This window comes from Aphelocoma coerulescens, chromosome 1, assembly GCF_041296385.1.
Source record: "Aphelocoma coerulescens isolate FSJ_1873_10779 chromosome 1, UR_Acoe_1.0, whole genome shotgun sequence".
NCBI classification, from domain to species: Eukaryota; Metazoa; Chordata; class Aves; order Passeriformes; family Corvidae; genus Aphelocoma; species Aphelocoma coerulescens.
In genome coordinates this window covers 92,852,734-92,905,934 of record NC_091013.1, presented here as the reverse complement: position 1 = coordinate 92,905,934, position 53,201 = coordinate 92,852,734, and the positions used below count along the sequence as shown (strand labels likewise).

General features: G+C 47.4%; 1 protein-coding gene and 1 gene segment (V, D, J or C); one reads left to right on the top strand and one right to left on the bottom strand.

Moving 5' to 3' along the window:
• Window positions 1–3,516: 3,516 nt before the first annotated feature.
• Window positions 3,517–30,005, bottom strand: LOC138111663 (T-cell receptor beta-2 chain C region-like). The segment is given in 8 exon segments: window positions 3,517–3,812; window positions 5,611–5,717; window positions 6,852–6,869; window positions 7,255–7,590; window positions 10,410–10,447; window positions 19,155–19,175; window positions 29,120–29,426; window positions 29,853–30,005. Coding segments are annotated over 8 exon segments (897 nt in total).
• Window positions 24,464–27,689, top strand: LOC138111666 (trypsin I-P1-like). The gene is made up of 5 exons (XM_069017844.1): window positions 24,464–24,549; window positions 25,259–25,427; window positions 26,039–26,292; window positions 26,921–27,057; window positions 27,447–27,689. Exons 1-5 carry the CDS (start codon window positions 24,510–24,512, stop codon window positions 27,594–27,596), a joined length of 750 nt encoding a protein of 249 aa, XP_068873945.1. The 5' UTR covers window positions 24,464–24,509; the 3' UTR covers window positions 27,597–27,689.
• Window positions 30,006–53,201: the final 23,196 nt, after the last annotated feature.

Genomic DNA, 53,201 nt, shown 5'->3' with positions numbered 1-53,201 from the left:
TCCACGGGGTATTCCATATCCTGTGGCATCATTCTCAGTATGTGTAACGGGTGAGAAGGGGGAAGAAGAGGGAAGAGAGGGACATTTGGAGTGATGGTGTTTGTCTTCCCGAGTCACCGTGACGTGTGATGGGGCCCTGCCATCCTGGGAATGGCCGAACACCTGCCCGCCCACGGGACGTGGTGAATGAATTCCTTGTTTTGCTTTGCCTCTGTGCACAGTTTTTGCTTTGCCTCTTTAACTGCCTTTACCTCAAGCCACGAGTTGCTCACTTGTGCTTTTGCAATTCTCTCCCCAGTCCTGCTGGTGGGGAGTGAGCGAGCAGCTGAGTGGGGCTTGATCCTGCCTGGGGCTAAACCATGAGAGAACCACAGACCACATCCTTCCTTTGCCATTGCCGTTTCTATGTGATAGTCCAATTACCTCTTAGTGTATCCATTCTCCCTCAATTTATAATCTCAAGATTTTTTGCTTATACTCAAAAAGCTAACACTTGTTTTTCTTTTCTTGCTTGGCTTTAAATGCAGTAATTTTTCACTTGGTAGCATCCTGGCATAGTGTTCATCCTGCTTTCCTTTCCTCTCTTTCTCTCTTCTGCCCCCAGGATGACAAACCAACTTCAAGCCCACAGCAACTGGTTTGCAATGTGGGTAATTTGCTTACTACAGGCTGGTGTCTGTCTTGGTAGCTTGGTCTTGCTTGAGAGCATCCTCCCAGGGCTTGTGACTCTCCTGTGAAAAGGCTTCATCTAGGAGTAAGAGCAAGCCTTCCTTCTGCAGACTGTCTGAAGGGATGGGAACTGATGGGAACAGGTAACAGGCTACTTTTATCTCCCTCCCTTAAGCATAAGAGGCCCAGTCTTCTCTCACAAAGTGTCAACACATAGTTACCAACCTAACCAAGTACCTGCAGTAAACATGTTTTTCATATTGCTCTTTAATGTCTTAATTTGAGTCTATCTTGATATGATAAATTGACTGTAAAACACAGGACAAAATCCTTCAAAACAAGGTCATTCTACTAGGAAAATCACAAAAAATTTTCTGTTGTTTTCAAATACTCCAGATCTTCTGCATCCAAAGCTGCACAAGCGCTCATCTGCCTTAGTCTGTGTTATTTCTACATGTATGCAGGAAACATTTATGTATAAAATCTATGATTCTGTTCTTCATTAAGTCCTGTGTCAGCTTCCTCTGCATTAACAATTTTTTAACTTGTGGTGGGAGGTAATAATGAGATGTAAAGTGGATGAAAGATCACCAGAAACACTCCCCAGGTGTAGTAATCCTTTAGTTTTATAGTTTATGTTGCACAGAAAAGGTGCCCACAAACACAGTTTTACAGATACACACTCTGGATCCTTTTGCTCCTCCACTACAGATTAGATTTTCCTCCCTGTTTCTCAACTGTATCCTTTTTACCCTGCCTCTAAGTTGTGTCTTTATTTTCATTCCTCCTTTGCTTTTCCTGGTCTTTGTTTTACTTTTTTCTTATTTATCCTAATTTTCCTTTTTACTGTTTTCTTTAAAAGGTCAACACAATTTTATCATACTTCCTCCATTGTTTAGTGCACCTGGAAATCTTTCCTTCTTTTTGTCTAAAACCCTCCCCTTCATTCTCACTAGCTGGTTCTCTTGAAAATTATAAGAGACACAGTGTAATTGCAGAGAAGTGGACTTACATAAATATCACCTGGAAGACCTCACTGAGTCCAAAGCAGTCTCCTGTATGGTTAGAATGAGTGATAACAAATGTGTGCAGAACAGAATTCTGCTTCTTTCCTTGGACCTAAGCATCAGCCCCATCACAAACATCCTCTGTACAAACCACTCTTGAAAATGAGCTTCATGGACAAAAACTTTCCTTTGAACCTTCAAACAAAAACCTTTGAATACTTCAAACCAAAAGAAAAAAAAAAAAAGAGGAGATATTATATGAGCCCAGATATGTATCTGCCCATCTTTTAAAGTGCTCTCTTAAAGTGCTCTCTTTGCACAATCACTCCTACAAACGAGGGAGTGTGTGGGAATGAGAATTACATGGCTTGTAGCAAGCTTGGAACAGAACAGGATTGGACTCCTGTGCTTGGTCTCAATTTCCAGCAGCTGAGAGCTATGAATTCAGTGTGGGAACATTCTTCTTATTCCAGAATCTTAAAGGAAGTCTCTGTCACTTACCAAATTTTTTTCTTCCATAGAACTGCTTAGTTGTGTCCATCTTAACAAATGTAGCTTGTCTGCTCCAAAACTCCTATGCCCAAGTTTGTCCTCTGTTCACTTTGACCAAGTTCTGCCATGACCACTCTGAAAGTCTGTGTGTGAGGATGGATCTGGGGGTTTGTCTGACAGCCTTGATAAATGCAGCCATTTTCACCAAATGTCCTAATAACTTATATTCATCTTAATGTGTTTCAGACTGAGCTAGAATTATTTTTTAATATTCCATTCTGCTGTGCTCCAGTCTACTCTAACCTCATAGAATATGAATAATGAGGCATCTTGGGAAAAGAGCCCATCGTCAGAATTGAAAGACTTCTCTCTTTGTTTATCTTTGTCACACTCCCTGAAATGTGCCCCTTGCACAACCTTCTCACGATTCCCACTTGCCAAGAACTGTTCCTTTGGTTTCATCTCCAAAGAAGAAGGGGACACCTTTCTCTAGACCAGGTTGTTCACATCCTGTGAATATAAGAACTTTAGAAGCATTTTTGTAAAAAGTGTTAATCAGGAAACAGTTCTCCTTTTTTTTGAAGCAACCATGAGACTCCGTAAGTAATTTCTGTAATCATAACACCAATGAAATTTCTTGGTTCAATAGGATATTTTCTCCTGTTCTGAAGTGTTATGAGGAGATTAAAGTAGTGACAAGCACAGAGCAGGAAAAAAAACTCCATTTCTCAGCATTATACCCATCTGTCCTCTAGCACTAAGATACAGCTTTTCTCTTTAATGACTTAAAAAAAGGTATGCCATATTCCTCTCAAATCTGTCATCAAATTCTTTTGAAACAATGCATTAAATTCATTAAACATTGTATTAAACAAGTCAGGTGACTTTTAATCTATCCACCAAATTTTTCTTCATTTCCACAGTGAGTCTGGTGCCATCACCAAGCTCACCTGAAGAAAAAACAACAGTGAGAGAAAAAGCAGCTGCCATGCCTCTCCTGAGAGGATGTAAGAGGATGTCACTTCTCATCTGGCTGAAATTCTGTTTCCTTCTCTCTCACCTTTGAATTATGCATCCATTTTGGCTCAAAATCAGCCCCTGGAGAGGGCAAGCCTCTAAAGCCTGCAGCCCTGCTCCACTTGTTGGTACACAGTGTAAGTGCTGGATGAGTCTCTACTGTTCCCATGACAGGTAAGTTATTCCTAGAAGGATTATCAGTGAATGATCTTTAATGGGAATTCCTTCAGATGCTATTCATCACTGAAAATTGTATAGTAGGACATCATTACTAGTGAAGACCAAATTAGAAAACAACAACTCATGCTTTTTCAAGGGAAAAGGAGCTAAAACTTTATTCCTAAATCAATTTGATGAGTTCTCAGCCTCTGAGCATTACAAAGGTGCTACTTTTAAAGAGATGTTACAATAAAATAGGATACAATATGATATGGAAGTACAGAGAAAACTCAGCAGTGATTACAACAAAGTAAAGACCAGGGGGCAAGAGACAATCACAAGAAAACTATATGCAGAAGTTCTTAGAAGCAGAGACACTTTGCTATGGAAAGATTGAGAACTTGCTGTCTTCCTGCTGATGTGATGAAGAGGGGTCTTCATTTATTCTCTAGATAACTTGACACCAGTCTAATTGAAAAGAAAATGGAGTAAAATAATGAGAGTAATAAAATAATATTGATATTATGATAATATCAATATGATAATAACAACATCAAGGAGCACCAAACAGCAGAAACAAACACAGGGATTGGCTGGATGACCTTGCCCAAAGATTGACCAGCAATGGCTCAATGTTCAAGTGGTAACCAGTCCCAAAAGGTTTCCCTCAAGGCTCTCTACTGGGACCAAAACCATTCAATACTTTCATCAGTGTGTCATTGACCCTGGGATCAAGTGTACCCTCAGCAAGTTCACAGATGACATGAAGCTGTGTGGCCATTGATGTGTCTGAGGGAAGGGATGACATCCCGAGGGACCGGGACAAACTTAGAGACTGGGCCCACGTGAACACTGCAACCACCAGATCAGTACAGACCGGGGGATGAATGGCTCTAGAGCAGCCCTGTGGAGAAGGAATCTGGGATACTGGTGGATGGAAAGTTGGATGTCAGCCTGCCTTGTGTACTTGCAGCCCAAACGGGCAACCATATCCGGGCCTACATCCAAAACAGTGGGGCTGGCAGGCCTGGGCAAGCGATTCTGCCCCTTTGCTCTGCTCTCAGGTGACCCCCACCAAGGGCGGGCACCTGGAGTTCCGTGGCCAGCTCTGGAACACATGGACATGTTAGAGCAGGTCCAGAGGAGGCCCACAAAAATAGCCGTAGGGCTCCAGTGTATGAAGACAGGCTGAGACAACAACTCCTCTTCAGACTGGAGAAGAGAAGCCTCTGGAGAGGCCTGCCTGAGGCCTTTCATTAAATGGGGCAGGGTGGCTTTTACGAAAAACAGAGATGTTTTACCAAGGCCTGCAGTGACAGGGCAAAGGGCACTGCTTTTAAACTAATACGGGGTAACTTCAGATCAAAGGAAGAAATTTGTTCAGGCGAGAGTGGTGAGAGAGTGGAACAGGTTTCTCAGAGAAGTTGTGGATGCCCCATCCCTGGAAGTGTTTACGGCCTGGTTGCATGGGGCTCGAGCAACCTGGTCTAGCAAAAGATGTCCCTGCCCATTTCAGGGTGGAGGTGGAGCTAGATGACCTTTAAAGGTTCTTTCTCACCTGAACCATTCTGTGATTCTATGACTATGATCCAGAAAAGGAGAAATCTACCCCATCCAGTATATCCTTGCAAAAGAACCAAAACTATACCTGAGACTGTCATCATCCTTGCCCTCAACTCTACCGGGTCACTTTTCAAATACATCTCCCTGTTCTGCTTGTAAAAGGGACAAGTGCTGAGGCTTTCACTGCTCTCACTGGGTATATCTTTTAGCCATAGAAAAAACTTACTAATAAAAAGCATTTCCCAGCAGTTAGTTCAATTTATCCCATTTGTTCAGATTGATCCCACTGGTTTTTGTAAGTCTTTGTAAATGTTTGATCAGATTTATCCCCTGTATCACCTCAAAAAACCTGCTTCTTACTTTCACTGCAGGCGTAAGCCCCTTTACAACGGTTACGGAAATGCATGATATATCTGATACTTCCCTTATTTACTTCCTGGAGAATTTGTCCTTAATTCTCATCTTTTTCATGTGCTTAAAGAGGATTGTGAGAAGGAATTTCTCTGCTAGATGGCATTGATTTTATTTGAGTCCTGGAAAAACAGTAATAGAAAACCCATCACTTGTGATTTTTCAAGCCAGGCTGCACAAAGCCTGCCAGAGCACATGAAGAACAACCACACCTCTGAGAGCAGGTTTAGCCTGCATCCACTGTTCCTTGACTAGTGAGGAAGCCCAGCCTTCCAGGGGCACTCGGACTTACCTTGGCTGTCCACACCAGACCGCTCACCAAAACTGCATAGACCAAGGCTTTGCCACAGAGGATGAGGTAAGTGAGCTTCAGAGAATTTCCATACCGCAAGTATGACTCTGCAAGTCAAGCACCATTTGTGTATTCAATTAGCATCATCATCATCATCGTCATCATCATCATCATGAGATGCTGGATCTAATGGAGCTTTTCTCAAATGTGAACCCTTGAAATCTTTAGCTAAGCACCATAAAGGAACCAGAGCTGAATGAGTGGCTCTGTTGACACCAGAGAGCAGGGGATGGGACAGAACATAGGGACTCAAAGAACCAAAAGAGAAAGCAAGTCCAGGAAAGACACAGATTGGCTTTATGCTAGCAAAGTGCGATGTTGCCACACCTACTGATAAACTGGGCTGTTCATCTGAACATTGCTGTTAGGGATGCAGAATAGGCTGCATCAAAAGATACAAATTTTTTATTTTGTCTCATTATTGTCAGTGGCCTTATGAGTGCTGCTGATACATCAGGGACATTTTACAAAGCCCAGAATAACTTGGCTTCTAGGACTTTTATTCTTGTCGATTTTTCACTCTTAAGGGGTTGCCGTACTGTTGAGATACCAGCTCAATCTTGGTTCAGCCTTAAGATTCCTGAAGCCTTAAAGAAGTGGGTGACAGACAGGAGTGTGCAAATATGTATACAAAGAGGAGAGAAATGTAATTTGCAATATGGCTGTCCTCCATACGTGACACCAGTGTGGAAGGGGATGTGACTTGTCACGGGAAGTGTTCTGAGTTTGACACCAAGAAATTTTCAGAATATCATATCCTGAATCTTGATGCCAAAATCACTTGGATAAGTAGGGATCATTTCTTTCATGGCTGAACGAGAATATTCCCAACAGAAGTCAGCGTCCAGGAGCAGAGGAGGAGCAGAGGAAATTACAGTCTACAGGAAGATTCCATGATTTCTTCTGTTTTTTCAAAATGGAATCATGTGGAAGAGCTAAACCCCAAAACAGAGCTAGATACAATATGCACAAACAGCCCTCCCAAAGAATTTGCTTCTCTTTTTTTTTTTTCTTCTTTAATGTCACATACAAATCACTTAGATGAGAAAGTAGAAGCTATTCATACAGCAGATATCTCCCGCACGTTGTACTTAGTGTCAGGAAAGCTGGAATTAAAATACACACTGATATTTGCCTGAGAGAAGAGGCAAAATTCTCTTTATGTGAGAAGCCACACGTACCTTCTGTGAGTGCACAACCTGAAAGACAAAAATGAACTGGAAGTCATGTTTCTCTTCAAAGCAAGCAGAATACAGATTTTAGAAATTTCCATTTACAAAACACTGCCTCATTCATTTTACATCATTAAGTGTTTTATTATACTGTACAATTTACTATACTACAGAGATTTGTCAGTGGAAAGCCTGAGGAGACTACAGATGTTTAATGGCAATGTAGGTACAAAGGCCCAGGAATGTGAAGAGACATATGCTAATACCGACATATTTCGACATGTATTTGTGCACAACAACACCCTGCATGGAAGCTATATATAGATGTGTTTCATATCATAACACATGCTCTTTTGATTAGTGATTTCCATCTTGTACAGCATGGGGGGGGGGGGTGTCTTTCTTTACTCACCAGCATCGCCATAGATAAATTTTTGCGCTGATTGCGTTGTTCCATTCTGAAAAAAATTGGCAACACACTCAAAGCGATTCAAAGGGTTGAACCATTCCCAGGCTGGCATCCTCAGTCGGCTGGTCAGTGAGTAGGTACTCCCATTCCGTGTGGAGGACTCATCTGTCCCCACCCCTTCGGTCCTTTTCACACCATTCACCCTCCAGACCAGAGTCAGGTGGTCAGGGTAGAAACCAGAGGCCAGGCACACCAGTGTGGCCTTGCTCTTCTGCTGGATCTCCTGCTTTGATGGGGAAAAGATGGCCACAGCTGGAGGTGTGATTTCATCGTTCTTCCCTGAAACACAGAGCAACATGGCCCAGAGCCTCCATCACGCGATGCAATCAGAAACCTCTGAAAATGGTCCTGAGTTTGTGCCGTGTTACTCCTGAAAGACCTGGCCTTTTAGCAGCTGTCTATTGGACAATTAATGTCTATTGGATATCAGACACCAGGACACTGGAAGCATTTGTTTTCACTCGTTACACAGAAACACAAAGGGTCTGGCCACAGAAATGCACAAGCCTAAGAATTTCTTGTATTGCCTCTGTCAGAAGAGTAGACAGCTGGAAAGGAGCTGAGCAAACAGGTGGGCAGGAACGTCCCCAGTTTTGCTGTAAGGCCTGTACTTGCAATACTGTATTAATAGATAGGAGTCTCTTCAGTAGGCTGAGGTACATTCCTGGAGATGGAGTTAAGACGTGGTGGTCATTGCAGCGTTCAGAATTATACTGTCATGGGATACCCTACTTGGCCCCCCATCTAAGAGATGACTTGGAAGGAAGGAAGGAAAGAGCTGATCTTTCTCACTGTCTGAAGTCAAGAACACTTGAAGCAGGTAACATGAATCTGCCAGGGACAGGTTTTGCCTTTTATCCTAACTTGCAATCCACTTCTAAGAATATTAAACATCTCTTTATGTAATTTATTATTTAGGTGATCCTAGGTACAAGAAGCCTTGATCCTAGGCTACCCACTCTCCCAAAATGATGCAGGACTCTACACACTCACAAACCAACAGTTGTTCCCTGTCTTAGAGTGATTAATACCTACTTGTAAGACTAATGAGAACAGACTTCAATCAAAAGGATGTACAAGACAGCAATGAGAAATTACTCAGAAGCCAAGCAGTGACCCTAAAAGCCAGGGATTTTTCCATGTACTATTTTAGAGTGCCTTTTTTGCTCATCTAGCATGAGAAACCCATGAGATCTGTAGACTGCTGCTGGAAAAAGAAATGCAGAGAAAAGTATGGAGCCAAAGAGAAAATTATTACTCCAGGTTGGTTTTTTGTATGAAGGCACTATACATTGTAGCTGTTCTTCCTGATCACTCTCTCCTTTGCAGAGGAAGAGAGCTAGCAGAATTCGCAGAAATTGATATCTTGCATGGATCTTGTCCCCTAAGCCCTCATGTTTTCATTCAAATGTTGCCTCAATTGTGACCACCGGTGCTCACTCTGCAAAGATCCCTGGGCTGCCTCTGTGTGGGCTTGTACAGACTTTAGATGACCTAGATGTTAATAGAGAGAACTCCCTAGAAGGTTTAGCACTGCTCTGCTTTCCTTCCAGTGGGTACAAAGAGAAGTTGATCGCTTCTACTTCTCCCTTCTAGTACTTGGCATTATGATTTCTTTTCCTATTCAGAAGTATTTCTGACAGATTCTTCTGCTCCTAGCCTAAACAGCTAATGAGTGAAGAGATGGAAACAGGTAGGAAGACACAAAAGAAAAGGAGAGGTTTAAAAGACTAAAGAAAGAAACAAACAAACAAACAAAAAAAGGAGGGGAAGGTAGGTGAAAAAGGGAGACAGAAAGAAAGAATGATAAAACTACTGAAACTACTGGAAAGACAAAGAAAACCAGAAAATGAGCATGCTTGAAATGGAATAAGGAGACTGGTAAAAGCAGGAACTGGAAGGAAAAGTCTGATCAGCAGCCCATTTTGTTTTGGTCTTCCACACTGCTCATGGTAGACACTGACACCAAGCTTGATCACTTCCACGCATAAACTCATGCATTCCCTGTCATACAGTTTTCACCCAGCTGAGAGAAAAGTACCACAGTTCCTCCATTCCCATCATGGCAAGGTCAGTTTCATAATTTCTTGTTATCTTTCCCTGCTCCTTTTATTTTTAAATCATCTATGTATATGCTACATATCATTAATGCAAGGGAAAATTTCAAGCGTTCTCCTCACAGAACACTTGGGTTAAGAACAGCTCCTTACCTATAACTGTGAGCACAGTGCCGACTCCAAAGTTAAGCTGCAGGTTTGCACAGCTGTACAAAGTCAGGCTATAACGCACAGTGTCATTATGCTCTTCCTGCCAGCCACATTGTTCCTTAAAATGGTACTGTTTAAAGGATCAGGCACCACTGAGTATTTCTGCAGTTTGCTATCAGATGGGGCAGTAGCAGATGGAAAAGGTTACTTTGCCCTGTGATTCCAACCTGCCTTGATATAGGTGATGGTAAATCCTTTGCTGGGATGGGAGAAAAAGGAGAAAGCAAATGGGGACAAGGAAAAAGAATATGGGAGAAAAGTATGCTGAGAGAAAAAGAATACAGTCCTTGCTGAGCAGTAGAAGTTGTGAGAAGGATTGTTAGCAGAAGCAAGCACCCCAAAGCAACTTTAGACAGCCTGCCAACCATCTATGGAGAGGCAAGCAAAGTGCCTTACTTTTTCCCTCCCTGATTACTCTTTCCCTCCCTGATTCAGCACACTGGAGAATCCCGACTCTACCTCCAAAATGCTGCTTTGGATCATTACACAGATGAACTGCAAAAACCTGCAGACCAGAGAAGCGTTTTTCATTCCCAACCTCTATAGTGTTTTCTTGGAGAATGGGAGGAAACAAAATTATTTATTCCCTTCTCCCTTTGTGAAGTTCCCAGAAACGAAAGACAAAGGCTGCAGACACAAGGACCTCAACATTTGTGCCTCCAAATCCTACACTTCTGAAATAGCACATCTCATTTAATAAGTAACCAGTAAAGCATTAATCCTGCTCTCATGGCTGTATGAAAAATTATCATTTTTCAGCTTTTAATTAAGAATGTTCTTGTCCCCTAAACCAGTATCACATAGATCACAGAGATCTGACTTTGGACTTACCTATGACCGTAAGTTTTGTCCCACTCCCAAAGGACAGTCTCTCATTATTCACACCATTTTGCAGCTGCAGAAAAACCTCTCCTCTACTCCCAGTCCTCTGAGCCAAGCCTGTGGACTAACCCTCCCCTCATGTGGTACCAGCAAGAGAAGAAACACAATGTACATTTATCTCAGGTCTCCTAAAAAACAGGTCTGTAAGGGAACACCAGCAAATCTGTGTGTCTGAACAGGTGAGATCAACATCAGAAATACCCTGTCCAGAGCCCTTTTGCTTCAGGCTTAGGTGAATCACTTGCTGGAGCTTCCACCGTTTCTTTAGAGGATATTTACCTGTTTATCTCAGTGTAAATTCTACTCACATTAGAATATTAGGAAATATTTCCCATGTGCAGACTGAGTAATTTCTTATTCTCAGCTAAATAGCCACATTTCCTTTTAATTTTTTTCAACATTATGAATATTCTTAATTTTTAAAATAAATGCCTATTTTTTTCTTGCAACATAATTTTTAATATATAGCACAGTGTCTTGGTCCATTCTGCCCTTTGTGGAAGTTCCTACACTTGCCCCCTTTCTCTTTCCCTGGAAGGAAGTCTCTGCTTTTATTGCCTGTGTTCTCTTGGTGATGATTATTCAATTTAGCTGCATAAATTACTATGGTCAATGTGGGATCAGTGTTTTCATTTTCATCAGCTCAGGCACCTCAGATAAATATTGGATATCAAAAAAATGTGCTGATCCCTGATTTTTTTCATATGGAGATTGAATTTTACCACTTGTTATCAATTTATTCTGTAGTGGCACAAATGTGGTACAAATATCTGGGGCATCAATTCCCAGGAGCAACACAAGGAGAAGAAAAGATCACCATCAGTTATCAGCATCTCCTGTTTTCCCCCAGATTTGGACAGTCTGAATCCATCAATGTGGCTCAGAAAGAAACATTCCCTGAGAGCTCCTTCTCTTTGAAATGAATCATACATTCTTTTTCTATGGTTTTCAGTGGCTGTTTAGCAACTATTCTGAAATAGAAAGATGTTGTCCTTAATGATCTTTTTATCACCATCCTGGTGAGCCTGTTTAGTGAAAAGAAACTGGGTCTGCTGTGGAGAGCTACTTTCTATAATAACAAGGACTTAAACAGCTGCAGAGACATTTTAGTATTGCCTATTATATAGCTGAGTATTTATTTGTGCTGTTTTATCATCCCAAAATGCTAGCACACTTGTTTTCCCAGTTATCTGAGATAACACATGCTGTAACTTACCCTGGGAAGATGATCCAAGGTAATTTAGGCTTGTGTCATCTTGATTTTGTTTTCTAGACCCCTTCAAAGTGGAACTGTAAGTCAGTTCTTTGCAGACAGATAGACAGCTTTTCACTGACTTGTCCTTAATCATCTGTAGCCCCAGCAGAACCAGCATTATAGAGAATAGATATACTTTTGGAGAATTCTTGCATGTTCACTCATTAAGACAACATTTTTTTCTGTCATGCATACGTTATTTATCCCACTCCTTATCTTAATTCTTTCTATGGGCAGCTTTTTCTTTACTGAAAATGCATTCATTCAGTTCTTCAAAATGAAAGGTGTGTCCCTACCTAGAGGACTCAACTTATTCTATTCTCTGAATTAGACAGGGTGGCTAGCACACAAGGAGAATGCCAGTTTAATAATGAAAGGGAGGATAATAATGAAATTCTCAAATGGGAAGACATAGCATTTGAAGTGAATTACAAGAGAAAACAGAAATTTCTTACCCATTACTGTAAGTTTTGTGCCACTGCCAAAAGACAAACCAGAATACACAGTGACAAAGTGATGTATCATAAGCTAAGAGAAGGGATGCACTGGAGCTGGCTTACTATGAGCAAAAGCTTAAGAAATCGTTTCTGCACTTGGAATTCCACGCATCACTCAAGTATCTGTCTGAAGGGGTTTGACAGAAAACAAGCTTGAAATCAATTGTATAATCTGTAGAATTCATAAAAGCATTTCCCAGATTTGTTTACTTTTTCTACATTTGACCCCAAGTTCTTTTTGCCATCTTTCTCCAATCTCTATGGCATCTTACTGATTTTACCTGCTATTCTCATTTTGCACATCTCGGAAACAAGCGGACATACCCAAAGGTTGTCACTGTCTAGAAATAGAACTCCTCTGCAACTAGAACTTCCTCACTGTCAGTCTTGTATTCCAAGCATTGTGAAGCCTTTTTTTTTCTGTAACTTGTGAAGCTAATAATCTAATGATACTTGCTTTGTGGTTTTCATAATCGAATGCAGGTGATCCACCTTTGGCAGTGAACTAAAACAAATCCCTTTGTTTTCCTTTCCATGGCAGGCCAGCTGTCTTGAACATTCTTTCAGGATCCCATTCAATTTTCTATATAGGTTAAAACAATCCACACAAGGAGAGCCCAGAAGAATCTGTTGACTGGTCCCAGACAAACCCTTGATATCCATTAGGAAGAACTGCAGTGAGACAATAGGGACAAGGATTAGAGGCAACCTTTGTTCTCACAGGCATGAGGCAGTCAGCAGATACTGGAGGCTTATTTAAGAGAGAAAACCCCAACACATTTTATGTAGTGCCTCTGAGAGATACCTGCTACATGTGTAGAATTCTTTTTGCAACACTTGTACCAAATTAAGAAAGAACCTTTTTGTCATCTGTTGCAAACACTGGCGAATCAGGAAAAATTAATCAGAAAACGAATTCCTGCTTTGCATGCTCTGATGGGCTTTAGGTGCGTCTGCAGTCAATGTGGTTTGCTGAAAATTAATTTCAATATCCCAGAATTTCCTAGCTTGCTTCCCAGAGAAAGCAGTTCTCAGGTGATGAAAGTAAGTCCCAGCATACAAGGTCTGTTAAGGGAAACCAAGGCAGAGCACATCTGCTCTGCTGCAGGATGCTCTGCGGCTGCTTTCACGTGCTGTGCCACAAGGCTCATGCGCCTATGGGTTTTTGTAAAGCCTTCCTGGCAAATGTATCATCGTGGATTCCCCTGTCCCCACAATGATACAGCCTCCTACAAAAACAATCCCACCCATGGCTCCACCCCCTGTTTTTGTCAACCAGGAAGGATTGCCATGAGAACCTCTGCTGGTTCAGGCAGACTGTGGTAGACCTAATTTCCTTCGCAGTGGCTATGGTGGGGTTGTGTTTTGGGCTTGTTCTGCAAACACTGTTGACAAGATAGAAATGTTTTTGTTATTGCTGCAATGCTTGCACAGCACTCAAGGGCTTTTCTGCTTCTCATACCAGCATGCTGGCAAGGAGGCTGGTGCTGCATGAGAACTTGGCAGGAGGGACAGCAGCGACAGCTGATCCCAACTGATCCACGGGGTATTCCATATCCTGTGGCATCATTCTCAGTATGTGAAATGGGTGAGAAGGGGGAAGAAGAGGGAAGAGAGGGACATTTGGAGTGATGGTGTTTGTCTTCCCAAGTCACCATGACGTGTGATGGGGCCCTGCCATCCTGGGAATGGCCGAACACCTGCCCGCCCATGGGACGTGGTGAATGAATTCCTTGTTTTGCTTTGCCTCTGTGCACAGTTTTTGCTTTGCCTCTTTAACTGCCTTTACCTCAAGCCACGAGTTGCTCACTTGTGCTTTTGCAATTCTCTCCCCAGTCCTGCTGGTGGGGAGTGAGCGAGCAGCTGAGTGGGGCTTGATCCTGCCTGGGGCTAAACCATGAGAGAACCACAGACCACATCCTTCCTTTGCCATTGCCGTTTCTATGTGATAGTCCAATTACCTCTTAGTGTATCCATTCTCCCTCAATTTATAATCTCAAGATTTTTTGCTTATACTCAAAAAGCTAACACTTGTTTTTCTTTTCTTGCTTGGCTTTAAATGCAGTAATTTTTCACTTGGTAGCATCCTGGCATAGTGTTCATCCTGCTTTCCTTTCCACTCTTTCTCTCTTCTGCCCCCAGGATGACAAACCAACTTCAAGCCCACAGCAACTGGTTTGCAATGTGGGTAATTTGCTTACTACAGGCTGGTGTCTGTCTTGGTAGCTTGGTCTTGCTTGAGAGCATCCTCCCAGGGCTTGTGACTCTCCTGTGAACAGGCTTCATCTAGGAGTAAGAGCAAGCCTTCCTTCTGCAGACTATCTGAAGGGATGGGAACTGATGGGAACAGGTAACAAGCTACTTTTATCTCCCTCCGTTAAGCATAAGAGGCCCAGTCTTCTCTCACAAAGTGTCAACACATAGTTACCAACCTAACCAAGTACCTGCAGTAAACATGTTTTTCATATTGCTCTTGATATGATAAATTGACTGTAAAACACAGGACAAAATCCTTCAAAACAAGGTCATTCTACTAAGAAAATCACAAATTATTTTTTTCTATTATTTTCAGATTTCACAGAAGAACCCATAATTTCTGATACAGCCTGTTTAGCTGGGAAGAGCTCTTAGTGTCCCAGAGAAGGGAATGATAAACATAGACTAAGCTGTAACATGTAGGATCAAGAGACAGGACTACAGAACACAAGGTATTGGACAGGTCATCTCGGAATGCCCTAGGTTGTTCTCTCTTCTACAACAGGAAACTGAGTACTTAAGTCACTAATTATGTCTGTTTATATCGAACATTTGTTTGTATATATTGAATTATTTCCAAAAATACATTTAGGATTTTTTTTGGCTGTCACTGCCAAATAATAAAACTAATAGTGGAATATTATTTTCCTGCCTTGTTCTTAGTCTGCCTCTCATCTCAATACAATTTATTCAGGATCTTAACCCATTGTACTAAAATTCATTTAAGATTATTCTGTCTTCATCTCCAGTCTAGAGCTCCATTAATGTCCTTACTGTCACTAACAGACTCTCTTCTATGAGGTGTCTTTCATTTAAAAAGAAGGAAGTCACCCCTCTATTAGTTTTTAAGGAGTATGTGGTGCTATCAGCTCCTCAGGTCATGTTCAAAAGGCAATTTCCAAGACATGCCAGCAGAGACCAGTCTTGTCCCACCTTAATGTTTCATTGTAGCCTGTCAAAAGCAAATTGCAGGCCATGAATTCAAATAAATGTGAGAGAACGAAGGGGACACAGATCCTTGATTTTTATTTCCAAGTCTTTCATAGGAGGCTTTTTGGGCTTTGGAGGCTATTCTGCATAAGACTTCAGACAAGGAAAAACTAGAACATGTAAGAAGAAACATTTAGAGACATATTTTCTAACAATGATATCCTTTTAGTGGGAGAATTTCACAGGAAAGTAGAGATTTCATCAGTTATACCAGTCCTGGATTCTTTGGAGTTTACAGAAGAAGCAGCTACAAAGAAGCAGGCCATACTACAGAGACTCCCTGAGATTTACAGATTTGTTTTAGGGACACTAGGAAGCTTTCCATAAACATTCAGTTCATTTGACCACAACCTGCTAAAGTTAAGCAACAGCTCTTTTTCAGGGCATATCTGTGCACTGAAAAGAAATGATGGTGGAAGGAGGGATCTGATTATATCATTTGTTTTTGAAGATAGGCTGCTGCACTGCTCTGTCGCCCCTTCAAAACATACTACGTCTATTCCCCCAACTTCTTCCTAGTCTTCTTTCTGCTCTTCCTCTGCCCCTCTCCTGACTGTCTCACATTTTTCAAAGACTCCATCTCTCACTCAGAGAAGGTGGGGATTTTATCTTAGTGCTCAACCCCCTCGCTACACCGTGTGATCACTCGCAGCACAGAAATACGTGGCTTCATCCTTGGGTGTCAGATTCTTGATTGTCATCAGAGTGTATTCAGTACTCTCTCTGTTAACTTCAAACTTGGCCTCACTGTAACCATCCTCGTAAGAGTTTTGACTCCATGTACTACTGCTGACAACTAACTTCAAACCATTTCTTGGAGGCTGCTGGTACCAGAACACATAAGCAAGGTTACTGTAGTTCTGGTAACAGAAGATGGTCACAGAGTCTCCAGCTCTTTTAAGGATTTTTTCTGGCCACTGTGCAATGTAGGTTCCGATCCCAACACCTGCATTAGAAAGAGATAACAAGAGAGAGTGAGGAGTAGGAGTACAGATGATGGCCAAAGGGGTCCTCTACCTAACATTAGCCCTGCATGGCCTGGGTGAGAGCCCTGCTGCAGATGGATCTGCTGTCTCTCACCAGGTAAAAGAGCAAGCAAAACAGCCAGCATGGCTCTCAGCTGTCCCAGGACAATGTGTTCCTACTCACTGTGAGGTAAGAGTTAAGGGGCACTGATGCCCCTCCCCTTGCTCTGATTTGTCTGTCAAGCCTGGCCGGAGAAGAGAGAAGGGACTGTCCAGTTTTGATACTTTCTTTGGTGAGCTGTTCAAAGCAAAGCTACATATTCAGGTGGCTTCAAGTTCTGCTTTAGCCTTTCCACAAGACAGGCAGTATTCTGAGCTCCTGGCAAAAATGAGGAATTTCCTGCAGACCAGTATGTTGCTGGCTGAATGCTGAGCTGTCATTCCATGATTGAGAAGGTCTGGGTGTTGGAGGTCAGACAGGAACCTGGGATCAGTGGATTCATAAATAACTTTTTGACTCATTTACATCAGTGGATGGACCATCTTTGCAGAAGGCTTTCCAGCAAAAGTACACCTGTATTCTTTAATTCTGAAGAGTTGTTCTTAATATGTGGAGCATGTACCTCACAACTCAGAACTTGTTAGTCAGAAACAAAGATGATAGATCAAGACAGCAAAGGCACAAAATTTGTGTTTAATCATACCCTAATTTCTTCAGTTTTCCAGCCAGGGATGCATATTCCCAGCAATTTAATCTTTCTGGGAGCTCTAAGTCACTTTTACAAAAAACAAGACATCTTTGCCAGCCATTTTTTCTGAAAGTAAAAACTGTAGTTAAACATAAACCTCATGAACACTCTTGTTTTTTCTAGCCTGCCAGATACATCCCAGTTAGCCTATTCTATATATAGAATGTATTCTATTCTATTCTATACAGTTCTATATATAGACCTCTCCCTTCTTTTCTGATTATGTAAGATTCAAAAAGCTTCTATCATTGCAACTGCTTCTTTTCTCCCTAGTTCTTTTAATGAAACACACATATTTAATTCCAATGACCTTCAGTAATCCTGATATTTCATCTTCCAAAAACTGAGGGATACTTCTGAGGTTTTCTCTTTTTCTTCACATTTTGTTGTTATCCCCTCTCCCATATTTGCCTGACGCTCTAGAGAGATTTATATCTTCCCTTGGCTTCTAGGTATTTATATAAAAGGCATGTTCTGTCTGTGAGCCTGGCAATGTTGTACCTTCTTTGGGACTAAGGCTGAGTTCCTGAATCCTGAATGATTCAGAGCAGTGGGAATCTCAAAAACTTGGTAGTGAATGTTCCCTATCTCACTTTTTAAATCCTTCTTTATAAGCGAGTTAGCAGAAATTACCTGAGAAGCTACAGCTTCTTCTCAGTCAGGAACAAAAATGAATTTTATATGGTGTATAAAAATTTTGTATGATTTCCAGTGTCATGGACACTTTGCATCTAAGAAGTATGGTTTTGGCCATTTCTTGCCGCTGTGGGTTTTCTCAGGAGAAATTATTCCTTACCTGTGCTGAAGTGAGGCTGAGCCCTGTGCTGGAGACATTACAGTTTCAGTGACTTGTCAAGGAATTGCAGGTGATATGGACCTTTTTGGTTTTTAATTACCTTCCATAATTTTTACATTTTTCTTTGATTTTTTTTTTTTCAAAATCAATACATCAGTTAGCAAATAAATTTGAATAAATTTAATATCCTTCCATATTCTTTTATGTTTCGACACCGATTGTCCTTTGATGCATATTTTTAGCTTTTACTCCTCACAACCTTTTTTTCTTTTTATGGAAGGTTTATTTTGATTTTACTTGTCTTCATTTGATTTTATTGACCTTTTGCCCTTTCACCTTACTGCTAGGATGGGATACTGTTAGACACTTCCATGGACCCTGTTGACACAGTTCCATAAGACACTGCTGCTTTGATCAATGTCCCAAAATGCATGCCTTTTGCATGGAGACAGCAAAGGATTTTTAGTTTGATTATTGTCTGTCATGCCAAACCTGTTTAAAGCCTTTTTTTCCAGTAGTAATCAGACATTAAGTCCTGGAGGGAGAAACAATTTTGGAGATTTGATGGGAAATGAAACAGATCATGGAGACTGTGGGAATTAATACTAAGATGATGCTGTGTAAGAACTCTGAGACAAGGCAAAATCATTTCAGTGCATTTGGGCTACATCTTCTTCTCTAGTCACTGAATTAGAATTTATTACTCATTCCAGGATGAAGATTTTTATTCAGTGTCACTTTTCTGTCTCAGGAAACAAAAGATGATTGAAGACTCTCCAAAGGAAGGATGTACCTGGAAGATGTAACTCAGGACCTCTAGTGTGTCTCTCAGGAATTGCTTACTATGTTACTGCCTTTTGAAGAGTAGATAAATTGACAACCCTTTCATTTTTCAGTTCAGAATGTCTAATTCTTTCAGTCTATTTTCTTTTAAGATTAAAGATGAAAGAAGGGAAAACAAAAAAGTACCAAGATAAAGACAGGTATGGTCAAGCTTCCCAAGTAAGACCCTGAACTACTTACTGTATTTGGGGAAGAACAGAGGCATAAAAGTGGAGGAATACAGTTATAAAAGGGGCCACTCACAGATAAACAGGATGCTGATGAGTATGCTTGTCTGGCTATGCTTTGTACTGGCTTAGCTCAGTGTATCCATGTCTTATTAAGTTCCATTCTAAGTATTTACCTGAGGGAGGAACCATCTGTTCTGTGTGCATGTGTTTTGTGTCTGGACATCTAAGGGCTAGGAACTGGAGTCAGACCACAGGCACCAGCAGCTGGAGAGACCAAAGTGAGTGAACTTAAGCAGCAGACACTGGAGTAGGGCCCAGGCAAGAAGGGCCATGTGCTCACCATGCTGGAAGCTGGGCAAGGGAGGGTGTGTGAGTGTGTGATCACTGGTGAACGTGAAGCCAGACTATCTGCCAAGTGAGGTGACCTGGGCTCCAGGTGTGTGTCTCTAATGGCAAGAACAGTGAGAGGTGGCAGCTGTAGGGAGCTGGGGAGTCCCAGGCATTTACTGGAGAGGGAGATGTGTGAGAGGTGTGTGTGGACATAAAGGCAATTGAAGTGGGGCTGCAGGACCTGGGGGCTCAGAGGTCTAAGGGCTGGCACATGTGCTGACTGGAATCCAGTGCCAGCCACAGGACTCAGTGTCTAAGCATGGAAAACTATGGAAATCTTGCTCACTGTGCCTATGTATACATGTATTTCCCACTACTGAACCCTTGCCTAGAGCCCTTATTTCCCACTATGGACCCCAGCCAAAGAGGGACAAAAGATGAGGCCCTTGGCGCTGTTTCTGTGGGTGCATCTGTGTTGATCTGTGTGTTCAGCTGTGTATCCATGTATGTATGCTTGGTATTTATCTGTATGTCAACTGGGGAGACAGTCTCATTCTTACAACCAGCTGGGCCAGGGGGTCTGGAGCTGTGGCAGCCTCCCCCCTCTCAGCCCAGCCTACCAGTGAGCCTTGTGAAAACTGTGAGATCTCCTCCCTAAGGGTAAAAGAGACCGTAGCAGAGTTATGACAATGAGGAAAGGGCTGAGGTACGCTGCATACATGGAAGAGAACCAAAGGAATAAGGAAATGATTCCTACTGAAGAGTCTTAAACATAAACTGGGAACAGTAAGTACTGGCTTAGCAGAGGTTTGTGCTGGATTTGGAAACTAATGTAATGAAACAAGCATCAGGCAAAAGTGGGCTTCCCTGTCCCAAATGATAGAGAAAAATGCCTGTTGCAATGCAAGGAAAGCACTGACAACCCATTTTCAGACCTACATGTAGGCTTAGTGCATAAGGTCTGGACTAGGACTATATCCAAGTCAGTGGTGACTGTGAACATCACATGGCTCTTTAGTCTTAGGGGATTTAAGGCACTTCAGGCCAGTTCCTTTCAGTAGTCTACATGAGTACAGAAAGTTTCTCCAGGGCCAAATCTTTGCAGAAAATTCTTAGAGAAATCCTTCCTCCTCAGGCTTGTCACCCCTTGCCCATTCTGACCCATGCTGCTCCTTTCACAACCCTCATCCCCAACCAGTCCAGTCTAATTCTATTTCTAATGGAAGCAGCTTTTCTGCTTGTTTGGTGAAAGTTCCTCTTCCTCATCCATTCTATTTCACTGTGCCAGCCTTGCTGGCTTTCACCTCTAAACTTCTTCCTGAGTTTTTCAGACCATCTGACTTTCTACATCACCACTTTTACACTTTTCCCAATCTTTCTTTGTCTTCCTTTTTGTTTCCCTAACTCTCCATCCCATATTCTTATAGCAAAGAGTCAGCTTCTAGGTTTGGAGATGTTAAAATTTCCCAGAAGTGGCCCAGTTCATAGAAGTTTGGGGTACACAGACCCTCCAGGGAAGGTTCTTCAGGCTGCTCTCTTGCAGATCATGTGCTGGATGAGATGGATTAAATAAATCCTTTCAAATCTGATCTCCCCCATCCACCATGTCCTTTCAAAGCCCTTTCTTTCTGGCCCAGCCATTTGCTGAAGATTACTGGGACACAGTCTGTTTCCCACCTCAAAGGCTGAGGCTTTATAACCACATCTGGCTCCATGTGGGACGCTGTTCTTAGGATTTTCCTACCCTCCTCCCTAGTATCATGCTCTTTTCTTACTATTTATTCCCTCAGTACCTCTGGCCACAGTTATCCAGAATCCCTTCCCAGTTCCTGAGCTCAGGCACTCTGAAAGAAGTCATAACTTTCCTTCTTCGCCCCCCAAAAATTAACAAAAACCAGAACTGCTGCAGGATAGTGAAGAAGTCAGAGAGTACATGAAGGCTCTGCAGAATTGAACACTGTTGGGCACTGGATGTTATAGCAAAATATAAGAAACCCCATGTGAAATACTTTTTGACAGTACTAGAACAGTGTTCTCCAAAAATATTTCATTGTACACCCCTATCAGTAAAGTATTTTTAAACACATGCACCCAGTAAATGTAAATTCAGTAGCTGATATTTATATATGTATAACACTAAAGTTCTAATGCTTCCACCCCACACCTCTGTGCATCGTTGTGCACAGCCCCAGGGGTGCATGCACCCCACTTTGAAGACTCCTGCACAGGAACATCATAAGCCAGCAGCCTGTCTCTGAATATCGATTACAGATGCAAAGACTAGATGATACACAGCCCTTCACCAAACACTCTCCTGGCCACCCAGCAACTGAGAAGTTGATGTTCCCAGTCCTAGGTGTGCCTGTCCAGAAACACCTCACTGGCAGGAGACACTTGGGAAGAGGGTAGAAGTGGTGACTCCATCATGAAGCTCTGTGAGATCACAGAATCACAGAGTATTCTGAGTTGGAAGGGACCCACAAGGATCATCAAGTCCAACTCATAAGTGAATGGCTCATACAGGGGATCAAACCCATGACTGAAATGTAAAAGGACTAAGCTCAGAAACTTCATGTTTTATGCTCATGGGAAGTTTTATCTCTGTCAGCCCATGGTCTTACCAGGTTTCTCTTTCCCAGGATCTTGCATCAGTCTGGACAAATGTATTTCCTTTATCTGAGTCCTGTAATGATACAGCTGACTGAAATACTTGAACTAGGAACATGGAGTTCTAGAAATACCAGCTGCCATTGCTTGTCCATGGATAAAACCTAACACAGGTGCCCTTCAGTCACCAGCCCTCCCCCATCCTGTGCCCCTGGAGCCACCAGCTTTCTACTGCAGCATCAATACATGATATGAGAAACTTGTTTGCAGCAATGGATATATACTTGAGTATATTCTTTGAAGGATCCTGTAAAAAGCCTTTCAGTAGGTCTGTGGAGTGTTTGGCAGCACTGAGCAGAAGGAGTTATTCATGTTTCAGACAGGGATTTGCCCTCCTAAAGAAAGAAAGAAAAGAGGGTCATCAGAGGTGTTCCAATTTCAACTGTAATTCAGAGGGGTCTGTTCATCCTTCACAGTTCTCATGGAAAGGCCTGAAGGGCTGCTCCGAGACTGTCTGAATCATGAGTCAGAAACACTATTTGCCTACATTTGACATCAGTTTGCCCCGTGAACAGGGCACACACCCTGGAGTTCTGGGCATCATGGGAGCCTCTAGGAGTGTCAGAAAGGCTGTTAGGAGAATGAGAGAGACTTGGGTGAGGTATGTTCACTAGATACCTCCCATCAAGGACTTAGGAATACAAGAGCCACTGGAACTATTATCCAGATCTTTGGCCGTGAGCTTTAGCAGTAGCCTGGGAAGAGGTCGGGAGTCTTCTCCTGCTGATTTAAGCACACAGCATAGGGAACCTCAGAGATCCTGTTCTTCTTGGGGATTATCAGCCAGCCCTATACGATGCTGCTGTTAAGAATAATTTATAAGTTTAAGATCAGAGTAGATTAAATAAGTAACAAAGAAAAACAATAAAAAGTACCAAGATAAAGGTGAGTAAGCTTCCTGATTCAAATGCTCACTTCCTAATTCCTCTGAAATTTGTGTGGACATTAAATCAGACGTGAAACCCCCTAAAAAGAAGGAAAGGGAACCAGTTGTAGCCTAGGAGTTACCTAATATGATATGAGAGCTATAGATCAGGAAAAATATTGTTGTAAAATATCAGTCTGTTTCTATGCCAATGGCATGTTTTGGACAAAGAAATTAGAAATCCACAGATCAAATGAAACACTATTGTAAACTGGAAACTTTTCTTGCTCTGCTTAGTTATGACAGGATTGGACAGCTTTGGTATTTTTTGACACTCTTAGTCCTATTATGGACATTTTCCTTTGCCACAGGAAGCTTCTAATCCTTCTTTCTGTCACAGGATAAAACATGCTTGTAAGAAAGCGGTGCACTGATGCCGGTTTAGAGGCCAACAGAATTCATGCACCCCCTTGGAGGAGTCACCGGCCTTGGACTTGTACTTAATCATGAAGAAAAAATTGCATCTGGACACTGACAAACTTGTGTATCAATCCTCCAGGGTTTGCAAAAAAATTAATCAAGAAATGGAGTAGGAAGAGTATTCCTATTTAGTCCCTCAAGCTATTCCAGCATCTCCAAACAAACAGCTTCTCTTTACTGTCTCTGGAGAGAATCCTGTGTCTTTCAGGAGCTAACACAATGAAGTTGGCAGCTGCTTGGAAAATGAAAATGATTATTCAGCAAAGCATTAAGCTTTAGTAAACTTTGCATCATGACAGAAATCCCCACTCCTGCAGAGAGGGATTTCAGAAGATCTCACTATTTGTGTTTGCAGGATTATTGCTCCTCTACATTACATTCATAAACATCAGCATTATACTGAAGTTCTTGTGTGGCAAAAATTAGTCTCTGTAGAACGTTCCAAAGATGAATAAAAACATGGTTTGGTACTTAGGCAGATATTTTCATACAGGCCAGGCGAGAGAAATTAGGAAAGGGAGATGCTGAGCATTGCCATATTGGAATTATTTAACTTGGGAAGCAATGGGGGGCACAGGATAGTTTTTCTATCCTCCCTTTTGAAATTACAATGCAGGAATTTGATTTAGGAAAACACTGTGTTGCATACGATAAAAACACACATTATTCAAGAAAAGGAATTTGCTGAAATAAACTTAACAAAGTTAACCACTGGCTTTGCTGGCTTTTTTTTTTTTTTTCCCCCAATAAATTCATTGTTCTTTCTGTCTGCTACCTACAATATTCAGCTTCTGGTAAAAATATGCATTTTTTAAAAAGACACCATCAGCACAGAGGAATCTGAAAGAGGTTTGAGAGTTCCTCTCAATAGGTGCTGCGTATATGAATCAGACAGACAAACAACTACACATCTTCCAAAGCCAAAATGTATTTTTAGATTGAAGGCTACCCTCTTGAATAATTTAAAATAGCTCTCTATCTTAGCAGAGGTTTATGATTAACAGGTATGTTATTTGTGCATTCTAGCAATGCCTGTTAATGCCCACATTTGGATCTTCAAATTTTCCACTGTGTACTTTTTGTCTGGAGAAAACCTTGGACTAGAGATAAGGCCATTACCAAAAAGGTATTTCTAGCAGCTCCCACTTCCAGTTGGACTGCCTGGGCTTGAGGTTGAATCAAGACCATGAAGTGCCTGCTGCTTCTCGCCTTTATTGGGGTGGCTGGTGAGTATATTTTTTATTTATATTTCTGTAATTTAATAGGACGCTGATTTTCTAAGCAAAATTGCAAGGTGGCCTATTGTGGGAAAGCCAAGTCCAGTTTCGACTTGCAGAAGTTTGAAGGCGGAGCCCTGCAACTTCGGTCTTCTGTCTGTTCATAATGCCTTGTGCCACAACCTGGGGAATGAACACCTCCATAGAGGTTCCTGACCCAGCTATAGAGATGTGGCCATAGCTACAGAAAAAGGCTGCCTCTCTCTTCAGGACTAAGGAGTGCACAGGGAATAGTTCTGGCCCAGGAAGTCCTAAAGCAACTGCAAAATGTTGGACGCTGGGTGGGTGCTCCAAGAAAATGTCACTGCACACTGGGTTTGACTTTTTCCCATAGTCCACTCTTGACTCTTTCTGCAAACGGGGTCCTGGGAAAGACACACCTGTGATCTGGTCCAACATAAGAACATTTCTATATCCTTATGTTCCCTCAGGGAGTAGCCAGCAGGGCTTTAGTTGCAGATATGTGAGGCACCAGTGTAAGCCTGATCCCCTTCTTTTCTGAGGCTGCAGCAAATGAATGTGCCTTAGACTTGCCCACCACTGCTGCCCTGAGTGTCCATAAAAGGGGAGCCTACAATGAGGGGCTTCAAAGAGGCAGTCACAGGGCACCAGATTACCTTAGGCTAGCTGTTGACACATGGCACTTCTTATCTTGCAGTTGTCTTCCCCACCTTTGCTGAAGATGATGATGACAAGATTGTGGGAGGCTACACCTGTGCAGAGAACTCTGTGCCCTATCAGGTGTCCCTGAATTCTGGATATCACTTCTGTGGAGGTTCCCTCATCAGCAGCCAGTGGGTCGTGTCAGCTGCTCACTGCTACAAATCGTGAGTGGAAAAAATGACATCCTTCTATAACCTACTTCTGTCTTCCAGTTCACTTCTAGCAGGAATTCTGAGCTATGAGATAGAAATATGTAAGTGCCTCCATTCTGACCGGACACAGGCAAGGGATGGGTGGATCGTTCAGGAAGCTGGGCCGAGGCATCCTGAGGGCTTTTCCACTTCTGCAAATGTTTCTGTGACTGCAGAGCACTGTCTGAAATAACAAGGGGATAATCAAGCAACGAGTGCTGAGCTCTTATCAAGTGAATTCTCATCAATTGCATGAATCTTGCTAAAGCATTCTCCCTGGAGAACAGGAAAAGGAGTGAGGTCAGGCTAGAGCAGGTTGCCTTGTGGCAGAACATTTGTATGAAGCGCTGCTATGTATTTAGCTGCTGTCATGTAGTTGCAAACCTGGAGAAATTCACCACTCCTACTGGGAGCGGGTTAAGGTCTCAGTGCGGATCCCCAGGGCTCCCTGCAGGACAAGAAAGATCACCTGCCCCAGAGAGCTTCTGTGGCAGTGATGTTGGAGCGAGTGCACTCAGTGACAGGGAGGTTCCTCTCAACCCGCCAGTAGCAGTAAAGTACGTGCTGTGCCTTCTCTTTTCCAGTCGCATCCAAGTGCAGCTCGGGAAACACAACCTGGCTCTCACAGAATCCACGGAGCAGTTTATCAACTCTGCTAAAGTCATCCGCAACCCTGGCTACAGTGCCTACACCCTGGACAATGACATCATGCTCATCAAGCTGGCCACCCCAGCCGTGCTCAACAAAGCTGTCCAGACAATTCCTCTGCCAACCAGCTGCGTGGCCACCGGCACCATCTGCCTGATCTCCGGCTGGGGCAACACTCTCAGCAGTGGCAGTGAGTACTCTGGGGGAATGTACAGCCCCTTGGGGGCCCGGGACAGTCTCCAAGACCTCACCATTAACCCCCAACAGGACAGGCTAAAACAGAGAGAAGTGCTGTGGCACAGGTTTCTTTGAGCGATGGGTCAGTGTAGGGACAGCGTAGTGGATTCAGCTCATGTCAACAGGGTTGTCAGTTCTCTGAGAATAAGGGTGAAGTCCAAGACTGTGGATCTAGAATTCCTACTAGAGACCTCCATTCTCTTACACCAATGGTCAGAGATGTGCATGGCGAGTGGTGTCTATTCCACTGATGACATCTAAACCTGCACCAGAGGAGAAGATGGTTTTCCTGAGGCTCTGGTTTCTTCCAGGGCATTTGGCACAGGAGTGGCCCCACTGTTGTAAATGGATGGAATTCCAGGTACCCAAAAAGCTGAGGTGGCTGCAGTGTAGAATGGTGGGTCCATGGGTAGAATTTGTTGCATCTCTACAGAAGAAACCCATGCTGTGCTTACTGTTGAGAGGAAGCAGGATGGCTGAGAGAACAGAATGTCCAGCATTTGCTTTTCTGCTAAGATCTTCTCTGAGCTCTGAAAGGGACTCAGCAATGCCATCAGCCATCTCTCCCTATTTTCTTGTAGCTTACTACCCGGACACCTTGCAGTGCCTGAACGCTCCGGTCCTCTCCGCCACCGACTGCTCTGATTCCTACCCTGGGCAAATTACCGAGAACATGATGTGTGTAGGATTCCTGGAGGGAGGAAAAGACTCCTGCCAGGTAAATCATCTGCCTCTCCTTTCCCATTCATTTCTCTCCTGCCTTTTCCCAGCTGAAGAGGCCTTCACGTTACAGAGTCAGCTATACTCACTGCACTGGCACACCTGAGTTTTTGAAGAACAGCTGAGGCTTCAGGCCCACATATCCTGAATGTTTGCCAAGTACCACAAAAACTGGCAGCTGACTCATCCTTAGCTGTGGTGCCCTTGGAGCTAAATTCAGGCACGGTAACATCAGGTGGAGAGGAGGAATCAGAAAGGGCCTTTGTAGAACTTCTGTGCAGAGTAAGCCTGACAGGGCTTCCTCCAAAGTCTGTGATCTCAGGGATCTCTGGCTCGTTGCTCAGGCTGATGCCATTTGCTGAATATCCCTATCCTTTGTGTGCACAGGGAGATTCCGGCGGTCCCGTGGTCTGCAATGGAGAGCTCCAGGGCATTGTTTCCTGGGGTATCGGATGTGCCCAGAGTGGCTATCCCGGAGTTTACACCAAGGTTTGCAACTACGTCTCCTGGATCGAGTCCACCATAGCTGCCAACTGAGACACTCCTTTGGTGTGACCTGTATTTTCTCATCATCATTTCTGCTCTTCCGGGTCTGGACAAGCAAAAATTATGAAAAACTAATAAAGACTTTCAGGCACCCCTACTCTGTGCACTGTTTCTCTGGGAACGTCCATAGGCTGTGATATAGAGCACAGAGGCAGTGAATGCCACTCAGGAGAAAGCATTTAATATTTGTAGTCCTGTAGAAGTGGAAGGATCTTGGAACACTTTGCCGACTCATCATCAGAAGTCTATCAGTCGGTTACTTACTCTTGTTTCTGGAACAGAACATCATTTATGTTCTTTTTGAAAAGGACAAGCAATAGCCCATATTTCCACAGTTCTTGAAGTGATTCTGAAATTCATCCTCAAGTTCTGCCTTTCCCCCTTCCTCTGAGAACACTACCAGCTGCAGCATGTCATCCTTTCTTTTAGCCTGCTTATACCACTGACGGGAGGAATGGAAGAGGGAGGAAGGAGGTGTTTTGACAGGAGGTCAGCAGGAGGCAGGGCATTGGAGTAGAGACTTTGGACCCGCCAAGTGAAAGAGTTGGTCCTTGTCAGGAGGCTGATTGGCATGTCATGTTCTGTGCTTGCAGAGTCTGAGAAAAAGGCCTTACCATCCCAAATCCCAAGAAGAAAAGGCCAGGAGAGAGGAAGGCGGGAAGTGAGGAAGGAGGGCAGAAAAGCTGCAGGAAGGAAGGACTTAAGGATGGGAGGGAAGCTGGAACACATGCCAGAAAAGGAGGAAGGCAAGGAAGAAAGCAGGAGAGCAGGAAGTTAAAAAAAAAGCAAAAATCTAGGAAAGAAAAAAAACCTCAAAGCAGGACTAGAAATGAAAGTTGCAGGAGGGCAGAAAAAAAGGCTCACAGAGTGATGGTAGCCATGAGTATCTGCTGGTGCCTGGCGTTCTTTACCTGCAGTCCCTGGATACTCTCAAAACTTGGGCTACATCAAAAACATCAGATTCTTCAGATCCCAGGGTAGTGGTGTGACTTGGGGTCCCTGTTGTACAGCAGTGTGCCTATTGCACACTAGAGACCAGTGGGGCCAAGGACCAGTTGGCCTTGTCCTTCCTGCTGGTGGAGAAGGAAAGGGCTGTGCAAAGCATTCCACATCCTGCTTCTGCATGAACTGAGGTGGCAGACTGAAAGGAAGGAGAGATGGATGAGAATGAAGGAAATAGGAAGGTGTCGAGGGATGGAGAGGAAAGGTCAGGGGGACAGACAATTTCTCTGTGAATGGCAGAGAAATGATGTGAGACAGTGAGGACAAGAAGAAAGGAGAGTCAAAAGGTGATTCCCACATGGAAAAGAATAGAGAAGCTGCTAGACACCATGAAGAAGACAGACAGATGCACAGACAGAATGACAGACAAGCATAACCTCGTCTTTCCTGGAGAGCTGAAGGGCAAGTGAAGGAAATGGCGTTCTGTCAAACACAGGGCTCAGTGTGTGCTGGTGGCAGATCCCTGTTTGCCTGGAAAGGTTTGTGCTGTGCTGCACCAGCCTTTGAGTCACTGTGGATCTTGTTCAGCACAGAAATATGTGCCCGAGTCATTGAGTAGGGCATGATCTATCTTCACAGATAAACGGTTGTTCCGAGTCCCATTACTCTGGAAGTGGTTTCTGAATTCCTTCTCAATATCTGCTTTGCCACCTTCCACTGAATATACAACCAACTGCATGGTTGTATCCAGCCCATCCTTCTCCATGGGCAACTTGTACCAGTACATGGGCCTGGTTGCACTCCCCGATCCAGAACATTCCAGAGTCACAGGGTCTCCCTCCCGCACGACTGAATCTGGTGATTGCTGAAGGGCCCAGCCTGGAAAGACAGGAGAAGAAATGTGGGAAGTGAAATACATTGAAGAGGACAAAAATACACATCCTTGAAGCATGTCATGGGATGGAATGCCACCAGGGTATCAGAAAGCTATGGGACAGTGTCCTGTTTCTGCAAAAAAGACACATGGGATCAAAAAACCCCAAACAAACCCGTTTCAAATACAATGGGAAATCTGCTTTGAGAAAGAATGACTTTGGTACTTTCAGGTGAAGTATTGAAATGGGACAGGAAAAAACAAATCTGTAGCTGTGCAGAGTTTCCTGATTCAATAGGTGGTGGAAAAGCTCACTTGGTTCATTGCCCATCCTCCCCCTGGACGCCTTGGGGAAGGGGCACTGGGGGCACAGCTGAGGAGGCAGGAGCAGCTCCAGTGCAGCTGTTGAAGGGGAAGGGAAGCCCACTTACCCACAGGCAGCAGGATGGCCACAAGGAACCGGGGGAAATCCATAGAGAAAGGCCACCTCCTTCCAGCAACCTGGCCCTGGTGACAGCACAGACACGGAGATGTGCAAAGAGCAGAGGAGGAGAGGAAGAGATGCGTCTCTCTGGGGGTGGGCAGGGGAGGGAGAGGGAGTCTGAAATGCGACAAGGCAGTTGGCTGTCCGGGAGCGGTGGGGAATGACACCTGCAGGCAGCCATGAGGTGCATGTGCTCTGCTCCTCTGGCTTCCTGCTGGCTGTGAGCGTGGGTGTGCACGAGCAGGTGGGAGTTCAGTAGGTGAGAGAGTTCAGTGCTATCACGGAGCATGATGGGGCTGTGTGGCAGCCTGAGCGTGTGCACAGGAATGCACAGAATGGCAGAAAAGGATGGGAAGAGAAGGAGATCCCAGGAATGTGTGATCATGTCTGTGTCCCCCAGCTTGTGTCCTCTGCAGCCACCCTCACACTCACAGATTCCCAGCCCTGCAAGCTGCAAGGTGCAATCCCTGCTCGTCCCAGGCAGAGCTGATATGTTGTCCAGGTATGGGAAAAGCTATTGACCTGTCAATCTGGTGTCTCCTGTAGCAAGACAGAGAATAGTTCTGTAACACCTCCAGCTCCAAAGGGGGGGGTCTCAAGGAGACCCAAGGCTGGTTGTGGCTCTGCACTGGGACTGCCCCTTCAGAGGCTGCACCTCGGAGAGATTTCTGAAGAGAAAGGGGTGCCCCACAGGATATGCTGCTACAGACTGCCCTTCTCCATGCCAGGGAAAACTGATACTCTCCTTGTCTCTTTGTGGCAGCACTCTGCAAAAGAGCAACAGGACACAAATGGACTAAGCTGGAGAAAGAACTGCACACGGCCTTGTTCAGCAGCCCAAGGCAGTGGGAAATCAGTGTAGGCAGGAAGAGACACTCGGAGTTTGTGTGCACTGAGTTTGGGTACAGAGGTCTGACAGAGACCCAGCACATCCGTGCTGTGCTGTGTGCCCAGCAGTGCACATGCAGTGTAAGGCTGGCCCACACAGGACATCAAGTGACCCAGCAGCTCCAGGCTGTCATGGGCTTTGCAGTGAAGATGTTCCCCTGTGTCCTTTCAGCAGAGGGGAGCAGCAATGCCTCCAGCTCCCAAACCCTCTGCTGCAAGTCTAAGTGTGTCCCATTGCATTCATTTCCCCAGCTGCCTGGAGAAGATTCGGGGAACACCCACAGTTCCTGTGAAGAAAAGGGAGAAAAAAGCAAAGACGGTGGGTGGTGCATTGGAGAAACCCCAGATCCTCACAGCACCAGCAGCACTCCAGCTGCGAGGAGGCTGTGCCTGATGGGTCCATGGAAAGGGTCTGCAATTCCCTGTGCAGAGGGCACAGCAGTGCGTAGGGAGCCTTGCAGAAGACACGGTGATTGAGGAGTTAGTGATGTTGAACAGGCATGGCTGCTCTGGGGGGCCCTGTGTTTAGGTCCTGAGAAGGTTGTGTGTTAGCATGGGAATCTGCAGGGTGGGAACCACCTGGAGTGGCCCATGCAGGCCACAACTTCTCTGGGCAATCTGTTCCAGTGCACAGTCACCCACACTGCAAAGATCTCATCTCATATTCAGGTGGAAGTTCCTGGGCATCAGTTTCTGCCCATTGCTCCTTGTCCTAGTGCTTGGCACCACAGAGAAGAGCCTGGATGCACCTCTTGGTGGCCTCCCTTCAGATTATAGACATTGATGAAGTGGCCAGTTTGTTGTTTCTTCTGGAGGCCAAACAGGCCCAGCTCCCTCAGCCTTTGCTCATGAGAGAGATGCTCCACTCCATTAATCATCTTTCTTTTCCTCTGCTGGACCTGCTCCAGGAGCTCCATGTCTCTTTGGGACTGAGGAGCCCAGAACTGGACACAGCACCCCAGATTCACCTCACCAGGGCTGACTGCAGGGGCAGGATCACCTCCCTCGCCCTGCTGGCAATGTTCTTCCTAATCCAGCCCAGGACGCCATTGGTGTTCTTGGCCACCATGACACACTGCTGGCTCATGGACACCTTTTTGGCCATCAGGACCCCCAGGTTCTTCTCTGCAGAGCTGCTTTCCAGCAGGTCAGCCTGTGCAGGTACATGGGCTCTTCCTCCCCAGGTGAAGAACCCTGCATTTGCCTCTGCTGAATTTTAGAAGATTCCTCTCTGCCCATCTCTCCAAGCTGTCGAGGTCCCTCTGAAAGGCTGCACAGCCCTTTGGAGTATCAGCCACCCCTCCCAGCTTGGTGGCATCAATGAACTCGATGAGGAGGCTCTCTAGCCCTCCATCTGAGTCTCTGATTAATGGAACACTGTAACCTGTTGGAAATCTCTATCAGCTGCCGTTCCTGCTAACATAACCTCTAATTGTTATCATGTATTGGGGAAAGATAAACTGTCTGTGGATCATGGGGTGGAAGGCAGGTGGATCCTGCCCCAGAGACCACTGTGGAAGGAGGTATTACTGATCCACATAACACTTAACCTGAGTAAACACAGGCTTTGGCTCTGCTGTAAATACTCCTTGGCCACAGAACAACCACAGACAAGTCGTTGTAACAGAGGAGCATGTGGGCAGCTCCCACACACTACCGGCTACTTCAGCACCTGCCTGGCCTTGCCTTTATCTACAGGTGCACCAAGAACTTCCCACACAAGCATTCTTTCTGTTTGGCAGTGAGAATCATGAGCAGGCTTGACTGGAGTTAAGTAAGAGGAAGGCAGTGGAGTGCAGATTGAAGACAGAAAGAACAAGGTGGGGAAGGCAAGGAGGCAGACAGGAGAAGAAGGGTTGGCAGAAGTTAAGTGTATTGCAAGTAAGAGGTAAACCAAGTAAACCTGGATTTGCAAGGAGAGAAGGCAGGACAAATAAACTCTCAGCATGTGAGAAGAGGAAGAAGGGAAGGCTAGGAAGCAGAGGAGCTAATGAGTGAGAACAGATCTCCCTGCCTCCTGCAGCACCCATGAGGTGGAAAGCAGGTCCTGTTTGTGCAGGGAGAAGTTTGTGCTCAGCTCCCTCAGCAGCCTCACCACTGTGTTCACTCTCAGCACAGAAATATGTGCCAGAGTGATTGAGAAAGGCATGGTCTATTGAGAGGGTGATACTGTCTCCTTTTATATTGCTGCTCTTGAAATGGTTCTCAAACTCCTTCTCCACTGCTGCATTACTTCCTTGTATTGCAGAAGCCAGTAGGGTCAGACTGGAATTCTTCCCTGAAGGCAGCATGTACCAGTACATAGCTGTGTTGCTGGATTTCTTCTTGGAACATTCCACTTTCACGGACTGGCCTTCTTTTATCACCATGTCTGGAGACTGTTCCAGGGCTAACACTGGAAAGGAAAAGAAGGAGCAGTGAGGAGAAGGAAAAAATGGGAAAATTTTTAACTAGGCACTGTGGGTTGGGAGGGCAAGGGTGAGAAGAAACAGGGCAGGCAAGGGAGCAGTTCAAGGCATGGGACAGATCTCCAGATCAGCAAGTGAATTTCCAATCTCCCTTCAGTAGGCAAGGTGCATTCCTGGGCAGTTTGTGTGCAAAACCAGGAACCATCTATGGGCTGCACAAAGAAAGACAAATAGACAGCCATTGCAGAAGATTCAGGGATTCCTGCCCACCACATTCATTGCTTATCCTCAGCACAGGGAGCTCTGCAGAATGCAGCACTGCCAGCAAGTGGCTACACAGCTGGGAGAGCAGCAGTGGGATGGATGGATGGATGGATGGATGGATGGATGGATGGATGGATGGATGGATGGATGGATGGATGGATGGATGGAGGTGCTCAGGGCTGAGTTGAGTTCACTTACCCAGAGGGGCCAGCATGGCCACAAAGAAACAGCAGGGAACCATGGGGAAAAAGCCCCTACCCTCTCAGCAACCTGCCTCTTGCAGCTGCCCAAAGATATGTGAAGAGGGAGCAGTGAGTGAGGGTGAGCCACCTGGGGGTGGGGCCGGCCAAGAAATGCGAGAAGGCATTGGCTGGCTGGGAACCCTGGGGAATGACCCAAACTGTGGCAGGAAAGCAGAAACCCTGCAGAGATGCAGCAGGTGGAAGGGGCAGGCAGGCCGTGGGTGGGTGGGGAGGGAAGGGAGGGAGGGGTTGTATGGGCAGAACTGTGCTGAGGTTGCATGGGAGGCTGAGTGCGTGCAAGGCAGAGGAAGGCTGGCCGCTGCCCTCCTGCTTCTGAAGTCCTTGGGAGATGGAGGAATGAGGGATAAAGGCCACATAGGACTCCCTTGAATTTTCCCATGTGCTTTCCCTGTCTTCCCCAGACGTGGCTGGTTCAGTTCCTGCCTGGCCACCCCACTTTGCACCCAGCTGTGTGATGGCTCTTTTTCTCTATGCAGCACTGTGGGCACAGCAAATAACAGCAGTGAGAGAGAGGCAGGAACCCAAAGACACCAGAGCAGCCCAAGCACTCGGACTTGGGCTGGCTCTCATGGGCGTTGCTGTGAGAGAGGTGGGAGAGGGAGGTAAATACCTGTGAAGAGCCGAGGGACAGTCAATGCCCTGGCATGGGAAGAGAGAAAGGATCAAGTGTGGCCCACAGGGACAGCCGTGAGGGTGACAGGGTGCTCAGGATCGGTGTCAGAGTGGCCTCTCCTCGCTGACTGGAAATAGGCTAAGTTCCCCCAGAGATGGCTTCTCCCTGGCACCTGGGGCCTAGCTGGGGAGCCCAGGCTGTGGCAGACTGGTGCTGCCTGTGGCACAAGGGCTTCCAGAGGTTTGGCTTCAGGAACACACTGCATCTGGCAAATTCAGGCCACTGAGAGCATCAGTGTCATTGCCCCCTCTGCCCTGTGAAGTGCCCTGTCCAAGGAGATTTGCTTTCCTGGCACGACTGAGCTTGTCCTCCAGCGGGATGTGGAGGCTGCTGCTGGGATTCAGCCAGCGGGAGCACTGGGGTCTAGAAAGGAGCTGCACAGTGCAATTTCATTCACTCGTGCTCTGCCAGTGACACCTCTCTGCTGCTCTGCTCACAGGCTGAGGTGACCCAGGCCACTGCATGCTCTCCACTGCGCCCTCAGGTGTTTCTGCTCTGAAGAACATCCACATGGCCTCTCCTGCGTGGGACAACCTCTGCATAGGATAGCTGGGGAATGCAATGAGCACAGGGATCAACATTTGGGACTGTGGGAAGGGTGACAGGAAAACAGTGAAGGAGTGACAGGCCATTCTACTGAGGTCTGCTGTTGGGGTTCTCCCCCCGGCGTGGGGTCCAAGGGAGGGGAGCCTGGAGCAGAGGCTGGGCCTACAGGGTTCCCCCACTCTCTGGTCAATCCTGTTCCCCATTGTTTGTTTTATGTTCCCCTGCATGGGGAGGACCCTGGTTGTCCCGTGTTTGCTCGGTTCTTCGGCAGGACCCTGGCCATGCGGCTGCACAATAAAGATCTCTGAAACATGATCTATCAAGAATCGGTCTCTATTTCTTTCCACGGCCCTCGCTGTCTATACATGTTGCAGAAATCCCCCTGCAACAGATGGTGAGGAATGCATATCGATCCCTGGAGACAGCAACCGTGAAACAATCAAGATTGTGAAGATCCCAAAAATTCGTGAGTAAAGAAACTCTCTCGATCTGTCTCCTTGCTTTTGTTTGGCTGTTCTCTCTGGACTATGCCGTAATCGTGGGAAATGGGGCTGTCTAAGCCACAGAAGGAAATGTATCTGGAAGTTAAAGAAATCCTGGCACAGCCAAACATGAAACTTGTTCCAGGAGATCTAGAACGTTTTTTTGACTGGCTTTTCAAAAATTTCCCTTATGTTTCTCGAGACTTACTTTTTGACGTTAGTCCCCCTAAAACTGGTCTCTACGATTTTTGGACCGAGATCTTGGATAAGATAATGGCTCAATCAAAACATGTACTAGTGATAGAACCTCTCTGTGCATTTCCTGTAATTAATGAAGCCCTTGAGAAGCATGTGCATGGTCCCATTACCTCTACGGCAGAAGATGACCGTCATCACATGGCTGAGACCGCGCGGCAGCCATCCCAGGGGCACGTGTCTGCAGCCACAGGGTCTCCCCTGCCCGAGCCGGCGGAGGTGCCTGGATGCGCCCAGCCCCTTGGGAGCGCGCGCCTTATCGCAGGCCCCATCCCTGTCTCGGGGTCCCCTGCCACGCGACTGCGAGTGAGGGAGCGATGCCGCAGGCCCCGCGGGTGCCGTGGGTCACATGCAGCAGAGAGGAGACTCCTGCGAGCAGCCAGGAACCAAGAACCAGCATGTGGGACTGTTCTTGCCCCCTCCCCAGCTGTTTACCCGAGAAACTGCGCAGTGCAGCACTGAGCCGAAACGGGGCCGCTCTCAAAGCAGCGTGGAGCTGGCAGAGCGGAACCGCTTGCAGGGCATGGGGCTGGCGGCGATGGCAATGTGGGGCCGTGCAGAGCCCAGACACGACCCAGAGCAGCGCCGCTCGGAGGGCGCGGAGCAGCCGCAACACAGGGGCCCAACCGAGATGTCGGAGTCAGCAAAGCAGCAGCCGTGCAGGACCAGCAGCCACAACACAGACGCAAGCACGTAATAGGAGAAGTTGTAGTAACAAAAATCGCAGGAATTAGGAAATGGTACAATGTCAAAAACAACTATGGATTTATAACATGAGATGACACAGGGGAAGATGTATTCATCCATAGACCTGCCATTAAGAAGAATAACCCTGAAAAATACCTCCAAAGTGTAGGAGATGGGGAAGTTGTGCAATTTGATATTGTTCAAGGAAGAAAAGGCCTACAGACAGCCCACGTGACAGAGCCTGAGGGTATTCAGGTCAAAGGCAGCCATTATGCAGCAAATTGTAAACAATATCCATACCAGCAACCTTCCTACCCACAGCCTTCTTTCCCCTTTTACCCAATTGTCAGGGGTTAGCAAGCATAGTCCTGGAAGCCCTTGCTAAGGGGTGCTTACAGCTTCCTCTGTGACCTGACCTGACAGAACCTATCAGCTGGCCAGTTTGAATATGGACAATTCTTTCAGCCCCTTAAAATTGTGACCGCCTCTATGATCCACACTTAAGAATAGACTAACCCCCCCACAGCTCTCTCTCGTTTCAGGCGCTGGGACAGGTGGCTGTGGGCCCCGTGTGGGGGCCAGCGGGCCCAGCCCACGTCCTGCTTGGGCCAGGCTGGGCTGGGCCACGGCCATCCTGGAGCCAATGGGCCCTGTTCCACCCGCGGAACCCCCCCACAGCCCTGCTGTGGGCAGCCAGAGCGGCTCAGCTTCCCCCCCTCTCCAGTTCGGCCAAGATTTCAGGAAAAGCGGCACCGCTCTCCGGCAGAGGTCATGTGACCAGCAGCGATAAGCCACATTCCAGCTGCAAGGCCTAGGTGAGATTAACCCTTTTAGTGCTGTGAAGAGCTGAAAACCTGAGGGAAGAGAAAGAGGAAATGCTTAAAGATGAAATTCTCTTGTGAAGCTATGATATGTCAGAGTATCCCGTTGTAATTTCATGAAGGCATGGGGGGGTGGAGCGTTCAACTTGTACTTGTGAGCAAAAGCACCTGCGCTGAGATAGGCAGATGCTGAAGCAGCTGTAATTTGATGAGAAGTTTGAACAGGGAGAGATGGAAGTGATGAGGACTTTTGCTCCAAATGGAAAAGGAGGAAACCTCAGTTCCTAGAGATGCTCCCAGAGATAGTCCTAAAGATGAAGATGAGGAAGACCCTTTGCTCCCAGGGAAGGAGAAGGGCCTCTGTTCTTAGAGATGAAATGCTGCCAGAGGTGGGTGAAGAGAACTTTTATTTCTGAATGGCTCAACCTTAAAATTTTACCCCAGTAATTTCAAGAGTGGACCCTCGAAGGCACTTGTGGGAAAAGCTGCAAGTTGGGGAAGGGACTCACATGTGAGCAGAGAACCAACCCGGACGGCTGTCTCGTTGTGATAATGTTTTCATAGCATGGGCAAGAGAGACTCCTCTTCCTAAATGGACTGAACAAGGTTATTATGGAAGTGATAAACAGACTGAACATCTCAAGGGTTGTCTTTTTACATTGTCAGTGGGAGAAGGGAGAAAGGTGGGGGGGTGGGGGGAGGAGAAGAGTTCTGAAGGTGTGGTATGATATTTTTCTTTTTTTAGGTCTGTTAATAAGCTTCTTTATATTCTTTCAAGTTTGGTGCTCACTTTGCGTTTCTCCTAATTCTTCTCTCACAGAAGATAAACAGTAATGAGTACTTTGGACCAAACCACTACACTAAATTGGTGTTTCTGCCCGGTTACAAACCCAACCCACTACACCAATATGAACGCTTTCCTAAGTTTACCCCATCCCTAATTTATTCCTAATCCGTTTTTCACCCCATGGCTTCCCAATACAATTCCCTTTCCCAGCAATTCCTCTCTGATGCCAAGGGGGGGATGAAAAGGGGGAGGGAAGAAATTAACTGTCATTGTTTGGAGTTCCAACAGGTACAGATGAAAGAAACCCTCTCCCACCTCAGTTTCCCCACAGAGCATGCTCAGAGAGTCCTGTCTCCCTTCTGCCACTCCTAAGATGTTCCAGAAAAAAAAAATCTGTTTGGACATTTAGCGACTCAGGAGGGTGGCTTGTTTTCTTTTAAAATTGTACTTGTTATTTTATGTTTATCCAGTTGTTTCCAACGTGAAGTTTTAAATTGCTTTTAGTTAAAAAAAAGATGAAGTGTTGGGGTTCCCGCCCTGGCATGGGGTGCGAGGGGAGGGGACCCTGGAGTAGAGGCTTGGCCTACAGGGTTTCCCCACTCCCTGATCAATCTTGTTCCCCATTGGTTGTTTTGTGTTCCCCTGCGTGGGGAGGACCCTGGTTGTCCTGTGTTTGCTCGGTTCTTCAGCAGGACCCCGGCCATGCGGCTGCACAATAAAGATCTCTGAAACATGATCTATCAAGAATCGGTCCCTATTTCTTTCCATGGCCCTCGCTGTCTATACACGTTGCAGAAATCCCCGCTGCAACAGTCTGCTGGCATCATATTCCCCTCAAGTTTTGTGCTGGGCTGCACAGACACAGAGGATGGAGAGGAAAGGTCAGGGGGACAGACAATTTCTCTGTGAATGGCAGAGAAATGAGGTGAGACAGTGAGGACAAGAAGAAAGGAGAGTCAAAAGGTGATTCCCACATGGAAAAGAATAGAGAAGCTGCTAGACACCATGAAGAAGACAGACAGATGCACAGACAGAATGACAGACAAGCATAACCTCGTCTTTCCTGGAGAGCTGGAGGGCAAGTGAAGAAAATGGCGTTCTGTCAAACACAGGGCTCAGTGTGTGCTGGTGGCAGATCCCTGTTTGCCTGGAAAGGTTTGTGCTGTGCTGCACCAGCCTTTGAGTCACTGTGGATCTTGTTCAGCACAGAAATATGTGCCCGAGTCATTGAGTAGGGCATGATCTATCTTCACAGATAAACGGTTGTTCCGAGTCCCATTACTCTGGAAGTGGTTTCTGAATTCCTTCTCAATATCTGCTTTGCCACCTTCCAATGAATATACAACCAACTGCATGCTGGCATCCTTCTCCATGGGCAACTTGTACCAGTACATGTTTACAAAAGTTTTCCCTGATGCAGAACATTCCAGAGTCACAGGGTCTCCCTCCCGCACGACTGAATCTGGTGATTGCTGAAGGGCCCAGCCTGGAAAGACAGGAGAAGAAATGTGGGAAGTGAAATACATTGAAGAGGACAAAAATACACATCCTTGAAGCATGTCATGGGATGGAATGCCACCAGGGTATCAGAAAGCTATGGGACAGTGCCCTGTTTCTGCAAAAAAGACACATGGGATCAAAAAACCCCAAACAAACCCGTTTCAAATACAATGGGAAATCTGCTTTGAGAAAGAATGACTTTGGTACTTTCAGGTGAAGCATTAAAATAGGACAGGAAAAAAGAAATTTGTAGCTGTGCAGAGTTTCCTGATTCAATAGGTGGTGGAAAAGCTCACTTGGTTCATTGTCCATCCTCCCCCTGGAAGCCTTGGGGAAGGGGCACTGGGGGCACAGCTGAGGAGGCAGGAGCAGCTCCAGTGCAGCTGTTGAAGGGGAAGGGAAGCCCACTTACCCACAGGCAGCAGGATGGCCACAAGGAACCGGGGGAAATCCATAGAGAAAGGCCACCTCCTTCCAGCAACCTTGCCCTGGTGACAGCACAGACACGGAGATGTGCAAAGAGCAGAGGAGGAGAGGAAGAGATGCGTCTCTCTGGGGGTGGGCAGGGGAGGGAGAGGGAGTCTGAAATGCGACAAGGAAGTTGGCTGTCTGGGAGCGGTGGGGAATGACACCTGCAGGCAGCCATGAGGTGCATGTGCTCTGCTCCTCTGGCTTCCTGCTGGCTGTGAGCGTGGGTGTGCACGAGCAGGTGGGAGTTCAGTAGGTGGGTGGTGCATTGGAGAAACCCCAGATCCTCACAGCACCAGCAGCACTCCAGCTGAGAGGAGGCTGTGCCTGATGGGTCCATGGAAAGGGTCTGCAATTCCCTGGGCTGTGCAGAGGGCACAGCAGTGCGTAGGGAGCCTTGCAGAAGACACGGTGATTGAGGAGTTAGTGATGTTGAACAGGCATGGCTGCTCTGGGGGGCCCTGTGTTTAGGTCCTGAGAAGGTTGTGTGTTAGCATGGGAATCTGCAGGGTGGGAACCACCTGGAGTGGCCCATGCAGGCCTGCGCTGTGCACCGGTGTGTGTTCGGCATGACAGAAGCACGAAATGGGCCAGCTGAGAAGGGACCTCCAGTAGTCATCTGATCCAACATCCCTGCTCAAGCAGGGGCTTCCTAGAACACATGGCACAGGATTGCATCCAGATGGTTCTGGAGTATTGAGAAAGAGAGAGACTCCACAACTTCTCTGGGCAATCTGTTCCAGTGCACAGTCACCCACACTGCAAAGATCTCATCTCATATTCAGGTGGAAGTTCCTGGGCATCAGTTTCTGCCCATTGCTCCTTGTCCTAGTGCTTGGCACCACAGAGAAGAGCCTGGATGCACCTCTTGGTGGCCTCCCTTCAGATTATAGACTGATGAAGTGGCCACTTTGTTGTTTCTTCTGGAGGCCAAACAGGCCCAGCTCTCTCAAGCTTTGCTCATGAGAGAGATGCTCCACTCCATTAATCATCTTTCTTTTCCTCTGCTGGACCTGCTCCAGGAGCTCCATGTCTCTCTGGCTCTGAGGAGCCCAGAACTGGACACAGCAACCTAGATTCACCTCACCAGGGCTGACTGCAGGGGCAGGATCACCTCCCTCGCCCTGCTGGCAATGTTCTTCCTAATCCAACCCAGGACGCCATTGGTGTTCTTGGCCACCATGACACACTGCTGGCTCATGGACACCTTTTTGGCCACCAGGACCCCCAGGTCCTTCTCTGCAGAGCTGCTTTCCAGCACGTCAGCCCCCAGCCTGTGCAGGTACATGGGGCTCTTCCTCCCCAGGTGCAGAACCCTGCATTTGCCTCTGCTGAATTTCAGAAGGTTCCTCTCTGCCAATCTCTCCAAGCTGTCGAGGTGCCTTGGAAGGGCTGCACAGCCCTCTGGAGTATCAGCCAGATCGTACTGTTACGATCCAGTTTAGACCCAGGAAAGCAACGCAAGCTAAGTCTCTGAGCATAAACCAGAAAGAACTTAGAAGGTTCAAAATATTCCCAGAAATGAGATTAAAACCAAACAAGGTTAGATGTTGTTGCCAAAAAATGGTTGTATTTTATTTAATAGTAAAAGAAGCAAAGAGAAGGGAAGAGAAAAGAAAGAGAGAAAGAAAAAGAAGTGTGCGTGGGGGGTGGGGGAACAGGGAGAGGTGCCAGGGGTTAGGTGGAAGCAGATCACCCTCCTGAGGGTCCCAACGACGTCTTCTTGCTCCCCTCCCTCTGCTCTGCTGGTGGTGAGGGTCCCCCGTCACCGCCGTGGCCACACCGCCACAGGCTACACCATGCCACCACGCGCCAACACACGCAAAGAGTGCAGAATTCCGTGGATTAATATACACTTCGGGCCAGGTGGGAATGCCCACATGCCTCTCTTGCAGGGGCTGGCTTGACACACTGTCCCTTGCAACACTGAGGGTCTGCTGCATCATCTCTGGTGCAGGGTCTGGGGACCGATGGGGAGGGCCCCTGTGATGGGCCATGTCACCCCCTTCTGCTGTGGATAAGCGGCTCCCCCTGGTGAGGACCCCTCAGCTGGGCTCTGCACAGTGGAGGATGGGCAGTCACTGCACCTCTGACCACAGGCTTTTCCCAGATACCCAGAGCCTCTCCTCCCTCCACCCCTTGGTTCGAGGGTCTGTTAGAGCCTGGCAGCTGATAGCCCTGGGGCTGTGGTCCTCATCTTGGAGGTGTTAAGCCTGTGCTCAGTGAATGTCTCTAGCCCTGAGTTGTTACTTTATCTTATCTTCATCAGGGAGCACTGTCAGGCCTAAGTCAGGGTGTGGTAGTCTTCTCTTCAGCTTTTGTAATACAGTTTTAGAAGTACATTAAGAAAATGTTTAAGTCATAAAATATAATATTTCAGTCCCTGACACTACCCAGCTTGGTGGCATCAATGAACTCGATGAGGAGATTCTCTAGCCCTCCATCTGAGTCTCTGATTAATGGAACACTGCAACCTGTTGGAAATCTCTATTAGCTGCAGTTCTTGCTAACATAACCTCTAATTGTTATCATCTATTGGGGAAAGATAAGCTGTCTGTGGATCATGGGGTGGAAGGCAGGTGGATCCTGCCCCAGAGACCACTGTGGAAGGAGGTATTACTGATCCACATAACCTGAGTAAGCACAGGCTTTGGCTCTGCTGTAAATACTCCTTGGCCACAGAACAACCACAGACAAGTCGTTGTAACAGAGGAGCATGTGGGCAGCTCCCACACACTACTGGCTACTTCAGCACCTGCCTGGCCTTGCCTCTATCTACAGGTGCACCAAGAACTTCCCACACAAGCATTCTTTCTGTTTGGCAGTGAGAATCATGAGCAGGCTTGACTGGAGTTAAGTAAGAGGAAGGCAGTGGAGTGCAGATTGAAGACAGAAAGAACAAGGTGGGGAAGGAAAGGGAGGCAGACAGGAGAAGAAGGGTTGGCAGAAGTTAAGTGTATTGCAAGTAAGAGGTAAACCAAGAGTAACAAAAACGGAGGCCTGGAGTGGCAAGGAGAGAAGGCAGGACAACTAAACTCTCAGCATGTGAGAAGAGGAAAAAGGGAAGGCTAGGAAGCAGAGGAGCTAATGAGTGAGAACAGATCACCCTGCCTCCTGCAGCACCCATGAGGTGGAAAGCAGGTCCTGTTTGTGCAGGGAGAAGTTTGTGCTCAGCTCCCTCAGCAGTCTCACCACTGTGTTCACTCTCAGCACAGAAATATGTGCCAGAGTGATTGAGAAAGGCATGGTCTATTGAGAGGGTGATACTGTCTCCTTTTATATTGCTGCTCTTGAAATGGTTCTCAAACTCCTTCTCCACTGCTGCATTGCCACCTTCGAATGCAGAAACCACCTGGGTCAGACTGGAATTCTTCCCTGAAGGCAGCATGTACCAGTACATAGCTGTGCTGGAGGATTTCTTCTTGGAACATTCCACTTTCACGGACTGGCCTTCTTTTATCACCATGTCTGGAGACTGTTCCAGGGCTAACACTGGAAAGGAAAAGAAGGAGCAGTGAGGAGAAGGAAAAAATGGGAAAATTTTTAACTAGGCACTGTGGGTTGGGAGGGCAAGGGTGAGAAGAAACAGGGCAGGCAAGGGAGCAGTTCAAGGCATGGGACAGATCTCCAGATCAGCAAGTGAATTTCCAATCTCCCTTCAGTAGGCAAGATGCATTCCTGGGCAGTTTGTGTGCAAAACCAGGAACCATCTATGGGCTGCACAAAGAAAGACAAATAGACAGCCATTGCAGAAGATTCAGGGATTCCTGCCCACCACATTCATTGCTTATCCTCAGCACAGGGAGCTCTGCAGAATGCAGCACTGCCAGCAAGTGGCTACACAGCTGGGAGAGCAGCAGTGGGATGGATGGATGGATGGATGGATGGATGGATGGATGGATGGATGGATGGATGGATGGATGGAGGTGCTCAGGGCTGAGTTGAGTTCACTTACCCAGAGGGGCCAGCATGGCCACAAAGAAACAGCAGGGAACCATGGGGAAAAAGCCCCTACCCTCTCAGCAACCTGCCTCTTGCAGCTGCCCAAAGATATGTGAAGAGGGAGCAGTGAGTGAGGGTGAGCCACCTGGGGGTGGGGCCGGCCAAGAAATGCGAGAAGGCATTGGCTGGCTGGGAACCCTGGGGAATGACCCAAACTGTGGCAGGAAAGCAGAAACCCTGCAGAGATGCAGCAGGTGGAAGGGGCAGGCAGGGCGTGGGTGGGTGGGGAGGGAAGGGAGGGAGGGGTTGTATGGGCAGAACTGTGCTGAGGTTGCATGGGAGGCTGAGTGCGTGCAAGGCAGAGGAAGGCTGGCCGCTGCCCTCCTGCTTCTGAAGTCCTTGGGAGATGGAGGAATGAGGGATAAAGGCCACATAGGGCTCCCCTGAATTTTCCCATGTGCTTTCCCTGTCTTCCCCAGACGTGGCTGGTTCAGTTCCTGCCTGGCCACCCCACTTGCACCCAGCTGTGTGATGGCTCTTTTTCTCTATGCAGCACTGTGGGCACAGCAAATAACAGCAGTGAGAGAGAGGCAGGAACCCAAAGACAGCACAGCAGCCCAAGCACTCGGACTTGGGCTGGCTCTCATGGGCGTTGCTGTGAGAGAGGTGGGAGAGGGAGGTAAATACCTGTGAAGAGCCGAGGGACAGTCAATGCCCTGGCATGGGAAGAGAGAAAGGATCAAGTGTGGCCCACAGAGACAGCCGTGAGGGTGACAGGGTGCTCAGGATCGGTGTCAGAGTGGCCTCTCCTCGCTGACTGGAAATAGGCTAAGTTCCCCCAGAGATGGCTTCTCCCTGGCACCTGGGGCCTAGCTGGGGAGCCCAGGCTGTGGCAGACTGGTGCTGCCTGTGGCACAAGGGCTTCCAGAGGTTTGGCTTCAGGAACACACTGCATTTGGCAAATTCAGGCCACTGAGAGCATCAGTGTCATTGCCCCCTCTGCCCTGTGAAGTGCCCTGTCCAAGGAGATTTGCTTTCCTGGCACGACTGAGCTTGTCCTCCAGCGGGATGTGGAGGCTGCCGCTGGGATTCAGCCTGTGGGAGCACTGGGGTCTAGAAAGGAGCTGCACAGTGCAATTTCATTCACTCGTGCTCTGCCAGTGACACCTCTCTGCTGCTCTGCTCACAGGCTGAGGTGACCCAGGCCACTGCATGCTCTCCACTGCGCCCTCAGGTGTTTCTGCTCTGAAGAACATCCACATGGCCTCTCCTGCATGGGACAACCTCTGCATAGGATAGCTGGGGAACGCAATGAGCACAGGGATCAACATCTGGGACAGTGGGAAGGGTGACAGGAACACAGGGACCGTTTGGCAGGCCATTCTGCTGTGGTCTTCTGGCAGCACATTTCCCTCATCCTTCTCCTTCCTGTGCCTGGAGCTCTGCCTGACAATAGGCAAGGAGAAATATGTGGAAATCGGTTAGGATCCCTGCTGGAACTACTGCCCCAGAACTCTGGGAAGAAGGCTACGGGGGTGTCAGCCAACTCAGGTTTTCTCTGAAGGAGAAATTCAGTCGAAGTCCTGAGGAAAACGCTGTGCAGGTGCTAAACAGGAGACAGGATCAACCAGTGGAGACTGTGTTACAGTGCTGTGGTCAGAATTCACCATGAGAATAATGTTGATAACAGAGTTTTAGTTGGAGTTAAGCACTGCTTACCCCAAATCGAGGACCTTGCAGTGTCTCATGCTGTGCCAGAGAGCAGGTGCACAAGCAGCTGGAAGGGAGCATTTCCAGGACAGCTGACCCAAACTGGCCAAAAGAATATTTCCTCCCCTGCAACATGATGCTCAGGATGGAAACTGACAGGAGCTGGCCAGGGGCTGCCTATCACTGCTCAGGGACGGGCTGGGCACTGTATCAGTGAGTGGTGAGTGACAGTATTGTGCATCACATGGATTTTGATGAGTTTTATTTCTCTCTCTTTCCCTTTTTATTTACTCCTATTGTTGCTCTGTTTGTATCTCAACCCATAAGTTTTACCCTTTCTCCCATCCCCGCAGGAGAAGGGGGTGGTGAGTGAGTGTCTGTAACACCGAGTGGCTGACCGGGCTTAAACCACAACAACTTGAGCAGCAGACAGCACCTCCCTGTCCCCACAGCTATGGGCTGAGCTGCAGCACCTCTGACCAAGCCTGTGCTTCACACTCCAGTAAGGAATTTCCAGCTTCTGTTCTTGACGCATTTGGAAAATTTCTGTGAGCATCAGATTCCCCTTGGCCCTTGCACTCTGTTTTGTGCTGGAGAAAAAGAGGAATAAGCAAGTCAGGGCAGCCCTTGTGTCTTGCAGCAAGCAGCAGGGGATGTAGTGGATGGGCCAGACAAGATGCTGGCAAACACCAACGACCCCTGCTGAAGAGTTCACTCAGACTTCTTCCTCCCAGTCCTTGCCCTGGTCACCAGGCACATTCCATGGCCAACTTGGGCTGTCTCCTCCTGTGTGCACAGGGAGAGCTCTCAAACATCAGAGTCTTCAGATGCCAGGGTAGTGGTGTGACTTGGGGTCCCTGCTGCACAGCAGTGTGCCCATTGCCTGGAGACCAGTGGGGCCAAGGACCAGTTGGCCTTGTCCTTCCTGCTGGTGGAGAAGGAAGGCACTGTGCAAAGCATTCCACATCCTGCTTCTGCATGAGCTGAGGTAGCAGACTGAAAGGAAGGAGAGATGGATGAGAATGAAGGAAATAGGAAGGTGTCGGGGGATGGAGAGGAAAGGTCAGGGGGACAGACAATTTCTCTGTGAATGGCAGAGAAATGAGGTGAGACAGTGAGGACAAGAAGAAAGGAGAGTCAAAAGGTGATTCCCACATGGAAAAGAATAGAGAAGCTGCTAGACACCATGAAGAAGACAGACAGATGCACAGACAGAATGACAGACAAGCATAACCTCGTCTTTCCTGGAGAGCTGGAGGGCAAGTGAAGAAAATGGCGTTCTGTCAAACACAGGGCTCAGTGTGTGCTGGTGGCAGATCCCTGTTTGCCTGGAAAGGTTTGTGCTGTGCTGCACCAGCCTTTGAGTCACTGTGGATCTTGTTCAGCACAGAAATATGTGCCCGAGTCATTGAGTAGGGCATGATCTATCTTCACAGATAAACGGTTGTTCCGAGTCCCATTACTCTGGAAGTGGTTTCTGAATTCCTTCTCAATATCTGCTTTGCCACCTTCCACTGAATATACAACCAACTGCATGCTGGCATCCTTCTCCATGGGCAACTTGTACCAGTACATGCTTGCAAATGTTTTCACTGATGCAGAACATTCCAGAGTCACAGGGTCTCCCTCCCGGACAATTGTACCTGGTGATTGCTGAAGGGCCCAGCCTGGAAAGACAGGAGAAGAAATGTGGGAAGTAAAATACATTGAAGAGGACAAAAATACACATCCTTGAAGTGTGTCATGGGATGGAATGCCACCAGGGTATCAGAAAGCTATGGGACAGTGTCCTGTTTCTGCAAAAAAGACACATGGGATCAAAAAACCCCAAATAAACCCGTTTCAAATGCAATGGGAAATCTGCTTTGAGAAAGAATGACTTTGGTACTTTCAGGTGAAGTATTGAAATGGGACAGGAAAAAACAAATCTGTAGCTGTGCAGAGTTTCCTGATTCAATAGGTGGTGGAAAAGCTCACTTGGTTCATTGCCTATCCTCCCCCTGGAAGCCTTGGGGAAGGGGCACTGGGGGCACAGCTGAGGAGGCAGGAGCAGCTCCAGTGCAGCTGTTGAAGGGGAAGGGAAGCCCACTTACCCACAGGCAGCAGGATGGCCACAAGGAACCGGGGGAAATCCATAGAGAAAGGCCACCTCCTTCCAGCAACCTGGCCCTGGTGACAGCACAGACACGGAGATGTGCAAAGAGCAGAGGAGGAGAGGAAGAGATGCGTCTCTCTGGGGGTGGGCAGGGGAGGGAGAGGGAGTCTGAAATGCGACAAGGCAGTTGGCTGTCCGGGAGCGGTGGGGAATGACACCTGCAGGCAGCCATGAGGTGCATGTGCTCTGCTCCTCTGGCTTCCTGCTGGCTGTGAGCGTGGGTGTGCACGAGCAGGTGGGAGTTCAGTAGGTGAGAGAGTTCAGTGCTATCACGGAGCATGATGGGGCTGTGTGGCAGCCTGAGCGTGTGCACAGGAATGCACAGAATGGCAGAAAAGGATGGGAAGAGAAGGAGATCCCAGGAATGTGTGATCATGTCTGTGTCCCCCAGCTTGTGTCCTCTGCAGCCACCCTCACACTCACAGATTCCCAGCCCTGCAAGCTGCAAGGTGCAATCCCTGCTCGTCCCAGGCAGAGCTGATATGTTGTCCAGGTATGGGAAAAGCTATTGACCTGTCAATCTGGTGTCTCCTGTAGCAAGACAGAGAATAGTTCTGTAACACCTCCAGCTCCAAAGGGGGGGGTCTCAAGGAGACCCAAGGCTGGTTGTGGCTCTGCACTGGGACTGCCCCTTCAGAGGCTGCACCTCGGAGAGATTTCTGAAGAGAAAGGGGTGCCCCACAGGATATGCTGCTACAGACTGCCCTTCTCCATGCCAGGGAAAACTGATACTCTCCTTGTCTCTTTGTGGCAGCACTCTGCAAAAGAGCAACAGGACACAAATGGACTAAGCTGGAGAAAGAACTGCACACGGCCTTGTTCAGCAGCCCAAGGCAGTGGGAAATCAGTGTAGGCAGGAAGAGACACTCGGAGTTTGTGTGCACTGAGTTTGGGTACAGAGGTCTGACAGAGACCCAGCACATCCGTGCTGTGCTGTGTGCCCAGCAGTGCACATGCAGTGTAAGGCTGGCCCACACAGGACATCAAGTGACCCAGCAGCTCCAGGCTGTCATGGGCTTTGCAGTGAAGATGTTCCCCTGTGTCCTTTCAGCAGAGGGGAGCAGCAATGCCTCCAGCTCCCAAACCCTCTGCTGCAAGTCTAAGTGTGTCCCATTGCATTCATTTCCCCAGCTGCCTGGAGAAGATTCGGGGAACACCCACAGTTCCTGTGAAGAAAAGGGAGAAAAAAGCAAAGACGGTGGGTGGTGCATTGGAGAAACCCCAGATCCTCACAGCACCAGCAGCACTCCAGCTGCGAGGAGGCTGTGCCTGATGGGTCCATGGAAAGGGTCTGCAATTCCCTGTGCAGAGGGCACAGCAGTGCGTAGGGAGCCTTGCAGAAGACACGGTGATTGAGGAGTTAGTGATGTTGAACAGGCATGGCTGCTCTGGGGGGCCCTGTGTTTAGGTCCTGAGAAGGTTGTGTGTTAGCATGGGAATCTGCAGGGTGGGAACCACCTGGAGTGGCCCATGCAGGCCACAACTTCTCTGGGCAATCTGTTCCAGTGCACAGTCACCCACACTGCAAAGATCTCATCTCATATTCAGGTGGAAGTTCCTGGGCATCAGTTTCTGCCCATTGCTCCTTGTCCTAGTGCTTGGCACCACAGAGAAGAGCCTGGATGCACCTCTTGGTGGCCTCCCTTCAGATTATAGACATTGATGAAGTGGCCACTTTGTTGTTTCTTCTGGAGGCCAAACAGGCCCAGCTCCCTCAGCCTTTGCTCATGAGAGAGATGCTCCACTCCATTAATCATCTTTCTTTTCCTCTGCTGGACCTGCTCCAGGAGCTCCATGTCTCTTTGGGACTGAGGAGCCCAGAACTGGACACAGCACCCCAGATTCACCTCACCAGGGCTGACTGCAGGGGCAGGATCACCTCCCTCGCCCTGCTGGCAATGTTCTTCCTAATCCAGCCCAGGACGCCATTGGTGTTCTTGGCCACCATGACACACTGCTGGCTCATGGACACCTTTTTGGCCATCAGGACCCCCAGGTTCTTCTCTGCAGAGCTGCTTTCCAGCAGGTCAGCCTGTGCAGGTACATGGGCTCTTCCTCCCCAGGTGAAGAACCCTGCATTTGCCTCTGCTGAATTTTAGAAGATTCCTCTCTGCCCATCTCTCCAAGCTGTCGAGGTCCCTCTGAAAGGCTGCACAGCCCTTTGGAGTATCAGCCACCCCTCCCAGCTTGGTGGCATCAATGAACTCGATGAGGAGGCTCTCTAGCCCTCCATCTGAGTCTCTGATTAATGGAACACTGTAACCTGTTGGAAATCTCTATCAGCTGCCGTTCCTGCTAACATAACCTCTAATTGTTATCATGTATTGGGGAAAGATAAACTGTCTGTGGATCATGGGGTGGAAGGCAGGTGGATCCTGCCCCAGAGACCACTGTGGAAGGAGGTATTACTGATCCACATAACACTTAACCTGAGTAAACACAGGCTTTGGCTCTGCTGTAAATACTCCTTGGCCACAGAACAACCACAGACAAGTCGTTGTAACAGAGGAGCATGTGGGCAGCTCCCACACACTACCGGCTACTTCAGCACCTGCCTGGCCTTGCCTTTATCTACAGGTGCACCAAGAACTTCCCACACAAGCATTCTTTCTGTTTGGCAGTGAGAATCATGAGCAGGCTTGACTGGAGTTAAGTAAGAGGAAGGCAGTGGAGTGCAGATTGAAGACAGAAAGAACAAGGTGGGGAAGGCAAGGAGGCAGACAGGAGAAGAAGGGTTGGCAGAAGTTAAGTGTATTGCAAGTAAGAGGTAAACCAAGTAAACCTGGATTTGCAAGGAGAGAAGGCAGGACAAATAAACTCTCAGCATGTGAGAAGAGGAAGAAGGGAAGGCTAGGAAGCAGAGGAGCTAATGAGTGAGAACAGATCTCCCTGCCTCCTGCAGCACCCATGAGGTGGAAAGCAGGTCCTGTTTGTGCAGGGAGAAGTTTGTGCTCAGCTCCCTCAGCAGCCTCACCACTGTGTTCACTCTCAGCACAGAAATATGTGCCAGAGTGATTGAGAAAGGCATGGTCTATTGAGAGGGTGATACTGTCTCCTTTTATATTGCTGCTCTTGAAATGGTTCTCAAACTCCTTCTCCACTGCTGCATTACTTCCTTGTATTGCAGAAGCCAGTAGGGTCAGACTGGAATTCTTCCCTGAAGGCAGCATGTACCAGTACATAGCTGTGTTGCTGGATTTCTTCTTGGAACATTCCACTTTCACGGACTGGCCTTCTTTTATCACCATGTCTGGAGACTGTTCCAGGGCTAACACTGGAAAGGAAAAGAAGGAGCAGTGAGGAGAAGGAAAAAATGGGAAAATTTTTAACTAGGCACTGTGGGTTGGGAGGGCAAGGGTGAGAAGAAACAGGGCAGGCAAGGGAGCAGTTCAAGGCATGGGACAGATCTCCAGATCAGCAAGTGAATTTCCAATCTCCCTTCAGTAGGCAAGGTGCATTCCTGGGCAGTTTGTGTGCAAAACCAGGAACCATCTATGGGCTGCACAAAGAAAGACAAATAGACAGCCATTGCAGAAGATTCAGGGATTCCTGCCCACCACATTCATTGCTTATCCTCAGCACAGGGAGCTCTGCAGAATGCAGCACTGCCAGCAAGTGGCTACACAGCTGGGAGAGCAGCAGTGGGATGGATGGATGGATGGATGGATGGATGGATGGATGGATGGATGGATGGATGGATGGATGGATGGATGGATGGAGGTGCTCAGGGCTGAGTTGAGTTCACTTACCCAGAGGGGCCAGCATGGCCACAAAGAAACAGCAGGGAACCATGGGGAAAAAGCCCCTACCCTCTCAGCAACCTGCCTCTTGCAGCTGCCCAAAGATATGTGAAGAGGGAGCAGTGAGTGAGGGTGAGCCACCTGGGGGTGGGGCCGGCCAAGAAATGCGAGAAGGCATTGGCTGGCTGGGAACCCTGGGGAATGACCCAAACTGTGGCAGGAAAGCAGAAACCCTGCAGAGATGCAGCAGGTGGAAGGGGCAGGCAGGGCGTGGGTGGGTGGGGAGGGAAGGGAGGGAGGGGTTGTATGGGCAGAACTGTGCTGAGGTTGCATGGGAGGCTGAGTGCGTGCAAGGCAGAGGAAGGCTGGCCGCTGCCCTCCTGCTTCTGAAGTCCTTGGGAGATGGAGGAATGAGGGATAAAGGCCACATAGGACTCCCTTGAATTTTCCCATGTGCTTTCCCTGTCTTCCCCAGACGTGGCTGGTTCAGTTCCTGCCTGGCCACCCCACTTTGCACCCAGCTGTGTGATGGCTCTTTTTCTCTATGCAGCACTGTGGGCACAGCAAATAACAGCAGTGAGAGAGAGGCAGGAACCCAAAGACACCAGAGCAGCCCAAGCACTCGGACTTGGGCTGGCTCTCATGGGCGTTGCTGTGAGAGAGGTGGGAGAGGGAGGTAAATACCTGTGAAGAGCCGAGGGACAGTCAATGCCCTGGCATGGGAAGAGAGAAAGGATCGAGTGTGGCCCACAGGGACAGCCGTGAGGGTGACAGGGTGCTCAGGATCGGTGTCAGAGTGGCCTCTCCTCGCTGACTGGAAATAGGCTAAGTTCCCCCAGAGATGGCTTCTCCCTGGCACCTGGGGCCTAGCTGGGGAGCCCAGGCTGTGGCAGACTGGTGCTGCCTGTGGCACAAGGGCTTCCAGAGGTTTGGCTTCAGGAACACACTGCATTTGGCAAATTCAGGCCACTGAGAGCATCAGTGTCATTGCCCCCTCTGCCCTGTGAAGTGCCCTGTCCAAGGAGATTTGCTTTCCTGGCACGACTGAGCTTGTCCTCCAGCGGGATGTGGAGGCTGCTGCTGGGATTCAGCCAGCGGGAGCACTGGGGTCTAGAAAGGAGCTGCACAGTGCAATTTCATTCACTCGTGCTCTGCCAGTGACACCTCTCTGCTGCTCTGCTCACAGGCTGAGGTGACCCAGGCCACTGCATGCTCTCCACTGCGCCCTCAGGTGTTTCTGCTCTGAAGAACATCCACATGGCCTCTCCTGCGTGGGACAACCTCTGCATAGGATAGCTGGGGAATGCAATGAGCACAGGGATCAACATTTGGGACTGTGGGAAGGGTGACAGGAAAACAGTGAAGGAGTGACAGGCCATTCTACTGAGGTCTGCTGTTGGGGTTCTCCCCCCGGCGTGGGGTCCAAGGGAGGGGAGCCTGGAGCAGAGGCTGGGCCTACAGGGTTCCCCCACTCTCTGGTCAATCCTGTTCCCCATTGTTTGTTTTATGTTCCCCTGCATGGGGAGGACCCTGGTTGTCCCGTGTTTGCTCGGTTCTTCGGCAGGACCCTGGCCATGCGGCTGCACAATAAAGATCTCTGAAACATGATCTATCAAGAATCGGTCTCTATTTCTTTCCACGGCCCTCGCTGTCTATACATGTTGCAGAAATCCCCCTGCAACAGATGGTGAGGAATGCATATCGATC

Excerpts from the sequence above, each read along its gene's own strand:
- LOC138111666 (XM_069017844.1), top strand. The coding sequence starts at position 24,510 with ATGAAGTGCCTGCTGCTTCTCGCCTTTATTGGGGTGGCTG. Across the intron at positions 25,428-26,038 it reads GCTGCTCACTGCTACAAATC|TCGCATCCAAGTGCAGCTCG; the intron begins GTGAGTGGAAAA and ends TCTCTTTTCCAG. Across the intron at positions 26,293-26,920 it reads CAACACTCTCAGCAGTGGCA|CTTACTACCCGGACACCTTG; the intron begins GTGAGTACTCTG and ends ATTTTCTTGTAG.